At 39.4% G+C, this 59,829-nt stretch overlaps 1 protein-coding gene across 1 annotated transcript; it reads right to left on the reverse strand.

Moving 5' to 3' along the window:
• Window positions 1-9,875: 9,875 nt before the first annotated feature.
• LOC117293449 lies at window positions 9,876-52,764 on the reverse strand. The gene is made up of 23 exons (XM_033775788.1): window positions 52,689-52,764; window positions 49,984-50,219; window positions 48,856-48,980; window positions 48,254-48,389; window positions 46,921-47,180; window positions 45,862-46,014; window positions 43,306-45,244; window positions 35,797-40,935; window positions 34,341-34,759; window positions 32,237-32,353; window positions 30,866-31,053; window positions 29,780-29,908; window positions 27,645-27,855; window positions 26,447-26,623; window positions 24,459-24,638; window positions 23,159-23,312; window positions 19,901-20,022; window positions 18,384-18,500; window positions 16,217-16,404; window positions 15,214-15,441; window positions 14,077-14,149; window positions 12,403-12,588; window positions 9,876-11,856 (listed from the first exon to the last, which is right to left on the reverse strand). Exons 2-23 carry the CDS (start codon window positions 50,204-50,206, stop codon window positions 10,018-10,020), a joined length of 12,303 nt encoding a protein of 4,100 aa, XP_033631679.1. The 5' UTR covers window positions 50,207-50,219; window positions 52,689-52,764; the 3' UTR covers window positions 9,876-10,017.
• Between the last annotated feature and the right edge of the window lie 7,065 nt (window positions 52,765-59,829).

Consider the following 59,829-nt stretch of genomic DNA (forward strand, 5'->3'; position numbering starts at 1 on the left):
TGCCTTGTGCATAGACAGATGGTATTTAGATATTATTTGAAGGAATCAACGCAATCGTAACATGCCGATAACGAAATTGCCATGATTCTTGTTTATTTACTGAACACATTATTTTATGTTACGAAAAAGTTCGGGCGATAAACGCTCCGTACTCGAAGGAAAACAAAAATTAAATCTGGTAAAATAGTTGAGCCATCTGATGCATTAGTCGCCGGCATATTGTTTTTTATTAATCTATTAATGGCTGCCGTTTTGTCCATCACAATCAGCGATCGCTACTTAACACTGTTCTTCTTTGTTTAAGTTCTCGTTAAAGGCACTGGACACTATTGATAATTACTCAAAATTATTGTTAGCATAAAAAGTTACTTGGTAACAATCAACAGAGAGCTGTTGATAGCATAACACATTGTGGGAATTGGCTCCCTCTGAAGTATCGTAGTTTTTAAGAAAGAAGTATCTTCTCACTAAAATAATTATTTGAATTGAATTCGAAACCTCAGCCGAGGTCTCGAATTCAAGCATCTGAAAGCACACAACTTGTGCGACAAGGGTGTTTGTTCTTCCATTATTCTCACGCAACTTCGACGACCAATTGAGCTGAAATTTTCACAGATTTTGTTATTTTATGCATGGTTGAGAAACACAAAGTGTGAGAAGACTGGTCTTTAACAATTACCAATAACGTGCCCAGTGCCTTTAAACAAATACCCGGCAAAATCTTGGCCTTGAGTTTTACCAATGGAGACCATCCCCTTCTGACGTATTGCAGATTTCAGAAATATATTCTTCGAGACAGGAGAGCCGACATGTCAGGGCAAGGAGGCTACGTTCACTACGAGCTCGTAGCCTTGCATCCACCATGAATTACAAGACATGCTCTACCGTGGACATTCCCGCGACACGTGCCGTGTGGAGTACCGCGCCCCGGTGCTCTGGTGTTGGGTTATTTTCGGCATAGGCTAAAGCCGAAGAAACGAGATGACAACAGAAAAAAAGACTTGTTGAGAAACAGTGCAGAATTTCGATATAACTCGATTTAAAAAGTGACTAACAAAATTGGGATAAGGTTAGGGTTTTGTCTGTCATTGTTTCCTTGCAACTTCGATGACCAATTGAGTCAAAATTTTCACAGATTTTTTGTTCCGCGGAGTAGATTTTCTGACTTCGGGAGAACTTTCAATTCTGCAAAGAAATGTCCTCCTTTTTTTAACTATACTATAATGTATACCTGGGTGGATATAGAATATCGGTCGGGACTACTACTTAAGCTTTAAGTGGATGTATTCAACTTCATATTGGTCTCTACGTTTCGACTAGCATGCTCTAGTCATTGTCTATTAAAGCCAGTGGACACTATTGGTAAATGTCAAAGACAAGTCTTCTCACTTGGTGTACCTCAATATATGCATAAAATAACAAACCTGTGAAAATTTGAGCTCGATTGGTCATCGGAGTTGCGAGATAACTATGAAAGAAAAAAACACCCTTGTCACACGAAGTTCTGTGCGTTTAGATGGTTGATTTCGAGACCTCAAATTCTAAACTTGAGGTCTCGAAATCAAGTTCGTGGAAAATTACTTCTTTCTCGAAAACTACTCCACTTCAGAGGGAGCCGTTTCTCACAATGTTTTATACTACCAACCTCTCCCCATTACTCGCTACCAAGTAAAGTTTTATGCTAATAATTATTTTGAGTAATTACCAATAGTCGTCCACTGCCTTTAAGCTTTAAGTGGATGTATACAACTTCATATTGGTCTCAACATTTCGACTAGCATGCTCTAGTCATTGTCTATTAATACCGGCAGAGCCAGTGTGAGTACACCACCACCAGGCCAACATGACTCTCATCACCGGGTGATTGAGCAAAACACACCCATCGCTTAGTCCAGCATTTTGCTGCTAAACCCATCCCATGTGTGAAAATTAACACTTTCCATGCCTTGATGATTTTAACTTGACCAAATTTCCAAGGAACTTACACAGCATGTGTTTTCGCTTTAGAGTATAGAGGAGGGAACAAATTTCACATTAAAATAGGGTCAGGTTCTTTTTTGACCCAGAAGCCAAATCGAGACAGTTAATGTATCTCCCAGGCGTCGCGTGTGATCTTGGATGCTTAGTAACCTCTTCTTTAGGAATTGGGTTATTTGTATTTTACGGAAAGGGTAACAAAAACAGTTGTGTTGAGTACCTTGAGTTTAACACTTGGAGTGTGGAAGGGTAGGGGTTTCCCTGGTGTTATTAATTTGCCCAATGTAACATTACATCACCGACTTGTTGACAAAAGAGTAGCAGAGTGCAGACTTCATGTAGGCACAAAGTATGGCCTACTCTCTAAATGTTAAAGAGTGAAAAACACCACTTTTTACATTTCGAGCTGTCCCCCATACGGCTCTTCAAAAAGAGTGGTGGTTATTTCGCTCTGTTAGATGGGTTTCACTGCAGGACAGAGTGAAAAATCACTCAAAAAGATGCAAAATTTAATCTAAAAGAGTGGAAGACCACTTGAAAAAGGGTTGTCATTCATATGGCTCTTCAAAGAGTGATTTTTCACTCTTTTACATTTAGCGAGTAATACCAAAACACAAACATTATGTTCAGTCCTTGGAAAGACAAAATAGGAACATTTATCGTGTATAAAAGGGCTAACCTATACCAGCGCAATAGGCTTTTTATGACTTTCCATGCCATATTAATTTTCATATTAACATTTTCCTGAGTTTTCTATTGGCAAAAACAAAACCGAAATCCCACAGCAGGGGGAAAATCATCATTCCTGAAAAACAATTTGCTTTTACAGTCCTTGTATGTTTGATCCTGGGTTCCCTACCATTTCGACAACGATCCCTATGATCAATGGTAAATTCCAAACTTATAATTGATCATTGCCACACGTGAGAAATGTTCAATGCAGAAACGTTTCTCAGACTGAACGGTTTTTTGGTTCCTCTTTTAAAACCATATTCCTTTCAAGAACATTATCTCAAAATGTTATACATTAAAGACACTGGACGCTCAACATATGCACAAAATAACAAACCTGTAAAAATTTGAGCTCAATTGCCAGACGAAAATGCTTGATTTCGAGACCTCAAAATTTAACTCTGAGGTCTCGAAATCAAATTCGTGGAAAATTCTTTCTAGAAAACTACGTGACTTCAGAGGGAGCCGTTTCTCACAATGTTGTATACTATCAACAGCTCCCCAATTACTCTTTTTCAAAGTAAAGTTCTATGTTAATAATTATTTTGAGTAATTACCAACAGTGCCCATCACACCGCCTTTAACAACAGCTGCTAAATACGTTTTTATGGTCAATAATTTGTTTAGTTACCAAAGGTATACCCTCCCTTTAAAGGGTGATGTAAATCGTTTAGTATTGACTCTGAAAATGAATGGCAATAAAAACGAACGTGGTGGTAAGTACAACAGCTTTGGATAGTGTAATGAACTTTGAGAACCATTTCACTCACTATGGATCAAAATCACTTTTTCCCCCAACAAATCTCAATATAAGAAGCGTTATCGCGGCAACGCTTCTCAAATCTTTCTGCGTGGACATATTATATTGACCCGTGATTTTTGTTAATGGGATTTTAACAAAGTTTAAAGCTTATTCGAGTCATTTTGACCAATTTCAGGTAAAAGATAACCTACCGTGGTTTCAAAAAGGGTGTTTTATACTGTTTAACTTTCGCATAATATCCATGGTCCTAATTAGGCCTACATAATTATAAAGAAGTAGCAGAAATTTGCTTGACAAATTTCTTTGCTAAGCAAAAACTGAGTGGGGCACCAGCCACAACAATCCAAACTGAAAGTAATTTGGGCTGACAACCTGTTTCTGCTAAGCGATACTATTTTCTGCTTAGCAAGGTTTTGTGCGTACAGGCTTTATGAAATTTTGCCCAGATCGTTTCGAGTTGAGTCTCCACAGTTATATAGCCAATATAGCCCATCTGGGCTGACTATATAGCCTAACTGGGCGTTCGAGGTCATTAAGTTTGAACTGCTGTTGCAAAAATCAGTTTGCTTAGCAAGACACCGCCATTTTTTCGCTCCATTCCCTCATGACATGTTATTGAGACCACATAAGTTCCCTTTAATCGCCTTTTTAGTGATTTTAGTTCAAAGGACGTGTAGGGCTTGATCAGAGCGAATAATCCCATAATGCGCATATACAAACCGTTTTCATGTTGGTGTGGCCATACAAAATCTGTTCTGCTTTTTGGTTCGGCCACACAGAAGCTGTTCTCGCATGGCTGCACTTCTCTTTATAAGTAACATATGTTACAACTACGCTTATAAATACAGATCAAAGTGTGAACAAGTCAATGCTACTTTACTTTAGAAGCGGCTAAGCGTTCAGGCTTAGAAATATAAACGGCTTGTTTTGCTCAGAGGTCCGGATTATAGTGCAACTATGGTTCGTCGTAAAAAGATACCTCGAATTAGATTCAATTGTGTTCATATATTTTCAGACGCATTTCAAAAAAGTGTTATTTGAAACACAAATGTTAGTTAAAGCGGTGGAGCAATGTCCAGGCTAAGACAGGCTTAAAAGGGATTGCCTTTGAATACACACTAAATAAACCCCATACAAAAACTGGATTTGATAACAATATAGACACGTGACTATAAAACAATTGCGACAGATGTAATAAAACAGATGGACGAACAGACGGTTTAGAAACAAACGGTTATGGAACGACTATAGGCCAACCACCCCCACCCAAAAAAAATCAAAGGGGGTAAAACGGGGGAAAAACACAACTACAAACAAATTGGAGGAGATAACATAAAGAGGGGAAACTATATGTTACGAAATAATCTTCTCTTTTCTTTTTTTTTGCATACATAAGGTTTAAAACTTGACCACTGGAAGTTATATGACCTAACATCTTGAAGATGTTTCCGGTCGATTGAAATAAATGTGTTGTAATTTAAGCACAAGTACTAATGCACAATAGTGCGAGCACTACGAGTGTCGTCGTATGACGGGAGGGGACATGTGGTATGTGGCGGGAGGGGGCGGGCAGGTGTTTTTTTCGGGGGGGGGGTTACGGCACTTCTTCTTAAAAGAAGACCATTACATAATTATCTGAACTTTGAAAAATTACTCTTGTGAAGATATCAAAGAAAATATTTGATTGTGAAAGTGCACCTCATTATATAACAAATATTTGCCCTCAAAATTCCCCCAATTGAACCACCACACTCTTCCTGACACCTGTTACTGTCATAATGACTGTGGATAACATTAAAATACTGAGTGCAGGGTCTAAATCGGTACCGACTTCTTGCTCTCGATCTACTCTGACAAAAGCCACCTAATGCCCATGTCCTTGGTTCCTGTAAAACCGCAGTTGGTTAAAAAAAATCCTGAATGGAATGGACAGAAAGAAGCCCAGATTTTGTTAGGGGTTTAAGATTTATTCAGGGTCGTCCCTTGTACTTTTTTTTTAAATGTAGGAAACGACTGCATTGTTTACTTTCTACTCGGACTCATACAGATTTAGTTCAACGTGATGGGCTGCAAACCCTTCTAGTTCCTGGAACAATGGTGATAAATCATTATAAATTAATTGCTTCAATTTAAAAGTTTACCCATGTAAGATTCATTTTACGTAGAAAAAACTGCATTGTTTCTTTCTATTAACGATTTAAAAGGTTGTTAGGTTAAACGCGAGGGCCTCAAATTCTTCCGTTCCTAGAACAATGTGATAAAATATTCAAATATTATTTTTTTTACGGTTCAGAAGAACAGGATTTGTCATTAAAAATTAAATGTTTTAATTGAAAGTTCACTAATATTGTAAGAGTCCTATTATGTATGAAACGACTGCATTGTTTCTTTCTCAGACTCAAACAGATTTAGTTAAACGCGATGGCTGCAAACCCTTTCGTTCCTCTGGAACAATGGTGATCAATATTCAACACAAAAACTAGTTGTTTATACAGTTCAAAAGCACTGGATTTGTCATTAGAAATTAATTGTTTCAAATTAAATGTTCACTCATTGTAAGATACATTTTATGTAGGAAATTACTGCATTGTTTTCTTTCTACTCATACTCAAACAGATTTAGTTAAACCATGAAACAATGTTGATAAATATTCAACACAAAACTATTTGTTTATATAAAAACGGTTCAAAATTACAAGATTTGTCTTTCAGAATTTAACTTGTTTCAATTTAAACTGTTCACTCAAAAAGTAAGATTCCTTTTAGTTCTTCCAAGTCACGACAGTGTGATCTTAATGTCATGTCGGCTGGTAACCTGTTTCTGTTAAGCAATACTTTGTTGTGCTTAGCAAATAATATTTTTTTCTAACAGGTTTTATGCTATAATTACTTTGCCGACACCGTGTAACACTTTGTATTGACAAAGTAAACGTTTTTGTTTTGTTTTGTATTATTGGACAAAACCATAATTATCGCAAGCAGAGGACGTCCATACAAAAGGACAAGGTAAAAAAAGATGTCCTCAAAAAAGATGTGCCCTCCCAAACCTTGCTCATTTTCAAAAGTTCTGGTATGGTTCGGGGAAGTTTTAAAGACAAAGGCATTACAGTAACGTATGGGGTTGATTATAGTGCTCTCCAAAGGGGGCAAGTAATATTGTGCGTTTTTATTATTTCCTCCAATTTCCGCTCATCCATGAATGATCATAATCGGCTAAAGGTATGAGACCCGATACCAAAGCATGCGAGTAACAGATGTTGTAACTTTTATTGACAATAACTCTCTATTCAGTTTAGAGATTTTAATGTTCTTAATCGGAGGAGCTTTAATTTACGGAGTGGGTCCCCCGATCGGATATTATTACGACGAAATCTACAATAAATGCGTCAGGAATTATTTGGTGGGGCGCAATCTTGTTTGGTAGGGGCACCCCCGGGACCCGTCGAGCACGCCTAGCTCATCGCGGAGAGGCTTGTGTCGCAGGCTCAACAAAACTTGTCATTTTTCGATATGGTGAGTGGTGGTCAGTAAAACTGATAAGATAATGGACAACATTCGGTGGTGGTTTTGAGATTATTGATATTGGATGGCATAGACCTACTGTCTATGAATCATTATCAAGTGTACAAGTTGGTAATTTTGGACAAAGTTACTTCTTTTATCAGTATTTCTTTATCAAGGTAAAGTGCCGTACATGTACATAGGCCTATAATGCAAATTAGACTGGTATGCTAACTCTCTGATGAATCAAGAGAATGTACAGACACTGTAATGTTGGCCTTTCTGCGACCAAGACCATTTGAGTAAATTTTTTAACAGATTGGTTATTTAATGCATGTAGGCTATTATGTTTGGAAACACTAAGTGAGAATACTGGTCGTTGACAAGGTGTACAGTGCCTTTAAAAGTCATGTACATCAGTCACAGGCGTAAGTGGATACTAAGGGGGACCTACTCACAGATTAGCACATCACATCCCGCAATTGGCCGCCGCAGTCCAATAATTCAATTTAGCCTAAATTTAATGAAAAAACTTGGCATGGCCGTACGGTGGTTGATTTAAAACGATTGGTTTGAAACGCCGTGTATAAATTAATAGCGGCACCCGACACGGTACATGTACATTCTAGCTTTAATATTAATAACAGAAGGTATCTTATTTTTAACATGGGACCAATGAGTTATGCCCATTACGTCTGATCAGACATGTGGGGTTTTGATTGCACTTGACAGTGACTGTGTGAAAACGGTGGAAGGTGAGTGAAAATGCTCACTCGGGTGTATAGGGAAAATCAAATGAATAAGTAATAGTCGAAAAGTAAAACTTATTACACACTAACTGACTGCTCCAAAGATCAGGCATGCAACTGTAATTTCACCGCAAAAAGAGGAAATTAAACAATTTCAATGATGTTGTACAGTATTTTTAAATTTTGGAATGGTAAAACTGAGATTTAAAAAAACAAAGAGGAAATCAGCCGATCCGAGGAACAGTTGAATGCCTGAAAGATGCAACCAGTCCCACCCCAGAGGCATGCATGATTCGCTTTTGAAAGATCCAAGACATAAAGCGTTTTCTCCTCGGTACAGGGCATCCTATATGAGGGAATAGACATAGTAAACTTTTAGTGGTGCATTTCAGGGGCACCGAGGCAATGACCAGGGGGCATGGAAGCAATCGCCTCCGTGAAGTACATGAATCAGGCCAGCACCCCTTTCCAAGGGAATCAATTCGAAACCGTTTTTATTTAGACCGGTGGGTCCGTCTTTTGAGTGAATTTATGTATTTCATACCAGAATGGTGATTTGAAGGTGGATGGGTCTCATTATGAAAGCATTTCTAACAAAGACCTTAATACAAAACTTTAAAAAACTACTTACAAAGTAATTTTATTTTATTTTATATATTACAGGTGACAATGAATGTTATGTGCTGTTGTGTGCTGTATAGTTAATGTAGCTTTAATTTCAAACTGCAGAATTCAATTATGAGTATTGGAACTTTGCAAAGGGCAAAACAGCAAAAGCGCAAGGCACAAAGGCAATTGCTGTTGTCGCGGGTCGTTTCAAGTCCCGGTGTACAGTGCCAATCGTTTATGGAGGATATGGGAACCTCATGATTTTGTTCCAGAAATATAACAAAACAAAACAACAAACCAAGCAAATGCAAAGGACTACATGTATATGGACTGGTTAGGATCATTTTTAAAGCACATTGCTTTGTCACAACTCCTGCATTCAAACATGAATGCCATTAATAATACACGTTAAAACCATTGGCGTTAGTCAAATTATGCAGCTATAAAAAATATAACATTGACATTGGTTCACACTGAAAAACAGTTATTTTTTAGTAATTTAAGGCACATGGATCCCCTGCAGAATTGTAAACATTAGTAACTCTGAAACAGTTGCACATTAATTTACACTTAACATTTAAACCCTTACTGGTATTTACAAAAATGCTGTTCATTATCCAATGAATTGAAAACGCATGAAATATTTCAACCACAAAGGGATTGTTGAAAGTCAATAAACAAGTGAATGCTGGTTAGAATGATGACATTACACAATAAGCCTCATTTATCAATTCATAAAAGTGTGTTCGTACAGTCTAAAGTTTCAAGAGAAGACACAACATAGTCTTTTCCCAAAAGCCCTTGAGCCCGCGTCGTAAGCTCAGATTTGGCTTTGGTTTTAGGCTTTTTATACACGCGTTGTTTACAGAGCTTCAGATGGGCGGAAGGAGCAGTAGCGCAGGCCTTAGCCTAAGCCCAGGTTTAAAAAGGGCCTAGTAAATGATTTCACAAAATCAAATATCGCCCTCACGGGTGTCACTTGAAGACAAATCATTGCAAAGCAGTAATGCTTACTTAATGAGTACAAAAGTTTTTGAGCGCTCCAACCAAGGTGGCATAATGTACGCAGCCCATACTCGTTGAAGCAAAAAAGATTTTTTCAAAAGGCAACTTTTGAATAATTCAGTTGCCTCCAAATCTGGTATTATTTCAAAATACTTTTCTTAAAGATGAATGGAAGTTTAAAAAGCTGGAACATTGTTTCTAGGTGACTGGATTTACTGGGCATTAAAGGCACTAGACACTATTGGTAATTACTCAAAATAATTACAAGCCTAAAAACTTGAGCTGTTGATAGTATAAACTACTGTGAGAAACGGCTTTCTCTGAAGTAACATAGCTTTTGAGAAAGACGTAATTTCTTACTCAAAAAAGACTTCAGGCCTGGCGCCTTTTATTAGACATCTGAAAGCACACAAATTTGTGCAACAGGGTTGTTATTTCTTTCATTATTCTCTTGCAACTTTGATGACCAATGAGTCAAAATTTTCATAGGTTTGTTATTTGATGCAAATGTTGGGATACACCAAGTGAGAAGACTGGTCTTTGACAATTACCAAACGTGTCCAGCGGCCTTTAAGAGTACTTGCAAAATAAATAAACCTGAATAATTTCCATCACCAGTATTGAACAATCTCTGTGACATATTTCCAGATGTCAATTCTCTTCCAAATCAAGGCCATCCTATTTACTTCTTGCAGCCACCTTTGGTTGCTGTTCTTTGACTGGCAGACCTGGTCAGTCTTCTCGTTGGTTCACCGGACTCATCCCCAAGGAGGCTGCTCTGCTCCAGGATGGATAAATCCACTCTGGACCGTTCCCTTCTCTTCCGCCCTGATGGGGCAGACTCACGAGGGCGCTTCCCAGAAGCATTAACCCCTCCTGGAGTTTGCTCAGAATCTTCCGAACATTTTGGGGGTTCTCGACTCGATTCCAACTCCCTTTTCCTCCCACTATTTGCACTTCTCTTCTCAACTGTCTTCTCTTTTGCAGTAGCTTCTCTTGTTTCTTTGCAAGAAGTATTTCCACTGCTGCTAAATTCCTTCTCGCTTAATTTGATCTCTTGAGAAGTTTGAGATGCGGTCTTTACACAATCACCTACTTCACTAACATTTTCTGTATCCTCGACAGATTTCTGGTCAGGCGTTTTAGAGGAAGTTAACTCAGCATCGGCATTTTCCATGACGCCAGTATCAGTTGGATCGAGAGAGGCTTTTTTCAAACAACCTCCTTTTCCATCAACAATGTTCTCCTTCTCTGCAGTCCTCACTTTGGAAGACTTAGGAGAATCTTGGTCAGTATGTGGTGGATCGTAAGTTCTTCTTCTTCCACACCTTCCCCTTCGAGAAATGCCTCTGCGATTTCTTGCGCTTGCTGATTCTACTTCCTTTTCTTTGCTACTATTTTGAGGATTTTCAACAACTGCAGGAACTTTAAGGGCACATAATGGATCTTTGAGTTTCTTAACCTCAATTTTTGGTTTAGTTCTGTTGGTATCCAAAACTTTTGCTTCCAGTAACCCCTCCTCAGCTGGTGGTGAAGATTGACTTGGGGTGTCATAAGAGAAGTCTTGGCTTGGTTCAGAATGGGTATTTTGGGTCCACTCCCAGTCAATCTCTCCCAGGCTCTTATAGGACATTCCTAGGACTTCCAAGACCTGTTGCTGACTTGCGGTCATGTCTTCTGGGGATCTTTGAGGACATGGCCTTCCTGGTGCTTCGATGGCAGAGCTGTCAAGTCCTGTCGATTGTGGCTTTGTGGCATTCTCATCGAAATCAATGCGTCTTACTTCTTCGCATTGAATGTCTTCCGCTTGCCAACTTTGAGGTCTCGGATAGAGCTTTGCTCTTTGACCCCCGAATGCACTGTTGGCCCTTGACCTGCAACTTGAACCCTGTTGTGGGACTGACGTCCTGGCTGATGGGGCTCTGAAGTTACTCATGACCCTGTAAGCTGGTGGGGTAGGGAGGGGAGACAGAGGAGGTGGGGAAGGCACTCTTGATAAGAGATCTACTTTCCTGGATGTATTGAATCGACTTTTCTCCGGTGAATCCGTGTGAGACATCTGACCATACGGAGATGGAAAAGGGTGTGTCGAGGGTCTACCTCTCATAGGGGTGGTGTTGATTGAATGGAGGGGTGTAGAAGCTGCATGAGGTCTTGGTAGGCTTCCCCGGTGAGCCCCGGTCCCCACAGTGAACTGATTAGCACTTGGGAAACCTGGAGTGGTGTTTTGAGCATGAGACGCACCACCATCCATACCAAAGGAATGACCTCTGACTGGAGTTCTATGGGGTGTTACCATACACCTGTTGGGTCCATTATCAGCCAAGGGTGTGACTCGATGGACTGCCCAGGGTGTGTTTCCTTGGACTAAACAGGGCGTGGCTCCTTGGGCTGAACAAGGCATGGCTGATGGGAGTTGGATATGGCCTGATCTCGGAGTCTGAGGTGTTGGGACTCTGGACTGGATAGCAATTCTGTCCTGTACCGATTGTTCCATGCTTTGTGCGAAAGCCTTGGGATTCTGTAAAGGATCAAACAAAAATTAATCAACTTTTTCAGTTGGTCGACAATGCACACATCGTCTTGAAGTTTCTCACAGGTTGCACACATTTAACTTTAATAAGTGCAATTTTATCCACGAAAATGTGGTGGACATCTTTTGTTTTAAACCTGGACAAATCCCATGACTGGTATTTCCAAAACAGAATTACATTGATCACCTTAAAAACAGCTCATTTCTGCTTAGCAGAAAATTGTTAAGCGTTAAGGAGAAAACACGGCTTGACAAATTTCTTTGCTAAGCAAAAATTGAGTCACTCACCAGCCACAACAATGTAAATTTAATGTAATTTGAGCTGGTAACCTGTTACTGTTCTGTGCTAAGCAAGTGCTTTTGCTGACAGGCTTTTTGCCAGGTCACATAATTTGTGACTGGTATCCTGCTCATTTCTGCTTTTAGCAGAAAACTTAGGCAGCTCTCTGAAACTTGGCCCAGAGTTTGAGTCCAGTGCTCCAAACCACTTTGCAAAGACACCACTTCCTGAGTGAGTTACACAACAAGCTTTACCTTGATGGTCTGTTGTAGATGCTGCATTGCCAATTTGAGATGAGTGGCTTTGGGGAGTGTGGTAACCGCCACAGCATCATTTGCATGGAGGCAAGGGATGCTAGACGAACCACTGTTGGGTCTCCACTGTAGATTGCTTACAGCCAGGAAACATCCTGGCTTGATTATGTTATCAACACAGTGTGCCTGCAATATTAAAAAAATCTATCAATAACTTTTAAAGAAAAAGTTTGGTATTGGCAGTTATTGAAATCAAAACCAAAGTGTTTAAATCTAAAAGCTCACTAGGTATAATGTTAAAGGCAATGGGCACTATTGGGATTTTTTTCAAAATAATGTTTAGCATTAAGACTTATTTGGTAATGAACAAAGGAGAGCTGTTGATAGTATAAAACAATGTGAGAAACGGCTCCCTCTGAAGTAGTGTAGTTTTCGAGAAAGAAGCAATTTTCCACGAATTTGATTTTGAGACCTCAGAATTAGATTTTGAGGTCTTGAAATCAAGCATCTGAAAGCACACAACTTTGTGTGACAAGCATGTTTCCCCCCCCCCCCCCCAATATTATGTCGCAACCTCGACGACCAATCGAGTTCAAATTTTCACAGGTTTGTGATTTTATGCATATGTTGAGATACACCAAGTGAGAAGACTGGTCGTTGAAAATTACCAAATGTGTCCAGTGTCTTTAGAGAAAAATGTTGGTATTGGTAGTTATCACAATAACCAAATTGTTTCAACCTAAAAGCTCACTAGTTATAATGTTAAAGGCACTATTGGGATTTTTTTCAAAATAATGTTTAGCATAAAGACTTATTTGGGTACGAGCAAAGGAGAGATGTTGATAGTATAAAATAGTGTGAGAAAGACTTCCTCTGAAGTACTATAGTTTTTGAGAATGAGGCAATTTCTCACTCAAATAATAAAAGACTTAAGGCCCGAAGCTTTTTTAGACACCTGAAAGCACTCCAATTTGTGCAACAAGGGTGTTTTTTCTTTCATTTTTCTCTTGGAACTTTGATGCCCAACTGCGTCAAAGTTTCACAGATTTGTTAATTTATGCATGTTGGGATACACCAAGTGGGAGTACTGGTATTTGACAATTACCAAAGTTGTCCAGCGCCTTTAATGACAAAATTTGGGATTAGCAGTTATTGAAACGAAAAATCAAAGTTGTTCAATCTAAAAGGTCACTAGTTATAATGTTAAAGGAACACCTTGCCTTGGATCGGACGAGTTGGTCTACAAAAAGCATTTGTAACCGTTTGTTATGAAATGCATATGGTTGGAAACATGTATTAAGAGTAGAATACATTGATCCACACAAATTTGCCTTGAAATTGCGTTGTTTTTCTTTAAATGTGCGAACTAACACGGTCGGCCAGTTATCGGAGTCAAAAATTTGAGTCCCATAAATGGCCGACCGTGTTATTCGACGAGGTAAAAGGAAAACCGTGCAATTTCAAGGCATGTTTGTGTGGAACATTGCATTCAACTTTTACAACATCTTTCTACCCACATGCGTTTTATAACAAACGGTTACAAGCGCTTTTCAAAGACCAACTCGACCGATCCAAGGCAACGTGTTCCTTTAACACATGTTTCATGTAGGCATGCCTCTGTTGCCCCTGGTCACTGCCTTGGTGGTCCCTTGAAACGTTCCAATCACACCTTACCTGTAATCCACCCCAAAACCTGAGGGCAATGAAGTTAGCCTGAGCATCACAGAGATATACTGTCCGACTTGTGCTGAAATCAAAACAGGAACAAGACAAAAAAATTATTCAAAATTTCATCTTGTCATAAGTTCAGGGTTTGTATTTGGGGAAAAACTCCAGACGACCGCAGGGCTTGTAAGCAGTTCAAAATGTTAACTGGACCAGTTAAGAAATGTTTGCGCACAACCAGAATCTAAAGAAGACCTTCCCGAATCCTGACAACATGCATTTCACTGATTTCATATAAAGGAACTGGACAATACTGGTAATTTTCGAGGACCAGTATTCTCACTTGGTGTATCTCAACATATGCAGAAAATAACAAACCTGTGAAAATTTGAACTCAATTTGTCACCATAGTTGCGAGTTAATAATGGAAGAAAAAACACCCATGTGACCTGAAGTTGTGTGCTTTCAGATGCTTGATTTCGGGACCTCAAAATATTATTGAGGGAGGTCTTGAAATCACATTTGTGGAAAATTACCTCTTTCTCAAAAGCTACATTACTTCAGAGGGAGCCGTTTCTCACAATGATTTATACTATCGACAGCTCTCCATTGCTCGTTACCAAGTAAGGTTTGATGCTAACAATTATTTTGAGTAATAACCAATAGTGTCCGCTACCTTTAATTTTAAGCAGTCAGACATGTAAGAAACGATAAGTCTCTTTTGGTATCAAGTATACTTTGATACTCAACAGAATTGAAAGGTATTTATCAGACACAAAGACAACAATAAAACATAGACCGCTGGACTTGTCCGGTCATAAGTTTACTGGCCCAACATTGGTTCATTGTAAAATTAGAGCCCTGTACTTTACAAGTAACTAGCATAAAGAGTTATTTGATATGCAAATAATCATTTATTGTTCTTAAAGGGAAGGTGTATGTTTGGTAATCCCTCATTATATTAACGGCATAAAAACTGACATGGTTAGAAGAACAGAAGCTTTCGATAGAATAAAGCATTTTCAATTTTTTGTGTTCCTTTTCTCCTTGGGGGGGGGGGGTTCTTGAAAAACAGATTTTGGCTAAAAACAAAGAAATCTCATCCCTGCAACCAACAATTTATGTTGCCCACTTTTAGCACCATACCTTTTGCCAGTACTGTTCCCTGCACCCTGAATAAGCACAACAACACCAACGACATCTACTTCACCATAGGCTGGATTGAACCCAGGCCGTAGGGTATCAGGCAATCTCAACGATTCTCTCTGGAGGTAGGGGGCTTCATCAACTGGGTGACTGGTAGCGAGTGCAATTGCCTGGTAGCGGGTACCGCGAGTTGAGGCGAGTTGAACATTATTAGATCCAACACTGAACCTAACAATTTAAGAAGGAAATGTTGTATAGAGTTGAGCTTGGTTCATACTTCCTGTGAAAGCGATATGAATTCTGATGTCACAAATTCGCAACAAATAATTCGCAATAGTTGGAATGTGTTCAACGCCTGTGAAACAATCGCAGTGAAAAACAGGCTGCAAAGTCAGAATTCATTTCACATTCGCAGGAAGTACGAACAGGGCTTAAGACAATTAAATTTATTTAATTGACATGAATGTATAGACTATGTGACCTATGTTTACAATAAGTGTGATCTTGTACATTCTTTGAGTATTCTGGCAGGCAAGATACTGCACTGGTCATATGGGAAAGTTGACATTTTGTGTCATAATTTCCACATAAATCCAAGAGTTATGAAAGTAAAAGCTGGACAAGTTTTGAGATGTGCCCCCTTTCATCATATCAAAGGTTGATGAGAATTGGACAGTGCAATCTTCATAAAATATAAGATTTTATGTTTTGTTCCATTGAGCTGTGTACAAATCGTGCCTGCAGGAAGTCCAGGCTCTGTGGCTATTTTGTAAACAGGTGATGTCACCGGTCACATCATCTATATAAGTGCACACCTCAATGAATACTGTTAGGTCTAGAAAACAAATAGTTTAATAAGTCATTTGCAAGCTATATTTGAGTTTCTCAACCACTTATGACAAATTAGTTATTTCAAAAGACACAACTGAGACAAGATCTTAAAGAGTTTCAACAACAGCTAAACAATTTTTTTTCTTCACACAAACAATAAACTTTTGTTTACCTTCCAGAGGACGTACTGACGTTGAATATTTTGAAGCGTTTTCCCTCAGTGAGTAGCTGTGTGACATCATCAGAGGGCCTCCAGATGGTCAGCTGATGGGTACCGCACTCCTCAGCTGAATGTCTTCTAAGAGCATCTACCACTCTTAGTCTTAGGAGGGGTGTTACGCTCCTCTCCACATGGCTCTCCTAAGTAGTAAAAGAATAAGATTAATGGTGGCTCCTGATATAGCGCTCATATTCGTCACTCAGTGACCCTCAAGGTGCTTCAACATTCAGTACTTTCCTCCAAGGTCTTATGGACTACGTTTGAATTTTGAGACCTACTCCTTTCACATAGCACCTTGTCATGGTTTACAGCAAGGTGCTGAGCCGCAATATGCTGCCAATCAAACCAGGAACACCGGGGCGAACCCCTTCTCTTCACGATAAGTGCACTGGGTTCTTTCAAAGTGCATAACACAACACATGAGACCAACGGCTTTACGTCCCAATCGAAGGACGAAGCATCATGGTTAAGTGTCTTGCTTAAGGACATAGGTGTCATGACTGCGACTCAAACCGACACTGATGATCAGAAACACAAGAGCTTGAGTTCGGTGCTCTGAACTCCTAGGCCATACAAGCCATAAATGCAGGGGATACATTTGGTTATTACTCCAAAAATTAATGACCATGGAAACCTACTTGTTAAAAATCAAGATACAACGTTTTTGCACTGGCGCGGCATACATGCAACTTTCATGTTCACCTGTGAAATACGCTTGTACCCATGAAAGTAAGCAGAAAACTAACTTGTCAAGTTTTTGTGGGAAATAAAAGTGAAAATCAGAGAGCAATGTTTTCAGGGGAGTTGCGTAAATAGCAGTACTGGTCAATACATTGTAAATGCTAAAATGATTTTTGTGGCATTGTTTTACTCATTTCTCAAAACCTACAGCAAATCAGCAAGTAATAAGGGAAGCTTTCTACTATCAATATCTTCAAACCGTGACAGTTTGACCCAAAAAACCTCAACCCTTTAAGTAAGCTTGGGCGATATTGCTTTTATTATCCCACGATATATATATCGTCAAAAAAGTATCGCGATATTTGATTAAATCGCGATTTATATTTGAAGTATAAAATTCTGACATTTTACTGTGCCCATTTTTTTTTATTTCTAAAAGCTAAACAAATCGAGGTATGGATTTGTGAGGTGTACATTGTACTGTCTACCCATGGTGTTATAGCTCTATGAGTTACACACACATAAAGTATATTTTAAAGTGTCTACTGCGCATGACTATGCTTACATGTGTGTATATCCTGCCCATTTCATTCTAGCTAACCAATAAGCATCCATAATGCACATGGGGTGACCTCTCATTCATAAAACTGTTGTGGATGGGTTGTGGTTTGTGTAGTATGATCCAATTGTGGTCTGCAGTTCTGTGAGGCGGCGCACAAGGCTCCCACACAGGGGAGGTAATTGATACATTGTGTTACTTCTGAAGTGTCTGTGGGAGACTGCCAGGGCGCTAAAGTCTTTGATGTTGTTTTTTTCAATTGGGGAATCTTGGGGTTGGTTCTGGGACTTTATATTTTTTTTAAAAAGCCCGTTGTGGTTGCAAGACGTCTCAATTAGGGAAGACATCGTGATACTTCATCAAAACCACGATATGCCGATAATTCGATTAACAAAAAATCAAGACGATATGGTAATCGTTTAAAGACAGTGGACACTATTGGTAATTGTCAAAGACTAGTCTTCACAGTTGGTGTACCTCAACATATGCATAACATAACAAACCTGTGAAAGTTTTAGCTCAATCGGTCGTCGAAGTTGCGAGATAATAATGAAAGAAAAAACACCCTCGTCATACGACATTGTGTGCTTTTTGATGCTTGATTTCGAGACCTCAAATTCTAAACTTGAGGTATCGAAATCAAATTTGTGGAAAATTACTTCTTTCTCGAAAAACTACGTCACTTCAGAGGGAGCTGTTTCTCACAATGTTTTATACTATCAACCTCTCCCCATGACTGGTAATCAAGAAAGGTTTTATGATGATAATTATTTTGAGTGATTACCAATAGTGTCCACTGCCTTTAAGAAATGGTATCGCGATTTTTTGATTATATCGAGATATCGCCCAAGCTTACCTGTAAGATATAAAATGCTTTACCTGTTTTTGTTCCTCCATGGCTCTTTTGAATTCCCCCTGGAGATCCGACTGTTTCTTCTCGTGCAGGGACCTTTGATAATCATGCAATACATTCACCTGTCTCTCAGATAGCAAAGCCTAAGGGTCAAGCAAACAAGTAGAATTGAGTTGCATGGGGTTCTAGTACAAATCTATCTTTGTTTTTCTTTCTTCCTTTTCTAGTTCAGCCTTCATGATTGAAGATAGTCGCACTGCCAGACACACCGGGGTGAACTCCTTCTCTTAGAGATAAGTGTGTACTTGGGGTCTTTTACAACATAGTTGTAAAACACACGGGTAACACACGGGACCTACAGCTTTATTGTCCCATCCAAAGGACGAAGCAATGGTTTTAAAAGTGTTTTGCTCAAGGAAACAAGTGTTACGACCAGGACTCGAAGCCACACTCTGCTGATCAGATAAAACAAACCTTCAATCAGTGACCTTAACGGCTCGGCCATGACACTTCCACAATCACAAAGCTGCAACAGCATGCAGTGCCCAATTTCATTAAGCCTGTAAGCACAAAAAATTTGCTTAGCATGAAATTTCTTCCTTGGTAAAAACAGGTTTACCAACCAAATTTTCACTTGCTGCGTATTGCTTGATACTGGTATTCAGCTGTTGTTTGGAAATTTGGTTGGTAATCCTGTTTTTACCAAGGAAGAAATTTCATGCTAAGCAAATTTTTGTGCTTTCAGGCTCATGAAATTGGGCCCAGGTCTGAAACACACCTGGAAATTCAGCTGATATGTCCTGCCCAGTTTTCAGTGTATAAGTGAATAGTCAAGATGATTGTGAAAGCTTGTACAGCAAGGTATTTGTGAAGTGGGGTGGCCGTGAGGTCTAGGTCACCGGACCAAAGCTCTGGTGTTGTCCGCAGAGTGTTGGTCGAATCCCGGTCATGACAATTCAAGCCACTGGACCTGTTGGTAAACGACCAGTATTCTCACATGGTGTATCTCAACATTATGCATAAAATAACAAACCTGTGAAAATTTGAGCTCAATCGGTCATCAGAGTTGCAAGAGAGTAATGAAAGGAAGAAACGCCTTTTAGAGCTTGCTCTAGTCATCATCAGGAGACTGGAGAGTTTGAGGGATATTATCCTGAAAGACAGTTTACACTATTGGTAATAACTCAAAATAATTATTAGCATAAAACCTTTCTTGGTAATGAGTAATTGGGAGAGGTTGATAGAATAAAACATTGTAAAAAACAGCTCCCTCTAAATTGACATAGTTTTCGAGAAAGAAGTAGTTTGCCCCGAATTTGATTTCTAGACCTCAGATTTAGAATTTGAGGTCTCGAAATCAAGCATCTGAAAGCAAACAACTTTGTGTTTTTTTTTCTTTCATTAATATCTCGCATTTTCGACGACCGATTGAGCTCAAATTTTCACAGGTTTGTTATTTTATGTTTATGTTGAGATACACCAAGTGAGAAGACTGGTCTTTGACAATTACCAATTGTGTCCAGTGTCTTGAAGAGGTTCTTACCTCCACAGCTCCTGGATCCAGGGCGTTATTGAGGGCCTCATAGACCTCCTGGCCACTATAGAGTTTCTCTACCTCTGATCTCGTTAGCTTCCTGCTGGACATCAACCTACGATTGGATTTCACTTATTTCAAAAGAAATAATAACAAAAAAAGATATTAGAACATGAAATGGTAAACGTGGATAATAATATAATAGTAAACGTATGAGAATAATTTTGTTTAAGGGGTAAGCCACATAAGGCTAATGAGGGGCTTTCTAGCTATTTAATAATAAATTGGTGACTTTTCTGAGGGCAAACAAAGTTGGAAGCAATTTTAAAATTAAAATAAGTTCATAAATAAAAGTTTACAGTAGGCCTACATATATGTAAATAGCATAGGCCTATCTGAGAACAGACAAAATGTATTACAAAAAGAAAACAATTAAACTTAATATTGCACACACACACACTTCTAAACAAAGGTCAATATTGCACACACTCAATTATAAAAAGTAAAAACATTTATCTCATTATAACCGTGATTAATCAAAATCATAATATATGTTCCCAAATGGAAATAAATAATGCATGGCATCATATCACAAAATGAACAAATGAAGATAATGCAGTGGAAAAGAAGTCAATGAAAACAACTTGTTGAGGAATAGAAAAAGCAGAATGAAATACTCCATATAAAGATTTGAAGAATAATAAACATGGCTGTTTTAGACACAATCACATTTCAGAATTGTGTGAAACAACCATCCTGTCTGCCATTTTGATTTTTAAATCATGATCCAAATGGTTACTTTCCAGGACACTAGGTGGCAGCAGACATACCAGGTTCTCAAAACAATATGAACATAGACCTTATCGGAAAAAACTATGTATGCAGGTGTTAGGCGTAGTATGAGGTGCATGCTGGTCTAGCTAGCGATCAAGTTTGATCGCTAGCTAGACCAGAATGCACCCCATTCAACAGTTGGCGCTTGTGCAATGAGTATTTGCGAAAAGGTCTATGCCAAGAATGACAACAATAGTAGATATTTACTTGATAATACTGGTCTGTCTGCTTCCATCTAGTGTTCCAAAGTGTCACACACATTACTGGCATGCTGTTTTTTTTGAGCAGACAATTATTCTAAACAACATTGCACTTGAGAAGGACACACATAAATTGATTGTATCATTTGCAAGGAGTTATAATGTATGGGTACACAATAATCAACCATTGGAAAACAAATACACATAAAATATATGGGCAATGTACAGAATCAACAAGCAAAAAGCAAATAATGACATTGAAATTATGTCATAATTGTATCAGCAATTAAGGAATGGTATTCTTGTGTTATCCTTTAAGCTTTCAGAGATCTGCAGGGGAAAACATCATAGGTTACATGGGTAGGATTCAAACCTTAATGTCAAGATTTGAACTGGTTCGAATCCTGACAAAATATATGTTAGTTTGACACATGAAGTATAGAAATAAATAAATATAAGTTGAAAAAATAAATATAAGTTTTGACACAGAGAACAAATAATTAAATCAATGTATACACTGGAACATTCAATGCAAGTGAAAACAGGCGAAGAGCAATATGGTCTACAAGTAAACTGAGCATAGAATGAAAAAGAGAAAAATAGGATTCGAACCAATGGTGTTGAGAGAACAGTTTGAATCTCCATTGTACATTTTGGTTCCACACAGCGAACAAATTAACCAATCAAAGTATGTGGAACATTCAATATGCAGATAAAAAACAGTCAAAGATCAATATACACATTCAGTAAATTGAGCATAGAATGAAAAGAGAAAGATTGTACTTGAACCTAAGGCCCTGCGTTCTAGAACCATTGCACATGTTAGTAACACACAGAGTACAAATCAATCAATCGAGCAATCAATGTATGTTGAACAATCAATATGCAGATATTCAGTCAAAGATCAATGGGTTTTGCAAGTATAAATTATGAATCTATAGAATGAAAAGAGAAAGATTTGATTTGAACACAAGACCCTGCAATCTAGAGCAGGAGTTGAGGTCAGTTGGAACCCCAAAATGGTACATTTTTGTTCCACACAGAGAACAAATTAACCAATCAATGTATGTGGAACATTCAAATGCAGATATAAAAACAGTCAAAGATCAATGGGTTTAGCAAGTATAAATTATGCATAGAATGAAAAGAGAAAGAATGGATTTGAACCAAAGACCCTGCAATCTAGAGTAGGTGCCAAAATTGCACGTGATTGTAAAACACAGAGAACAAATTAACCAATCAATGTATGTAGGACAATCAATATGCAGATAAAAACAGTCACCAAAGATCATTAGAGTTTACAAGTAAATTGAGCATAAGATTGTATTTGAACCCAAGACCCTGCAAGAACAGGTGCTTAGAGCATGGTTCAAAATCCAAATCATTGCTCATGTTAGTAACACACAGAGTACAAATCAATCAATCAAGCAAGTAATATATGTTGAACAATCAATATGCAGATAAAAACAGTCAAAGATCAATAGGGTTTACTTGTAAGTAAATTGAGCACAGACTGACGAAATGTGAAATACAGAATTTTCAAACCCATGGCCCTGCAATCCAGAGCATTTGTTGGGCTCATTTTTAATCCTAACATTGTGCATGTAACGCAGAGTACAAATCAACAAATCAATATGCAGATCAAAAGAGTCAAAGATCACAAGTAAATTGAGCATAGAATGAAAAGAGAAAATGCATGGTTATTAAATAACACAGTCAAAGATCATATGGGTACACAAGTAAATTGAGCATAGAAGGAAAATAAGATGGAGAGTGGTAGATGGTTATCAAATAGCACAATCATCAGTATCTATGCAAACAACAACAAATGAATATAATCAATTAAACTAATAAGACAGTGCATTGCAACAGAAGGAAATTACACATACAAATGTCAGGCACAAAAGCATTCATGGCAAATAAATGAGCAAATGTGTTTTATAACTGGCAGGCATCAAATTAACCCATGGCACCAACAGCAATTGCCAGGGTGCCCATTGCTTTTGCTGTGGTGCAAAGTTCCAATAAATTTTTATTTTCCTCATAAAAGTGCTCTAGGAAAATTACTGTGCTCCTTCAAGAACAAACTTCAAGGCCAGAACTTGTACTAGGCAAAATTCTGCTAGAGCAACATACTTTATACCACTGGGATGCTAATTGAAATTTTGCTCAGATCTTGAATATGATACTGTTTAAAATAATTTATCACTGATGAACTTGACCTTTGACCTACCTGTTTTCTTCTCGTTCTCTTGGTAGTCGTTCTGTATCTTGGAGTAGAGTCTCTCCATTTGTCTCTGTTTCTCCTGAGCAAACCGAGCTGCTTCTTTATCCTCAGCCCGTCTCCCTCTAAAGATGCAACCTCCTTCAGTCTGCTTCTCCATGTACTGAGGAAACAATCACAATCAGCTGTCAAATAAATATTTCAAAGACAGCGTCATTGAAACCCCGTTGGAACCCAGCCACTGACTTGTTTAAAAATCCAATTTACACCCCATACACCTTTTGAGAGATTCAATAGTAATTGGTAAAATCCCCCCATGTCTTGCATGGAGGCTTATCAATTGTCTGTGTGCTATGGATTTGGGCTGTGAGCTATTATTACATATTATATAACACCCAAGCAGATCCTTGCCATTTGATTGGAGGATTGTCCGTCACGTGATAGCAAATAAAAGTACCATTGCACGCTGAGTCACTCACCGTGCTTTTTCGTTCCATCCGTAAAGTACCATTGCACGCTGGCAGCGTGCAATGGTACTTTTCGGATGGAACGAAAAAGCTGAGTAAAAACATCACTGCGTGCGCGTGTCTTTGGTAACGCAGCAGGTGTTACTGCAAGAAGGCATAGTAAAATTACTAGCATTCGGCTTCTACAGTTGAAATTGTTTGTTTTGAAAGTTGTATCTTTCAATCAAAATGACAAAGATCTACTTGGATGTTATATAAAACAAATAATGAATGTTTTTCATTCGTGCAATGGTGCGTCCGCCTCGTTGAATAGAACATTCCATCTTTCAACTCATGAACATATTCGAACCATTGCACTCATAAACATTCATTATGTGTATATTAAAACAGTTTGATGGACATGGACAAAGTTCAAACCAAAATGCCTTAGGATGGAGTTAACACTCCTGGATCGATTTCACAAAGATATTCCTTACTTCAATGAACTTAGGGCTATGACTCTATGGAGTTAATTAAAACTTAAGGCTAGTCCTAAGTTAGGATGAGTAACTCCTCCTAAAACGAGATAAGACCAGTCAACACTCTATGTGAAATCCACCCCTGGAGGTTAGTCTGTTGGAAATGAAAGCAGCCACACGCAGATTGTACCAAAATGCTGCAATTGGTCGCAAGATTTGACCTTTATCCACACGACTGAAACTATAAAAGAGTTAGCATTTCCCATGATTTCCATGCTAGTTCAGTATCTACATTTCTAAACAAAACAACATTCATATTTATTTATTTTGCAAAATGAGAATGGCTTGACGATGACGTCAATGTTATTTCCATAGGAAACATACCTGCATAGGATAGCTTCTGACCACCACTACATCCACACAGCCCACCATACCCCCATCAGGGTATAATGACGTCAATGATATCGGGAAAGGTTGAGGGTAGCGCTGGAATCCAAGTAACGCATCGTATCGAGCACGACGAGTGGAGTTGGCTGATATCCTGAGCATCAGGTTTCCTGGCACCTGTTATGTTAAAATTAAGAATAATAACCATGAATGATACTTATATGAAAATGAACAACACTGTAAAATAATTAGATAACATTATCCTCTTGTGAGATTTAAAGCAATCGCACAACATCGGTAAACATTATTGTCCGAAGGTCCACACTTCGTGTATCACAACTTATATATAAAATAACAAACCTGTGGAAATTTAGGCTCAATCGGTCATCGGAGTCGGGAGAAAATAACGGGAAAACCCACCCTTGTTTCCGCACGTTTCGCCGTGTCATGACATGTGTTTAAAATAAATCTGTAATTCTCTATATCGAGAATTGATAATTGTTTTAATGTTTTCTCAAAAAGTAAAGCATTTCATGGCATAATATTTCAAGGGAAGTATTTCACCATTACCTTCTGTAAACCCTGTAAGTTATTAGTAAATGTGTGAACTTTTAATTTTTGTTCTGTTTAGAAAGTGTCCAATGGCTTTAAAGGCAGTGGACACTATTGGTAATTGTCAAAGACCAGTCTTCTCACTTGGTGTATCTCAACATATGCATTAAAAAAAAACTGTGAAAATCGAAGTTGCGAGATAATAATGACAACTATGTCACTTCAGAGGGAGCCGTTTCTCACAATGTTTTATAGTGGGTGCATTCGTTTAGCTTCCCTCGGTCGACCCCGATGTGGCGTATTTAATTTTTTTCCAGGACGAACGCGGGCACAAAATTACCCCACGTTCGTCCTCAAACCTGGAAAAAAAAACCAACACATCATCACATGAGCCTTCCCGTGGTGACGTCAGTGCACCTCGGCCAGCCCCAAGAGCCCCGCTTGTGGATTGGGTCACTTGGGGCTGACCCGAGGTGCACTGACATCACGAGAAGGCTCACGTGATGATGAGTCTGTTTTTTTTTCCAGGTGGAGCATGGGTAAACATCTGCACACGTTCGTACTAGAAAACAAAGTAGGCGACTTTTCCAGGACGAACGAGGGGTAATTGTGTGCCCACGTTTGTCCTGGAAAAAAATTAATTACGCCACATCGGGGTCGACCCAGGGAAGCTAATCGAATGCACCCACACTCGTCACTAAGTAAAGTTTAATGCTAATAATTATTTTGAGTAATTACCAATAGTGTCCACTGCCTTTAATAAAAATAATATTAATGAACACTTGTATCTGTCATGCATGATGTTGATGGCGCATTTAACAAAAACAAAACCAAAGTTTAAACAGACAAAAGATTCTGGAAGAAATGAGTTTTGAGACATTGCATGATGAGGTATCAATGAATATTTGGTTTGCTGGATTACAGGTATGTTCTTTTGAGCACTTGTCGTGCTTTTTATTCTACTGCACCTGTTTTATCATAATAACCCATGTTTCTGTTTTATCAGAATAACAACCCATCGCTGACAAAAAGTCTGAAAATAGTATTCAAATTTTAGAAGGTATGTCAAAATGACTGAATTTCAACCTTTTTTGTATCGTCTTTTGTTTTAGATTTCACAGAGCTTTGGGGAACAGCGTCCTCAGCACTAAAAAAAGTAAATCAAATTTCATTCTTGAAGGGAAACAGCAACTTTCCTCTTGTAAAGGCCACTTCTATGATGTAAACTAGTTACACCCTTTTTTGCGATGCAATTTTTAATTTGTAATATTTCAGTACTGATGGTTTGTATTGTACTTGTGTATACAGTTCTTAGTCATTGCCATTTTAGTTTCCATTTGAATTTCACTTATAAGGCATCCTTGGTTTCAGTACCAGAATTATATTCACAATTATTCACATGGAATTTTGGAATGACATCTTATATGACTAACCTCCAATGGTGAACAAGCATCCTGTGATCCAACAAGCTCTGCTCCATAGATACACAGCTTCAACCCTACAATGATCTTGCCTGCATTCACCAGACCCGCTAACGGCTTATCAATTAGTGTCTTGATTGCATACCATCCATCAGTCATCAGGAGGACTGGGGTAGATGAGACTGCCATCTTAGAAACAAATAACAATAAACAAGTTTTTATATAGTGCATTCCACAATAACCATCTCAGTGCCCTAGTCGGGAGTAAACAACCTGGGCAACCGTAGCGCTCAGAAGGCTTTTCTAAACACGATTTCAACCTCTACCCTTGCAGGTACCCATTTATACCCCTGGGTGGAAAGAAGAAATTATAGTAAGCCACACTCCTATGACTTAAAGGAACATTACAGAATTGGTTTCGCTAGCAAAGAAGTTGCTGGAAGTGTAAGCACTTTATGTAATCCACCGTATACATAAACTGACAAACCTGTAGAAGTTTGAGATCGATTGGCCATCTGGGTCACAAGAGAATAGTGAAAAACCGATTACAAATTTTGCATTGCATCGTACCAAAAAAAAAATGAATAAAACGCTCACTGAGCGATAAACTCCAAACGCAAAATAAGATTATTTATTTCTCATCAAATATGAAATTTCAGACAGAAATATTTCATGGGATGTTTTCTACTATCATCATCATTAGACCGTGTAAGTTTTATGTAAATCTGTGATCTTCCTGATTTTTTTTTTTTTTTTACCAATTCTGTAGTGTTCCTTTAACCACAAGAACTTGAATTGATGCTGTTAGTCGCTCGGCCATGACACCCTCATATAATCATTGGGTGCGTTCGATTAGCTTCCCTGGGTCGACCCCGCAGCGCTCACTCGGGTGAGCCCCTGACAAGAGCTAATCGAACGATCACACTCGCCCTCTCGTGGTGACGGCATGCACCTCAGGTCACCCCAAGTGACCCACTCCACAAGCAGGGCACTGGGGGCTGACCCGGGTGAGCCCCGTCAAGCTATTCGAACGTACCGGGGCAGACCGGGGTCGACCCAGGGAAGCTAAAGGAACGCACCCATAAAGAATGAAAGAGCAGTGATATTCAAGTAATAATAATGTTAGTTTAACTGAATCAGCAAAACATTTTCAAATCCAGTCTAGAATTTGAAGGCAATTTTGTTCACCATTCCTTTTCTTCCCATTTACCTTTTCATTCTCTTTTCCTGTGGTACCCTGGTGTGACTTTGCAATTTCACCAGTGCCTTGACGGTGGATACCAGCCACACACAGGACCAACCTTCTAGACGGGGTGTCGTCTCGCTCAAGGATCTTCTTGAGGGCGGAGCGTTGGGCGTGGTCGATCTCTCTATCATAACGGTACTTCAGCTGAAGGAGGACTTGGTGTGGTGTCAGAAACCTGTAATCAGATAAAAATAATATCATCAACAATTTTTAACATAACAGGGTTTTAGGAGGTTTTTTTTTTTACAAGTAACAAGTATTGGAATTAAACAATTTGAAAGACCTATTTTTCAAACCAGGCAAATTCTTAAGGACACTGGACACTATTGGTAATTGTCAAAGACCAGTCTTCTCACTTCGTGTATCTCAACATATGCATAAAATAACAAACCTGTGAAAATTTGAACTCAGTTGGTCGTCGAGGTTGCGAGATAATTTTGAAAAATTCAGATGCCTGAGAAAATTGTTTGTAACTACCAAACGTGTCCATTGCCTCTGAGGCTATGGCGCCAATTTCGCTAGCAGATTTCTTCTTAGAGGGTGTTGGCAAAGAATAATGGAAGAAAAAACAGCCTTGTCACACGAAGTTGTGTGCTTTCAGACGCCTTGATTTCGGGACCTCAAAATCTAACTCCGAGGTCTCAAAATCAAATTCATGGAAAATTACTTCTTTCTCGAAAAAACTATGTTACTTCAGAGGGAGCCGTTTCTCACAATGTTTTATACTATTAACAGCTCTCCATTGCTTGTTACCAAGTAAGTTTTTATGCTAACAATCATTTTGAGTAATTACCAATAGTGTACACTGCCTTTAAACAACCTATTTTTCAAACCAGGCAAATTCTTAAAAAATATCAGCTGGAAAAGTTTTGAATACTCTGGTACACCCTTTTTCTTTATAGAAACAGTTCATAAAAATCCTACTCTGCAATCTCAATAAGGGAATCAATGTGTGGTGAAGAGGTTTTCAACTAGTGGTTTAATCCCAACGGGACCTGGTTCTTGATAATTTTACCGAGGTAAATTATCAAGAACCAGGCCTCGGCGGGTGTAAACCACTGTTGAAAACCGATTCAACACACTTTGATTCCCATTCATAAATACCTTTCGGTCAAAAACATCATCACTTTTTGGTCAAAAAGTAAAATAAATGCAAAAATTGTAATTGTTAAATGATTTCTTTCAACACAACACCCCTCCAGCTATGAAATGGTAAAGCCCTCCGCCGCTCTCGGGTAAACAACTCCTTATATGGGAATGCTGTGCGCGTCGCGCGTATCGCATGATGTGGCACAACTGTTTCAGCCGTTGCTCTCGACCAATAGGAATGAAGAAACTGTCTTAAAAGAACAGGTGCAAGGTCGCGTGTCACGCCCATGAATTAACACTTTTTACCGGTCATAAACAAAGGTTTATACACACCCACATGACGCGCTCTCCACCAATAGGAATAGCGAAACTGTCTGAGGAATTTATTAATAAAATATAAGATTGCTGTTTTCTTCTGTAGAGTTGTGGACAAAATAGATGCACACATTAAATTGGGTGACAGAAGACACATAGACAAGCATGCACTGTTGGTAAAAGAAACTAACTGTACTCAATACCCTCAAGTGTGACAAGCAAAACTAGAATTGTTGTAAAAAACGAAGGCTTGATACTTCATGGAGGTAATGAAGGCAATTGCCTCCATGCCCCCTGATCATTGACTTGGTGCCCTTGAAATGCCACGGTAGAAATTTACAATTTCCTCATGGAGTTGCCCTTTACCAAGAAGAAAATATGCTGGTGCCCTTGCCCTTTCAAAAACGAAGCATACAGGCCAGGGCCCAGTTTCATAGAGCTGCTAAGCACAAAAATTTGCTTAGCATAAAATTTCTTCCTTGATAAAAACAGGATTACCAACCAAATTTCAACGTGATTTTCAGGATAAGCAAACAACAGCTGAATACCAGTAACAAGGAATATGCAACAAATTGAAATTTGGTTGGTAATCCTGTTTTAACCAAGGAAGAAATTTCATGCTTAGCAAATGTTTGTGCTTAGCAGCTCTATGAAATTAGGCCCTGATAACGGTGAGTAGTGAAAGTGAACATTACCTCTGTGTCAAGTAATAAGGATAGGCCTTTTCCATAGCAGCTAGTTTCCAGACTATCCAGCGGTAGTGATTATTCACCCAGTCTGATGTCAGGAACTTGGGGTCTACACCGGGGGCATCAAGCAAGGCACTGGAACAGAGATATCATAAGGAGAATAAGTGATATTAATAACTACCTTGGAAGGTTTCAAGTCTCTGATTGGTCAAAACCAGGTCACGTGGGAGTGTATTAACGTGCGGTATAAAGACCGTCTTTGGAATAATAGTGATTAAGTGGCCCCTAAATCAGTATACATTGTGTAAAACTTGCGCGTTGCACTGTATCGCATGCCTATTTATATACATGTTATTTTCATTGCAACTTTGCGCACTTGCGCATACGCACTGAAAATGTATCAACTTTGAGGTAACAGGTGCGCGCGTATAAACTCATTTGTCCATATATGGTCTTGTTTACAGCGACATGCTACATGGACGCTGAGCTTATGCGTGCGTTTTAATGCACAAAGAACAGCTATCAGCCGATCAAATGTCTCCTTTGACCCCAGTGAAGGCGCTGAACAGACCATTATTTAAAAGAGTCACTGGTCTCAACGATCAGTAATGTGATTAACGCACGAAAGAGATGGACCATCAAAAGCTCAAATATGACCCCTGAACATGTCTGGAAGTATCGCCAAGAGAAGAAGTCACAAAATTTGGACAAATTCAGCCGTGTAATTCGGTAAAAAGGTATTCATTACCACGCAGTGAAGACCGGGTCCTCGTACTGTTATTCCATAATTAATGGCATAGGAATAGTTAACTTGGGGTCTACATCGGGGCTATCAAGCAAGGCACTGGTACAGAGATAATAAGAAGAATAAGTGATATTAATGGCATGGGACAAATTAAGCACCTTTATAAAATTGGGCCAAATAACAACAGCTTAACAACCTTGACAAAGAACATGTTTTCCCAGAAAGCAATTTTTCAATTTAATTGGTCAAACCGTTGATTTGAGTCGACAGCCAAGATCCTTGGAGTGACTGACCGTGTTTGTGAACGTCTCACTTTAAAAAAGTGAAGTAAAGGTGAGAATTCTTACTTGAGAAATTCTTTCTTTCCTGCAGTGCCAGCTTCATCAGGTACAAGTCTTCCACCATCTCCAAGAGTCAGTCCCTCATTGCTATTCAGGATGTCAGGGGTAAAGTGCTCCTTCAAGATGAACTTGAAGTCTTCAGCTGTGGACGATGTGACAGTCAGGGTGCTTGGCAGAACGCCACAAGAAAGTAACTACAGGATAATAATAATATATACATACATGTACATCACAGGCCTAGAATTTCATCTTTGAAACATGTTGGAAGGGCAAGGCCAGTTTCAATTTGCAAAGGACACTTCCATTGGAAAATCTTAACGTCAATGGGAAACTTTTGAAGGGCACCTAGGCTAATACCAGAATCAACGGATTCTAGGCAGCCTGCGTGTAACTCCAGGCCTGACATCAGGCATGATGTTTAGTCCTTAGACAAAAGTAGGACAATTTCATTTATAGTACAAGGGCTGACCTTACACGTGCACAACTAGTGTAGGGTTTAATATACTTTTTAGACTATTTTATCACAATTATTATTCAGACTTTTTCAAGGGGAAAACAAACATGTAAATCAAACTTAAAGCCATTATACACTTTCGAAACAGAAAAAAAAATCAAAGTTCACAGATTTACAAATAACTTGCAGGGTTTACAGAAGGTAATGGTAAAAGACTTCTCTTGAAATAGTATTCCATGAAACGCTTTACTTTTTGAGAAAACATTCAAACAATTCTCAATTCTCGACATCGAGAATTACGGATTAATAGTAAACACCTGTCATGACACAGCGAAACGTGCGGAAACTTGGGTAAGTTTTCCCGTTATTTTCTCACGACTCCGATGACCGATTGAGCCTAAATTTTCACAGGTTTGTTATTTTATATATAAGTTGTGATACACGAAGTGTGGGCCTTTGGACAATACTGTTTACCGAAAGTGTCCAATGGCTTTAAGAAGGAAGAATATCATGCCTGACACATACATGTACAATATAATTTGATATACCGCCATTCCATCAAGATCACAGCGGTTTGTGATAATACAATCTGAACGAGGGCAATACAAATCAATACGGAAATATATACAAATAGCAAACAATCAATGTGGGGAAAGGTATGTTTTCAAGATTTTTTGTATGTCGAAACTATTTTCTTCAATTCAATTAAAGTATGTGAGAAAGACAATCTTTATTATGGGTCTAGCCGTCGATTTCACCAAACTCTTCCTAGATTTGGACTAATCTTAGGACTTGGGACGAATTAAGCTCTGTTACCAAAGACGTTAGGACGCATTGAACCCATCCTAAGTTCCAAAACTTACTCGCCCTAACTCAAGATAGGATTAATCCTAGCATTTTGTGAAATCTGCTGCAGTACTCACCTCAGTTTCAGGGTACAGTTCTGGTGCCTGGCCATGGACCAGTTCATACAAAGGTAGTCTTGGTCCTTGCTGTTTCTTGGAGATGAGCTCACCTGGTATTGGCTTGATTACTTGTGTCTACGAAAAGGAATCAATATTCGATCAAATTAAACTGTTTTTTGTGCCGCCACACCATTTAGGAACTTGAACCTGAAGATAATCTATATTATGTAACCCAATCTAGAGTTTACTGCAAGGGATACATATTACGCATTTTTTTGCAAATTTTGATGTTACATGACTGTTTTCGCAGCGAATGTTTTGCAGGAGTTGAACATAGTTCAACTGTTCAGATTTATTCAGTGCAAATTTGTGACGTCAAAATTCAAATCGCATTTGCATTCGCAGGAAGTATGAACCAGGCTTTATGAAGGATGATCCTAGTAAACCACTCACTGGGAGTTTAGGGCAGGGCTCGAAATTAACACTGGACCAGTCCCCAGGCCAGTGAGCTCTGCACCAGGCCAATAAACTCATGACTGGACAATGCCTGTGACTATGAGTCTCATAAATAAGTTCAAAATTTTCTTGAGTATCAAAGTATACTTATTGACCCGATTCACCTAACGTCATCATCAGAATAATCTTGGATGCGCCATATTGTTGGGGTATGTCACTGTGCATTATACATTGAGGTGTGCATGATACACGTAAACCTACTGACCACCAAAATGGTGAGCGTGGCAGAGTTGCCGCGTGTGACGTGCGTGCAAGGGGTCAATACATAATACAAATGAGACGGATCTTCTGTTACGGTCTTAGCGCTTGTTCAACTCATTTTGAGTAAGGTCTTGAGTATCAAAGTAAATTTATAACATAAGACAAATGAAATGGATCTTCTGTTACGGTCTTAGCGCTTGTTCAACTCATTTTGATTAAGGTCTTGAGTATCAAAGTATATTTATAACATAAGACAAATGAAATGGATCTTCTGTTACGGTCTTAGCGCTTGTTCAACTCATTTTGATTAAGGTCTTGAGTATCAAAGTATATTTATACATAAGACAAATGAGATGGATCTTCTGTTACAGTCTTAGCGCTTGTTCAACTCATTTTGATTAAGGTCTTGAGTATCAAAGTATATTTATAACATAAGACAAATGAAATGGATCTTCTGTTACGGTCTTAGCGCTTGTTCAACTCATTTTGATTAAGGTCTTGAGTATCAAAGTATATTTATAACATAAGACAAATGAAATGGATCTTCTGTTACGGTCTTAGCGCTTGTTCAACTCATTTTAGTTAAGATCTTGAGTATCAAAGTATATTTATACATAAGACAAATGAGATGGATCTTCTGTTACGGTCTTAGCGCTTGTTCAACTCATTTTGATTATGGTCTTGAGTATCAAAGTATATTTATACATAAGACAAATGAGATGGATCTTCTGTTACGGTCTTAGCGCTTGTTCAACTCATTTTGATTAAGGTCTTGAGTATCAAAGTATATTTATACATAAGACAAATGAGATGGATCTTCTGTTACGGTCTTAGCGCTTGTTCAACTCATTTTGATTAAGGTCTTGAGTATCAAAGTGTATTTATAACATAAGACAAATGAAATGGATCTTCTGTTACGGTCTTAGCGCTTGTTCAACTCATTTTGATTAAGGTCTTGAGTATCAAAGTATATTTATAACATAAGACAAATGAAATGGATCTTCTGTTACGGTCTTAGCGCTTGTTCAACTCATTTTGATTAAGGTCTTGAGTATCAAAGTATACTTATACATAAGACAAATGAGATGGATCTTCTGTTACGGTCTTAGCGCTTGTTCAACTCATTTTGAGTAAGGTCTTGAGTATCAAAGTATACTTATACATAAGACAAATGAGATGGATCTTCTGTTACGGTCTTAGCGCTTGTTCAACTCATTTTAGTTAAGATCTTGAGTATCAAAGTATATTTATACATAAGACAAATGAGATGGATCTTCTGTTACGGTTGGTCTACTCATTTTGATTAAGGTCTTGTAAAAAACAATTCTGGTCGGGTAAACAATTTGACCTACAAGCTCTTCAGTCTTGTGAACTTTCTTAAGGGATTAGCTTGACTTCACTGTACCTTTTTGCTGTGTATCCTGCTAGCTTGGTTCCTCCTGGCCTCCTCCCACTCCTTAATCGGTAATCCAGCATCCTGCTCAATGGGTGATAAGACAGCGTTCCTCCTCCCGCTTGACGAGTCCCCCTTCATGTCAACCTCGACCTTTGCCCTCTTCGGAGTTGGACAATCTGAGTTAGCGTCACCGCTACCAGCATCATACCCTCGCTTGTTTGAAACCACTTCCCTGTTGCTGAGGTTACTGCTGAAGGACTGTGCTCCCATACTGTGTTGTAGGGAAGCCAAGGAGACAGTCTGTGGGACTACTTGAGAGCCGTTTGTTGACTTTTGTGTGCGCTGACGAGTGTTAACATTTGGTCGAGGCAAGGGCTGGGTTGTACTTGTTGAGGGTTTACAGGGAAGTCCTCTCTTCTGAAGTACGCCTGTAAAATGAAGAATGATTTAATTTGCCGTGTCCATGCAGAAATTGTGTATCTCCAAAGATGATCTGTACACAACAATGTTTATAACCTCTATTGTCCCTTTCTTTCCTGTATATTGTTCATTTGAAATTCCTGTTGGGTACATTTTCCCATTTTTTTAGCTCCCATAAGTTGGTCGGTTTAAGAGAAAACATAAAAACAATTTCCCGTCTTTTTTTATTTCAACAGATCACCATCTGCCAAAAATCATTTGAAGAAAAAATTGTACATAATTTGGGAAAAAATCAAATGTGATTTTGCTTTTAAATGGAGGGCCACATGCCACTTTGCCAGAAGAACACTTAAACTATGTGCTGTAGTTGCAATTTTCAGAATATTGCTTAGCAAGGTTTTAGTAGCTAGTTTTTGATATGGCCCTTTTGCATGTCTACTCAAATTGGTCTGCCCATTAAAGGGTGTATGTACTTTTTGTAGGACAAAAAACACAATATCCACAGATTTACACTAAACTTACACAGTTTGAAGATAATGATAGTAGAAAGCTTCCCTGAAAATATTACGTGCTGAGGTGCTGTAGTTTTTGAGAAATGAGTAAAACAATGTCATGAAAATAGGTTTGTAAATGCTTAAAATAAGTTTTGGTCTCATGAGACCAAAATTATTTTCATGACATTGTTTTACTCATTTCTCAAAAACTACAGCACCTCAGTAAGTAATATTTGAAGGGAAGCTTTCCACTATCATTATCTTCAAACCCTGTAAGTTTAATGTAAATGGACATTTTAAAAAAGTACCCAAATCCTTTAAAGTATAACAATGGTTCTTCATCAAAGCACTCAAACAACTTGACAATATGTTTAAATCTTTCAGTAGTCTGTGTTTCTCTAAAGAGATCTTTCGGTAAAAAATCATGCGATCAACTCTTACTCGTTTTCTCATGTATATACTCTCTGTACACTCTCTGTCTGCTTTGAAAATATTTTCAGTCGTAGTGAAAATATGCATGCAAATAAAACAAGCAAATTGGCAAAGTTTACCTTTGAGGGGTCCGTCTTTTGCTGCATTCATCAACAATCCCGATGATGTATTTGCTCCACAGTGTGGGACCACAGCATCATTGCAGTCTCCTCCAGGGTGTCGATCATTCATCCGTATTCCATCAGCGTTCTTTCTAGTGAAAGAGGGTCTGGATTCAGCTTGAGCTTCAGTTGGATCAACAGTTGACGAGTCGTACTCGGGAACCAGCGCAACCGAGGTTGTTCCTTCACCATGACTGGACCGCTGGCGTGAAACTCCTCCAGATTGCATTTCACTTACAGACACATCATCTCCAAGGAAGGCTTTGACTTGCTGTAAAGCAGTCCTGGACACTGACACTGAAGACCCTCTGGCAGTTTGGAAACCCAGAGGTATGGATGGTCTAGAAGCTTGATTAGAAGTGCTTTGATTCTTACCACTGGACGTGTTATGATGGAAGACTTGATTGGTGTTCCTATCGTCATCTTGGAAAAGACTTTGTGCTTTCTTTAAGGCAGCATCTGAGACTGAAACTTTGTTACCGCTGGCCGTTGAGAAACCTACGCATGGCTGTGTGGTTCTAGGAGCAGTCACAGTGTCGATATCATGGTCAAGGAATCTTTGAGCAGTTGCTAAAGCATCAGCTGACACTGACACTTTGTTACCGCTGGCTGTGGAGAAACCTAGGCATGGCTGTGTGGTTCTAGGAGCAGTCACAGTGTCGTTACCATCAGCAAAAATTCTTTGAGCATTTGCTATAGCATCAGCAGACACTGACACTTCGTTACTGCTGGCCGGTGAGAAACTTGTAGCTTTTGGGTGTGATAAAGTTCTGTTATCATCTGCAAGGAATCTTTGAGCATTAGCTAAAGATTCAGCCGATATTGTAACCTTGTCTCCACGTGCTGTTTGGAATCCGTCAAATGGTTTCCGAGATTGTTTTGAAGTTTGTACAAGACCAGTGCGTAAACTTTCCCCTTTTTGTGGCACAAGAGCTTTTGATACACTGGTTGTTTGAACTGTGTTAGGTTCACCATCAATATTTGCAAGGAATCGTTGAGCCTTTGTTAGAGAATCAGCTGATATGGTGACCTTCTTTCCACTTGCTGTTTGGAATCCAACAGAGGTTGGTGGAACATGTTGTGAAGAGTGTGACTGACCCGAGTGTATATCTTCCTCATTATGTGAAGAAATCCCACTTGTTTTTTGAGCTGTGTGCGAATCACCACCACGCTCTACCACCACTCTTCGTGCGTGCGTCAAGGATTCAGCAGATTTTCTGACCTTGTTTGTACCAGTAGTCTGGAAACCAACGTGTGGTGCTGGCGCTTTGTTAAAAGTGTTTACAGCTCCTTCTGGTACATTATTTTCCTCGTGAGAAGTAAACGCCTTTGGGGATGTGGTTTGTGACTTGGTCTTAGCATCATCTGTGTCTGCAAGAAGTTGCTGCATTTCAGCTTCGTCATCTCTCAGGAATTTGTGAGCTCTTGATAAAGCCTCTGCTGACACTGTTACTTTATTTCCACTGGCCGTCTGAAAACCAACACAAGCTCTTGGGGTTGAGCTTGCAATCTCCAAGGAGCCACCACACCTCTTATCATCTATCGGTCCAGACCCTTGAGAATTTGTTTTTCTATCACAGCTGGCACTTTGTTTTCGAGATTCATCACTAGCTGTAGAAGCAATCTTTGAGAGTTTGTCCTCTTTCCTGAAGCCCACATCATCTCCTTCTAACACATGTCTCGCTCGTTTCAGCGATTCTCCTGAGACGCTGACCTTACTCCCACTAGCTGTTTGAAATCCGACAGGAAATTTTGACAAAACATTAATCATACCAAGACCCTCTGGAGCTCTTGAGTGGATTATTTCTTCTTCAGAAAATAAGTTCTTTGCTTTCTTTAGAGCCTGCTTAGATATCTCTACACGTCTCCCTCCTGCAGTCTGAAATCCAGAGAAATTTGAGCCGTTATGGAATGATTCCTTTTGATCTTGTGTTTGATCAGCAGGGTTGGTGTTAGCTTTTTGGCTTGCTTTCATTACACAAGATTCTTCATACTTAGAGTCGGCATCAAGAAATGCTTTTGCCTTCCGCAAGGCGTCTTGTGCTATCTCTACCTTATTACCCCCGGCAGTTTTAAATCCTATGAATGTAGGTTTTTCTGTATTCAGAGAGGATGGAGTATTACTCCATGGAATTTCCGTCACACCAACTGATGAAGAAATGTTACTCTTGGGCAAGATCTTATTGATTTCTCTTTTGGAGTCTTCCTGCTGGCTGAAGGATATAGGAATAGTTACTTGGACTTCTGTTACATCTCCGGTAGAGAGTAGTTGGGATTGAACAAACGCTTGGTTTAAGGAATCTGAGGCCTGTGATAAAGTCTGGCTTGATAAGCCTTGCACCGCTGAAAGTAGCTCATGAAATGGCTCTTTGTCATCAGACACCTGATTGGCTGGTTGTTTAGAACTTTCCTGATTTTGAACATTTTGATTGGCCATCACTGCAGTCTCCAAGAGGGGACGAGCTGGGCCCATCCCTGGGATGAATTTTCCAACAGACAAACCCTCATATTGTGAAAAGCTGTCATCCTCTGCCTGCATGAAAGCATAAGCAGACTCCATTTGTTCAGCAGCCTCTATCTCCCGTTGAGCTTGACTTGCAGTAAGAAACTCCTCCTCAAATTCTAGATCTGGAGTTCTTACCATTTCAACTGATGCAGAACCTTTTGAAGTGAACTCCATTTCCTGGGCTTCTGGTATACTTTCCAAGTTTAAGGATGGCACTGGTTTATCTTTTATGGTCTCGTATATTATGGGCAGACAGTGTGACTGCTTGAGTAAAGTTTTTGATTTAGAAGGAGTCTTCATTTTGGCTGGAGCTTTGAAGGGTCTAAATCCTTTGGGGAGGTTCCTGTAGTTGGTCTGAGGCTTTGAATCCCCCTGTCCACATCTACTCTGTTTGCAAGGTATTGGAAGTTCATTTGGTAAAGTGAGTGTTTCAGGACAACTCGTTTTGGAAGAAGCAGGCTCGTCTTCTGAATCTTCAAACATGGCTCTTGCCTTCTTCAAGTCAACATCTGATATCTCAATGGATTTTCCCGAGGCTGAGGCAAATCCAGCAGGGATTGGGATTTCATTTCCGTCCTTCTCAAAAAGTTGTTTAGCTCTGTGCAAAGCAGTTTCAGAAACACAGATTGGTTTTCCACTCGCAGAAGCAAATCCAACTTTAGAGGGTACCTTTTCTCCATCAAGAGCCGATGAGTTTAGCTCGGCAATTTCTAAATGTAAGTCATGCTCTCTCATCACACTATTTTGAGTGATGAGTAACTCTTTGTCATTCTCTTTTTTCAGCAATGTAGAGTTCATCATACCTCTTTCAGATTGAGAAATGTTGTTTCCGCTTCTTGAGGCCAACTGCGCCGATGACTCTTGTTCATCTTCCAGGAGAAGTCTGGCTTTCTGTAATGCTGATTCTGATATCTGAATAGCTTTACCACTTGCTGAACTAAATCCAAGTATTTTAGGCTCTGCTCCTTTGCTCACGGAGGTGGATGGCATTAATGAGTTGGGATCTTTTGGGTCTTCCTCAGCAAATAATGTCTTGGCTTTGTTAAGAGCCGACTCTGAGATCTTTATAGCTTTACCACTAGCTGAACTAAATCCAAGTGTCTTAGGCACTGCTCCTCTGCTGGTGGAGGCGGAATCTGAAGATGAGATGGGATCTCTTGGGTCTTCCTCAGCAAATAATGTCTTGGCTTTGTTAAGAGCCGACTCTGAGATCTTTATAGCTTTACCACTAGCTGAACTAAATCCAAGTGTCTTAGGCACTGCTCCTCTGCTGGTGGAGGCGGAATCTGAAGATGAGATGGGATCTCTTGGGTCTTCCTCAGCAAATAATGTCTTGGCTTTGTTAAGAGCCGACTCTGAGATCTTTATAGCTTTACCACTAGCTGAGCTAAATCCAAGTGTCTTAGGCACTGCTCCTCTGCTGGTGGAGGCGGAATCTGTTGATGAGATGGGATCTCTTGGGTCTTCCTCAGCAAATAATGTATTGGCTTTGTTAAGAGCCGACTCTGAGATCTTTATAGCTTTACCACTAGCTGAGCTAAATCCAAGTGTCTTAGGCACTGCTCCTCTGCTGGTGGAGGCGGAATCTGTTGATGATATCTGATCTTTTGGGTCTTCCTCTGCAAAAAGTGTCTTGGCTTTGTTAAGAGCTGACTCTGAGATCTGTATAGATTTGCCGCTGGCTGATGTAAATCCAACATCCACTGTTTTGTTGCGACTTCCAACATCATTATCCGACTCAGATTTTTTTTTCTGATTGTTTGGGTTTAGTTTGAGAGAATTTGTTGCGACTCCGATGGCTGATCTTTGTTTCTCACTGTCCTCATCGAATAAAGCTCTAGCTTTGTGAAGGGCAGATTCTGAGATATGAATTGCATTGCCGCTGGCTGAAGAGAAGCCAACAGTAGCAGGGATGGTCGGAATCTGAGTTTGAGACACATCAGTCTCAGGATTCCTTCGATGAACAGATCCATCCCATTCATCAGCAGCTAATTTGTTCGTCATTGAAGAAAAGTGCATATCTTCCTCCACTGTTTGCCTTTGTATATCTTTTGATAGTGCAACATTGTTTGTTAGTTGTCGATGATCAGAGTCTCCTGTGGAAGTTGCTCCTTTGAGAATAAAACCATTTTCATCTGAGATTGACCCTCCATTAGATGTTTGAACGACAGATGTGCAAAGTTTGGTGCAAGGAGCCTTTTCATTTTCAGAAATCTCTTCTGTCTTTGTTAGCACTCCCTTTCCATCACTGCATCTAAAGCTTGACCCCTGGTGTTCATTCTCCAATGTGGTCTTCAATCTTTTTGGAGCAGGTAAAGCATGGGTACCTGTCCTTCTCCTGATCCTGCTGTAGCTTGAGTTGTGAGGACCCCTTCGACTCAGGGGTGTGGTTTGGCTTGTTGTGTTGGACGACCCAGACTGACCGTTAACATTGGATCCATCTGTTGCCTGATGCTTTGTCTGGCCATGCTGAATCGGTTTGTCCTTGTATTGCACGTGTTTGTCGTGTAGCACTGTCACCTTGGTGGGATACATGAAACTTGGGGCTTGAGCTCTCTTGGAGTTGATGAAGTTGTTAAATGTCACAAAACCTGGAGTAGAAAAAAGAAGAAAATGTTAATTGACTTTAATCATTTCAATGATAGGTAGTGTAAGAAGATATTCCTGAGGTTTTACAGGCCTGTATGCTTCGTTTTTGAAAGGGCAAGGGCACCAAGGCATTTTCTTCTTGGTAAAGACCACCCTATGAGGAAATTGCAAATTTGTACTGGAGCATTTCAAGGGCACCGAGGCAATGACCAGGGGACACGGAGGCAATCGCCTTCGTTGCCTCCGTGAAGTATCAGGCCTGGGTTTATCCAGCTTACTTTATACATTTGTACTTAAAAATCAACCGCACAGGCTTTGCTCTTAAGTTTTTCAGTATTAGTCAGCAGGACCAGTTAGCTTGTCATTTCACTAGTCTGTTAGCTTTTCATGTTAACAGGAATACTATTCCACTTGAAAGAGAATTTTGAGAAGTCGGGTATTTTTAACCGGCATTTGTCCAGCGACCACTGTTAAAGGGAAGGTACACTAGACCAGTGTTCTCACTTGGTGTATCTCAACATATGCATAAAATAATATGTATAAAATAACAAACTTGTGAAAATTTGAGCTCAATTGGTCATCGAAGTTGGGAGAAAATGATGAAAGAAAAAACACCCTTGTTGGGCAAATTTGTGTGCTTTCAGATAGGAATAAAATACTTCTAGCTAGAAGTCTTTTATTATTTTAGTGAGAAATTACCTCTACTTCAAAATCTATGCTACTTCAGAGGGAGCCGTTTCTCACAATGTTGTATAATATCAACAGCTCTCCAATGCTCGTTACCAAGTCAGTTTTCAAGTTAATATTTGTTTTGAGTAATTACCAAACGTGTACATGTACCTTCCCTTTAAGGGACAACGCTGCTACAATCTCAAATTGTGCTGCTGTGAACTTTGGTTTGTATAAATGAATATCATATGAAGAATACGTTTGAGGTCAGTTTGTTTATATCATTACATTTAAATAAACACTGGACCGCAGAGTGGTCTTTTGTTTTTCAATTCAATAATAATAGGCTATCTCTTTCCGAAAAATCTGGTCTCTTTCCACTCTGTTGAATATCTAAGTACGCTTTACACATAAGACAAATGAGATCTACATGTATCTCATAGAGCTTTATATATTGACTAGAACACTAACTTACTATGCGTTTTGAAGCCACCCTGGGCGCAGACATGTTTGATGTGTTGCATGACTACGGAACCATTTTAATTCACATTGGTGCGTTTTTTTTTACATTCGGCGTGTGCGCTTACATACGCGACTGCCCATTCGCGTCTGTCCGGGCTACGAAAACCGTAAGTTCGACTTGATTGACGTACTTAAAAAAGTTTTTTTTAAACATGACGTACATAACGCTCGCAGTTTGTACGCTCATCAGCAGATTGTGCGTTCACATCTGCTGCATTTTTTGGTTCGATGAAACATAGAAAAGAACAAACGCACTATCGTGCAAATAGCCGTACAATTGCCGTACAAACGGCATCAAAACTTTAGTGCGTGTATAACAGGGTGTTAGCGCTCTAGTCAATATAGTTATAGCTCTATGATGTATCTAGGGCCCAATTTCATAGAGCTGCTTAGCACAAACATTTGCTTAGCATGAAATTTCTTCCTTGATAAAAACAAGATTACCTACCAAATTTCCACATGATTTTGAGAATAAGTAAACAACAGCTGAATACCAGTAACAAGCAATATGCAACAAAAGGAAATTTGGTTGGTAATCCTGTTTTTATCAAGGGAACAATTCCATGCTAAGCAAATTTTTGTGCTAAGCAGCTCTATGAAATTGGGCCTAGATCTTCTCTTAGAGCTTGTTCAATTCATTTTAATTCTGGTCTTGTATAACTAAATTTTGAGCTACCAGCCCTGCAGTCTTGTGTTTTTTACCTCAAACTTCAAGCCCTGTAATACACACCAATGGTGAGCACCAATTTTGCACGGAGATTATTAGTTTGAACAATCATACAAATACAGAACTTGGTTCTTTGCAAAGAGATTGTGTCTCGTTTTACGTTAATGTCTTGGAACGACAAGGAGATTGCTGCTTGGTAAAAAGGGATATGCTGAACAAAACTTGTGATTTCAAGTTTGCTGTGCCTTACAAAAAAATTGGAGGGAAAGAGGATATCAGCACAAAATTTTCTAGTACGGTTGTTATCTTAATGCTCCTTAGTATAACAAAAAAAATGTAAAAAAATGTAGTATTAGTTGATTTATATTTCAGTCAATGGTTACATTAGCGACAAATGCAAAACTAGACAGGTGGTAACTCAAAATTAGCCCCAAGGTTTTTCTGCGATTTTCCGAAGGTTAAAGAGCCGAAGTTCAATTGTTACCGCTTGTTTAATTTTGCATTTTTCCCATACCTGAGTTTCTCTGAGCAGGGGTACTGCTGTATGAGCGGGAACTGCTTCTGTGTGTTGGTTCCACCGTTGCCTTCTCGTTGTCAGCAATTGGCCCAGGCTCTGAGATCTCCTGCTTATCTTCATCAGACTTGACCAGTACAGCCTCCGACATCCACTGCATTGCTTTGCGACCACCAGATTGACCTGCGTTAGATGAGCCAGCAGGGTAGAAGAACCTCCTTGTGGTTGTCGCTTTGGGCTGCATCCTGAAAAGCCGGTTTTGAAAGTCCTTTTCTTTGATGTTTAAACAATTCTCAGAGTCCTTATCTTTGAAACTTAAATCATTCTCATTTGGTTTTGGTTTGGGATACTGGACGGATGCTTGTTTATCGAGAGTTAAGATTGGCACAGGTGGTTGAGGTATGTTTTCACTTGAGGAACTTTTCATGGATCCTGATGGTAGCATGCAAGTATCGGGCTTGGCGTTACAAGAGACGGAGTTACCTTGGCTCATCTGAATCTGTTCTGGTGGATTACATGGAGGAGAAGCTTTCCTCAGCTGGTTGTTGGTCTCGGAGACTTGGTCCGTCATACTGCACAATGCATTAACAAATTCGGGCGAGATTTGTGAGAAGATATCTGGACTGTCTATAATGGAAGCAGTGTCTAGTTTTCTCGTTTGCTTCAGAGGCGTGAGGTTAGTAACGTCAATAGAGATGGTTGCTGGCTTACATGCATCAGTGAGTTGATGATCTTTAATCGAAGTTGGAATTACATTTGGCTGAGCTGAAATATTTGGCAAATTGTTGATACTAGCTGAATGATTCAATACTTCAGGGGATGCATTTAAATTTTCAGTCAGTATTAGGTCATCTCTTAACACATACACACTGTCATCTGCTGTCATTTTTGCATCCTCTTCTGACACTACATGAAAGAAGTTTCCCTCAGTATCAAAGTTTGTGCTCTTGCACAATGCCTGACTAACTTGGGTCTCAGACAAATTCTCAATAACTTCCTTCAAGGAGCCATCTTCTTCCTGAATCCTTACAACAGTTTTTCGTCTGCGAGTTGTTCTCACTTCTTTCTCACTCATCTCCTGAGAGGATTCTCTAACGGCACTCTCTAAAGGCAAGTCTGGACAGCGACAACTTTCCAGTTGCCTAGCTTCTTGGATTTCGCCTGCTGAGTCTCTGTGCTCACTCAGACAGGCTTGATGTATTCGTTCCTCAATCTCCTTCATTTGCTTCTGCTTCTTCAAATTTGCAATCCTACTTCTTGTCTGCGGAGGTGTAAGAAAAAAGAAGGCAAGGGTGTCATCTAGGCGGCTCTTCTCGACACCTGAGAGCCCTGAGACATTGGGTGAAGAGGAGCTGTCCAATAGGTCGGTCGTAGATTGCTGACTACTCGTCTGTACCGTCTGTAAGCTGTGGCTGCTTTGCTTTGGTTTGTCAAATGGTTGGCCTGATGTTACCCTTGTTTGATTCTCAAGAAGGTTGTCTGTGTTATGTTGCTGGGTTGGAATCGCAGATGAGCATACCTTGACTGTCTCTGCATCATCACCATCATCTTCCGCAGTGGCTTGGATTAAGATTTCACATGTTGTCTTGATGTCTTGTTTCCCGTACTCTGTCCTGCTTTGTATATCCGTTGAAATGCTTTCCTGTTCTTTTAGTCCTGACATGTAATTAGAGTGACTTGGACCCTCCTCCTCCTCGCCACCACATCCTGTTCTCCCTCCTTGAGCGTCGTCGTCCACCTTCTTGACTTTCCCTGCCTCTTCACCGTCCACATGATCACTTTCTAGTGTATCTCCAAGAATGTCCTCATCAGCTGATGACATGTGAAGGCTCTGAAGGTGTACAGTGCTTGCCTGGCTGTCGTTGTCAATCCTTCCTCTGGACGGAGTGTGACAGTTTGGGGTCTCGATACAACTTGTGAAGAGGGCCTTTGCAACAACCTAAAAAACATGAAATCAAACAAAATTTGTTATGGTTTTCATCAGTAATTATAACCGACTTTTTTGGACACACAAAGAGGGATTTTGGAAACCCGTTTTTGTACGTACCACCGATATCAGATATTCCATTGAGTAGCATGAACAAGCATGCACTCACCCAGCAAAGCTTCATTTTCCCCAATGAACATGAAGGAAGAAGTGTACAAGAATTTTGCAAAAAGACACTTTCAACTTAACAGTTTCCCTATAATTTCACGCTTTCCCTAGAAAGAGAATTTATGAATGGGAATAAAAGAGTAGTGACTCTGTCTCAATTGGTCGTTTGAATCTTTCAGGGTTATGGCTTTGCGATAAAGGACTTTGGCTTCGGCTTGGTCCTTTATCACACAGCCAGGACCCTGTCAGTTCTCAGCTCCGTCATTTATTGCACAGCCAGGACCCTGTCAGTTCTCAGCTCATTCATTTATTGCACAGCCAGGACCCTGCCAGGTTACAGCTTGGTCCTTAATCGCACAGCCACGACCCTAGGGATTTTATACTGGCCGATTAAGACATCGTCGCAAATCTTTTATTCCCTTTACAATTTATCCATAACAACGATTCTGAATTATTCTTACCGTGGATTCCTCATTCCAGTCGTTGGGAAAGAGTGACTTGTTAGTCGATGTTGTGTCTGTTGCTCCTTGTGGAGTAGCTAGCGAGCTTGTCCAAGACAGATTTGAATCATTAAGATCTACCCCTAGACTAACGGACATCCGAACAGGAGTACTCTAAAAAATATAAAGAAACAAACAATACTTAAAGGCAATGGACACGTTTGGAAATTGTCAAAGAACACTATTCTCACTTGGTGTATCCCAACAAATGCATACAACAAATCTTTGAAAATTTTAGCTCAATTGGTCAGCGAAGTTGCAAGACGATATTGAAAAATAAAAAATAAAACCTTATGGCAAAAATTTGTTTGTTTTCAGATCCCTGAGAAAGGCTTCAGGCCTGAAGTCTTCCTCAGATTCAAATATTTGGGTGATAAATATTAAATCTGAGGGAGTCGTACTTTTGTACAATGTTTTATACTTTATGTAATCAGCAGCCCTCCGTTACTTGTTACCAAGTTAGTTTTTATGCTATACAATTTTAGTAATTACCAAACATGTCAAGTGCCTTTAAGGCTATTGCGTCAGGTGTGCTAGCAGAGTTCTCCTTAAAGGGTGTTGCCAAAACCAATTTGCTATTTGCATTTGGGAAACAATTCACAAAGTTACACACAAAAGACAGGTAACTTTTTAGCGCGCTGTGACTGAACAGTTTGGTGCATTTGACTCACGTGCTGGTTGTGAGTCACCAAAGTGTGGGTTTGATTTTGTGAAAACCTTGCATCAATTGGGGACTTTTTAGATGCTAGCTGGCAGCAGATTACCTAGTAAATCCATTATTTCATTGTAGATGCTCGGTTATGTGCGTATGCTAAGAAATACGTACAAATCTGCTGCCACCTAGTGTTCAAAATGTTCGCATTGCACAACAGAGGCTCAGCAACTTGAAGCCATAAGGTTCACCCTGGTAATTCATTTCAGATATGGAGCCCTAAAAATGTCAAACACATTTGCGTAAATGCTGTTTTTGCTGCACCAAACCCCCAAAATGTTACAACAGTACTTTGAAGTTCAACTCACCAAACAAGGTCCTGGAGTTGTAAAACTGAAGTCGTCTAGTTTCATCAAGCTAGAAGGCGTTTTAAAAAGTTGCTTCATGAAGGTGGGTGTGGTCTGCTTATGGGTTGAATTCCAACACGGACTGGGAACTTGAAGAGCGCTCTGTTCAACTGAAAATGGACTGTCTCCTAACAGTGACGGTGTCTGTCTCAGTGTGTTGCCCTCTGCAACTGGCAAGTTTGGGGTGATAGGTACTAGACTTGGAGTTGCTGGACTGATACCTGTGTAGATAAAACATATTTTGTTATTCTAAATTCAAGTTTTTGGCCATGACATGAATCACTACTCACTGTGAATGAAGATGTATGTAATACAATTTAGCTTCATGAGGCCTAGTCCTCGAGTTTTTGAAAACAACAGTGAAAGTCACAGAGCAATGTTTTCAGGAAAGTTGCATAAATTTGTTGTCGTGCTAAAACAATTTTTGTCTTCTCAGTGAGAGAAAAACTATTTTTGTGAAATTGTTTTACTCGTTTCTCAATGACTGTGTAACATTACGTAAATCTGTGATCTTCACGATTTTTGTTTCTTACGTTCTTAACGTTCCTTTAAATGAAGAGTTTCCTCAGAGTTTCATATGACAAGGAGGTAAATCTAGCGCATGTATATGTATACAACAGAGTGAGGGTTCATTCCATGTACAGCCAGGAGCTTCCTTTGATCGTGACGACCCAGCCACTATAATTTCATTATGATGTGAATTGAATTGTGTGCCTCATTTTTGAAATGGCAAAGGCACCAGGGCATTTTCTCCTTTGGTAAAGGGCACCCTATGAGGAAATTGTAAATTTCTAATGGAGCATTTCAAGGGCACCAAGCCAAGGACATTTGGCCCAAATTCATAACCTTGTAAGCATAAAAACCTGCTAATCACAGAAAAGTATTGCTTAACAGAAACAGGTTACCAGCCAAAATTACATTAAAGGAACACGTTGGGAGTCAAATTGTTGACTCCCATAAATGGGCGACCGTGTTAGTTCGCAAAGCAAAAGGAAAACCATGCAATTTCGAGGCAAATTTGTGTGGATCATTGTATTCTACTTTTAAAACATCTTTCCAGCCATATGCATTTTATAACAAACGGTTACATATGCTTTTTTATAGACCAACTCGTCCAATCCAAGGCAACGTGTTCCTTTAAGTTTACACTGTTGTGACTGATGCCCCACTCAATTTTTGCTTAGCAATGATGTTTTTCAAGCAGTATTTTCTGCTTAACCGCTCATGAAATTGAGCTCAGAGGGCATGGAGGCAATCGCCTTTGTTGCCTCCGTGAAGTAACAGGCCTGCTTACCGTTTCTAATGGGATGGTTGGATGTCCTGGTGAAGTATTGCCTCTCATCACACTGTCTCTGTACTCCATGATGTCGTTCATCGGGTGTGAACAGCGATGGAGGGGAATAGAAGGGGTGAGGCGTCCCAAGATCAACCTTGAATATCGGAATTAAAACTTTGAAAATTACACCACAACTCCAAACTCTTTTACTCATAAAAGTTTATTATTCAATTTGATTACGTCTATTTCCAGAAAAGTTGTGGAGTATCTTTGAAATACGTCCGAAAACACTAGTGACCAAGGACCGATTTCATAAAGCCTGTTAAGCACAAAACTTCCCAAGCACAGACAAACATTGCTTAGCACAAAATGGTTAACAACCAAAATTACATTAAGTTTGCGGTTTGTTTCCCGCTCAATTGTTGCTCAGCAAAGAAGTTTGTTGAGCAGCATTTTCTACTTGACATTTTTTATGACTTTGGGCACAGTTAGTTTTTTTATTTTAGATCCCCTAGGCATGGAGAATTCAACAATGGCTTTTTCCAATCCTCGTCTTAGGTTAGGTTTGATGTTGAAAACACTGTGAAAAATGTACGCTGCCTAAAAAGTTTTAAAATTACCTCATCACTGGCTTTACGATGCCTGGTGGGCGTTTCACTAATATCAGAGAAATTTTTGAGGGATGCAACTCCTTGCAGACTTTCTACTTGGGGCTCCTTACATTGCAGGTCCTTGCCAGAGTCTCCTGAAAGTGAAAGTATGAAAGTTGTAAGAAATTATTTGCTCAGGGATTCATAGACCAGTAACACTATGTACAAGTACATGTGTAAAGCCTGGTTCATACTTCCTGCAAGTGCAAAAATGCAAAGCAAATTTTTACGCTACAAACAGTTGAGATGTGCTCAACTCCTGCGCAACTGTGCATGATGAAGATAAACAAGCAACACACCCTATACATGAAACATCCCTTTACGAACAATCCACATAGCTAACAGCCTGCAACATCCAAGTCCAGCTTCCTTCTGGAGATAGTCTCAGCAAACCGGTTGAAATATCAAGTTGTTAAAGACACTGGACACTATTGGTAATTGTCACATTTGGTGTATCTCAACATGCATAAAATAACAAACCTGTGAAAATTTGAGCTCAATCGGCCGTCGAAGTTGCAAGATATTAATGAAAGAAAAAAAAACTTGTCGCAACATGGTCACACGAAGTTGTGTTCTTTCAGATGCTTGATTTCGAGACCTCAAATTCTAAATCTGAGGTCTCAAAATCAAATTCATGGAAAATTACTTCTTTCTCAAAAACTAGGTCACTTCAGAGTGAGGTGTTTCTCACAATGTTTTAAATACTATCAACCTCTCCCCATTACTCGTTACCAAGTAAGATTTTATGCTAATAATTAATTTGAGTAACTACCAATAGTGTCCACTGCCTTAAAACCACCTTAGCCCAATTTCATAGAGCTGCTTATAAGCACAAGAAGCACAACAAAGGTACGCTTACAAGAACAAGCTTACCAAACAAAATTACCATCTCACATGTGCAGTGCACTATCTGTGACTGGTGTCCTGCTTACTTTTGCTAAGCATGTTTTTTAAGCAGTGTTGTCTGCCTCAGCAGCTCTATGAAATTTGGCCTAGTTCTTTTCAGAACCTCAACAACACATCAAGAGTTATTTCACAATGTGCAAAACCTTACTCAACAGTCGACCATGTTTTTAGAATGTGACTTGGACCACTTACCACCATTACTTGCAGCTTTCTCAAACCAATTGGGGTCCACCGGTCCCAAGTCATCTCTGTCGACTCCGTTAAGGAGTGAGGAGTAACCAGAAGATGAGGATTCACATAGTGAGCCACCTTTCCCTTTGAAGAGGAGGGGACGCTTGGTGCGTTCACTCAGTTGGCGTTTGTTGGTGCTGCTGAGTTGCGGATGAAAGCTCCCTTTCACAGAGACAGACTTCATGTTGGCATATCACCTGAGGATTGATAGAAATATCTAGAACTTCAGCTGATTGTAAACACCTTTAGAAGTGTACCAGGAGGGTCCAAAATATATGACATGCATGGCTCGGATTATTTTTACTCAAAAATTGTTGAATTGAATTATATTTAAAGACAGGAAACCTTTTTTTCCCAGAGGATTTTAAAGCTGGAGTACACATATCCCTGTTAGGACGTCAGTCAGTGCCACTGCACTGACGTCCTGAGTATAAAGGTTCTTTACAATGCGAACACAAATTTGACTACAATTTTCTTTATTTTTTACCTGATTTGAGAAGATGAAATTTCGTTCAAATATTCATAGTGTCCCTCACTTTATTTTCAACGATTCACTGCTAACAAATATATACATGGAAGAAATTATTTCTGAAAATATGTCAAAGTTCTGCACTGGCGATGTGATCATCATGTACCAATTGTTAGTGTGATCCCAAGTGCGCATGGCTTTGAGTGCAGTGCCGCAATTTGCATTATCTTGCCGTTATTCGCCGTCAACTGGGTAGGTGCCGTCCGCGTCAAATCGCCTTCAACTCCTCCAATATACATTAAAAATCCAAGAGGCATATAACTGTAAAGTATAACAGCTCAAATAGAATTTTTATAAGTTTCAGGTTGAATTACGGTTACAAAAATCTATTTCTTTTTCTTGTGAAAAAAAATTATACATTTCTAAGCAGCAAAGCTGTCTGCCGCCATCTTGGTTTTTCACATGGCTTCCTTGGAATTGTACATATGGGCGGAAAACTGAGGGCGCTTTCCTGCACGTGTATGTTTTTTTCCCAGGACAGATGAGGCCACTTAGCATGCGCCCATTATATGTCAAGTAGCCACATCTGTCCTGAAAAAAAAATATGCTTCCTACACATGGAATAGTCTTGGCACTAGATGTCAATGCTCAGTACCGCATAGTATACTATGTTCTGCGCTTTGTGTAAATTGTTCGCTGACTAATCCATCTGCTTAGTGTTTGGTTGATGCAAGTTGACAGCGATTTAGCTGCAAATAGTAGACCGCCAGTGATCAATGCAAGAAAGTGTTTACCTGGAAGTTAGTGCCAATGTCGGAATGGGAACCGTCAATTTCAATTTTCTTTTCCCAAAATATTAACACCAAAGAAGAAAATTCAAATTTTAAATAAAGCCCTCTTGGAGTTCTGACTAAAAGGAACATGTGAGTAAAAGTTCAGATTCCTGAGTTAGGTAGAAATATTTTTTTTTTTAATGTTGTAAATTTTTTCGCAATGGTATGGGACCTTTATACCCTGGACTCCGTCGCGTTGCATGCAACCGAGGAGTCCAACCTGGGCTAGAGTACACAGTGCTTGTAACAAAGTGGATGTAAATAAAGGATTTAAGAAATTAATGTAATTGTTAATGATGTCAGTAACGGAGATCAGTCATTCACTCAGCAACTTCAACCATAATTAGCGGTATTATTAATAATAGTTATTATTATTTATTCCCCTCAACAATTACAAGAACATCGACTTGTCTTGGCACACTGTCACAAGTTGTTTCACTGACGACTTGTCAAGGAGTCGAGTTGTCTGACCGGCTAAGTTGTATGGCTCATCAAGTCGTGAATGTCAGACTGTCGACAGACGAGACGAGTATAGTTGTCTGACATCAGAAAATGTGTCCCTCGCTCTTTTCTTTAATTGTGAGGAGGGTCATCATTCGTACACTCAATTTTACAAAAATGGAATATCTCATTTGAGTAAATTTTTATTTCAACGAATGATAAAGTTGTGGCAGGATTTCGGAAACTTTTGCAAGATGTAAAATTACCTTATCCTGCCACCTCTTTTTCACAAATTGTTACCCCAAAAAGTGAATTTTATTTAATAGATAAGGACTCAAGGTATCTCTGTACTTTGTTAATAGAACTGGATACTACTAACTAATTTAATTAATGATTTTAAAAATTTAAGTGAAAAAATGATGGCAGGATTATAGGATACAGAAACTTTTCCCAAGTCATAATTATAATAACAATTTCAGTACAGGCCCAGCCAGTGCCACTCCTTCTTCGCTGACACTAATTTGTTTTTTCCAAAAAATGTTAATTTTATTTTAAGGAGTATCTTATTTATTCTGTTTAGGTAAAATAGATACTATTTCTAATTAATGACTTAACTAATAAACTATAAAAGTGGTGGCAGGATACGCATTTGACAACATGCGCATGCAAACTCATGCTGTACCACCGACCGACTGCTGACTCAGCCCATGGAGGTAGAATTACTACCTCCATGCTCAGCCTCAGCAGTGAATCTTCAACAAGTAAATGTCAACAACAGCTAGCTGAACTGAATAAGAATAAAATTAGCCGTTTTTAATTTGGCCTTACCAAGAGTGCAAGACCAACCTTCCCTTTTCAGTGTACGCTATAATGACTGCCTCGTTGATTAGATAAAGTTATACGCAATGAACATTTCTACTTACATCTTGAAAATGTTTTGTCGACAAACTTGTCTACCTCATTTCTGCGCAGACGTTCTCCTCGTCGCCATTTTCTTTGCAAATTCACACGCCGCGCCAAACGCAATGCATTATGGTAGATACTAAACTTGTACAAGTCTGTTTTGTTCACAAGTTGTCAAACTTTTTGGGTAGATTTGGGGACAAGTCGTTGTTTGTCGCTGTGATAGCGTAGCTCTCACGCCAGTACTATGGGGGGGGGGAGACTGCTGTCACCTCCGCTAATATTCTGCTCCCAATCGCAAGAGCAGTATTGAATCGCGTGAGAACCATTACTGCGAAAAATATTTAACGACTTGTCCACAAGTCCAAGTTATAGAATTAACGACTTGTCCACAAGTCCAAGTTATAGAACACGATCGGTGGTCCATTTAGCGATCGGTCATGCATATTCATGATCGGTGATGGTATATAGCGATCGGTCATGCATATTCACGACCGTTGATGGCTTTTTGCAATCGGTGGTCAACTTTAGTGATCGGTGTTGGCTTTTTGCAATCGGTCAACTTTAGTGATCGGTGGTGGCTTTTTGCAATCGGTCAACTTCAGGGATCGGTGATGGCTTTTTGCATGCGGTCAACTTTAGTGATCGGTGGTGGCTTTTTGCGATCGGTCAACTTTAGTGATCGGTGGTGGCTTTTTGCAATCGGTCAACTTTAGGGATCGGTGATGGTTTTTGCAATCGGTCAACTTAAGGGATCGGAGGTGGCTTTTTGCAATCAGTCAACTTTAGGGAATGGTGGTGGCTTTTTGCAATCGGTCACATTTTGCAACCGGTGATGGGATTTTGGGAAATCCGAATTTTGCGTCCGATCGGTGCAGGCCTACTTCAAAACCTATGATTGTGTAGATTGTGGATATTAGTTGTTGTTATTTTCTAGTTCACACCACCATGGAGGAATAAATTACACTCACCAGCGGGTTGACTGACTTGCCAAACATTTTTAGAAGAGTACCATTTTATAACTATGTAAGGGGGAACGCAACAAACATCAAATTAATCAGCTCTTTCTAAAAAGATAATAATAATAATAACAAATGGGTAGGAGAGGGTGTGGAAGGGTTATCTATGTCCCACAATTGGTTGTCGTCTTCCGGAAATGGTGTATGCCGGGGAAATACAAATATTTATATTCAGTGAAGGGAAATGTTTTTGAACAAGAGTCTCTACCGATAGTTTTGTGTGTAAGGGGAAATCTGAAATCATACAAGTAGCCCTGTGTAAACAGACCCGGAGGTGAGAACATTATGACCACACAAAAACCGTTTTGATGGAAAACACATATTATGTGCATCATGAATGTGATGGACAAACACAGACCGGGACGCACTCAACACGTTTTATAAAAGGCTAGGTAAAGTATTATACAAATATTTCCTTGTAATAAACGGAGAGGCACGTATTAATTGAATCCAAAGCGAAAAACGTACTATATAAAGTTCTTAATTTAGGGGGGGTGTATAAAAGAGTTAAATCTTATATAAAATTGAAGCTTTAAAATAAGCTTTACTCTAAACGTAATTTTGTTTTAAATTATTAATTAATCAATCGGTCAACTTCAGGGATCGGTGGTGGCTTTTTGCAATCAGTCAACTTTAGGGATCGGTGGTGGCTTTTTGCAATCGGTCAACTTTTGCAACCGGTGATGGAATTTTGGGATATCCGAATTTTGCGTCCGGTCGGTGCAGGCCTACTTCAAAACCTATGATTGTATAGATTGTGGATATTAATTGTTGTTATTTTCTAGTTCACACCACCGTGGAGGAATAAATTACACTCACCAGCGGGTTGACTGACTTGCCAAACATTTTTAGAAGAGTACCATTTTATACCCAGGTAACATACATACATTGGGCAATCAGTTATTTCAAATTATTACATTATTGCAATCAAGATTTATTAATATCTACAATTTTGGGGGAGATTTTATAGCAAACAAAATCTCAACAAATTACATTACTTTGTCATTTTTTCATTGTTTCGACAATCTTAAGACATCCTGTGCCACAGCTTTGACACCCTGCCTTGAAAATTGCATATTATGACCAATGTCGGTTCAATGCCGGCCCAATGGTGGCCGTTACCAAATCAGTATTGGCACAAAAAGTTGTTTTATACCATTATTTGCCAAAATGGTGTGCCACTTCGAAACCAGTATTGGCCCAGAAAAAGTTGTCTATACCATTTTGTCAAAATGGCGTGGCGCTAAAAAAAAAGTATTGGCCCAGAAAAGATTGTCTATGGTGCAGCAACAAAACCAGTGTTGGCACAATAGAGGTTTTCTATCATTTTGCCAAAATGGTGTGCCGCCAACAAACCAGTAGACAGATGACAGAAAGTAAAACTTTCATTATCAGACGAAAATTCAACCAGCATTTTAACTCGTAAGTTTTTATTAATAAAATAAAAATGCAAAAAGTATATTAAATATATTAAATTTAAATGTAATTACTTTGCAATAAAAAAGTTCATTACAATAAAGTGTAGTTGTCCATGATAAACACAAAACATAAAAAATGAAAAAACAGCAGCAATGAATAAATCAAATTAAAAATGCTATGTAAAAACCAATAAACTAAAAAAGGAGGTATTAATTTTAGAATTTTGTTTTATTAATAGTATTCGGTTTCTCAAAATGCCGGTACCATCAGGGGTCGATTTCACAGAGAGTTAGGCCTAGTCCTAACTTAGGACATAGTCCTTGGAGATATAAGAAACGTATGGCTTGCCCTAAGTTAGGAATATTAACTCTTCCTAACTCGAGATAAGACTAGTCTTACCTCTTTGTGAAATCCACCCCAGCTTCAATAAATAACTTGCATGGGCTAATTCCTTTTTAAATATCAAGTCGGTTTAGTCATTAGAACATATTTCTTTACCGTTTTCTTTACCGTTCTTTACCGTTTTGCGGTACCGTATTGGCCCAGAAAAGATTGTCTATGGTGCAGCAACAAAACCAGTGTTGACACAATAGAGGTTTTCTACCATTTTGCCAAAATGGTGTGCCGCCAACAAACCAGTAGACAGATGACAGAAAGTAAAACTTTCATTATCAGACGAAAATTCAACCAGCATTTTAACTCGTAAGTTTTTATTAATAAAATAAAAATGCAAAAAGTATATTAAATATATTAAATTTAAATGTAATTACTTTGCAATAAAAAAGTTCATTACAATAAAGTGTAGTTGTCCATGATAAACACAAAACATAAAAAATGAAAAAACAGCAGCAATGAATAAATCAAATTAAAAATGCTATGTAAAAACCAATAAACTAAAAAAGGAGGTATTAATTTTAGAATTTTGTTTTATTAATAGTATTCGGTTTCTCAAAATGCCGGTACCATCAGGGGTCGATTTCACAGAGAGTTAGGCCTAGTCCTAACTTAGGACATAGTCCTTGGAGATATAAGAAACGTATGGCTTGCCCTAAGTTAGGAATATTAACTCTTCCTAACTCGAGATAAGACTAGTCTTACCTCTTTGTGAAATCCACCCCAGCTTCAATAAATAACTTGCATGGGCTAATTCCTTTTTAAATATCAAGTCGGTTTAGTCATTAGAACATATTTCTTTACCGTTTTGCCAAAGCCAGTATTGGCATGATTGGCCCCGAAAAGGTTTTCTATAATGACACCATTTTGACAAAAAATGGTGTGCAGCTACAAAACCAGTATTGGCTCAATGAGAGGTTTTCTGCCTGTTTTCCCAAATGGTGTGCCACAAAACCAGTATTGGACCACTGCAGGTTTTCTACCACTTTCCCAAAATGGTGCACCGCTACAAAACCAGCATTGGCCCATTAAAGGTTCATAATTTTGCCGAAACGTTGTGCCGCACAAAACCAATATTGGCCAAGACAGGCAAACCTCCGTCCTAACTAAAATAGTTTGCCTCAAAAAACCGACATTGGCCCAGTGTGGGCACTTTACTAGCAAGGACATGACGCTTGACCGGAAGAAGGCCAGCACTGGCCCAATTCTGGCTCAATATCATCATCATAATTAACGGCACCGTATCGAAACTCGACGCCGGTACATGCCACCATTGGCCCGATACTGTATTGTTTGTTAGGCTATAATTGAAAAAAGGTTTGAACATAGGTTGTGAAGTTCTTGGGATATTGTCCCACTTCCGGTTGACCTGGAAGTAGAGCTAGGTCAATATGGGGGCCAAATTTTGTTAAGGTTAATCCTTAATGCTCAAAGAGTCTCTAAGTAAAAAAGGGTTTGAAAATCGGTATATAGTTCTTGAAATATGGTCCCATTTCCGGTTGACCCGGAAGTAGAGGTCAACATGGGGTCGCGGAAACTGGAACAAGTTTGAAATAGGTTGTATAGGTCTTGAGATCTGGTCCCAATTCAGGTTGACCCGAAAATAGAGGTCAACATGGGGTCACGGTTTTCCAAAGTAAAAATTTGAAAGGAGCCTATAACAGAAACAAAAAATGAAGATTGATTGTGTAGTATAACTGAAACAAAAAATGGGCCAACTTCCGGTTGACCCGGAAGTATACTTCTTGAGATATGGCGCTCTACTAAGATTTACTAATTAAATATGCAAATGAAGATCACAAGGTTAATTAATTAATAATTTAAAACAAAATTACGTTTAGAGTAAAGCTTATTTTAAAGCTTCAATTTTATATAAGATTTAACTCTTTTATCTTTATACTTTATACACCCCCCCCCCCCCTAAATTAAGAACTTTATACAATACGTTTTTCGCTTTGGATTCAAGGAAATATTTGTATAATACTTTACCTAGCCTTTTATAAAACGTGTTGAGTGCGTCCCGGTCTGTGTTTGTCCATCACATTCATGATGCACATAATATGTGTTTTCCATCAAAACGGTTTTTGTGTGGTCATAATGTTCTCACCTCCGGGTCTGTTTACACAGGGCTACTTGTATGATTTCAGATTTCCCCTTACACACAAAACTGTCGGTAGAGACTCTTGTTTAAAAACATTTCCCTTCACTGAATATAAATATTTGTATTTCCCCGGCATACACCAGGGACTTTTCGTTTTCGATGACGGATGGTTCTGCGACGGTAAAGATGACATTTGGCGTCATCTGCGCATGCGTCGGCTTTGAGGACGGTCGTCCCTCAATTTCTACGACAGTACTTGGGATGAATCTTCGTTGTGCTGAAAACGACAACGTTTAGCTGAACAACCGTCGCAGAACCATCCGTCGTCAAAAACGAAAAGTCCCTACCATTTCCGGAAGACGACAACCAATTGTGGGACATAGATAACCCTTCCACACCCTCTCCTACCCATTTGTTATTATTATTATTATCTTTTTAGAAAGAGCTGATTAATTTGATGTTTGTTGCGTTCCCCCTTACATAGTTATAAAATGGTACTCTTCTAAAAATGTTTGGCATGTCAGTCAACCCGCCGGTGAGTATTATTTATTCCTCCATGGTGGTGTGAACTAGAAAATAACAACAACTAATATCCACAATCTACACAATCATAGGTTTTGAAGTAGGCCTGCACCGACCGGACGCAAAATTCGGATATCCCAAAATCCCATCACCGGTTGCAAAAGTTGACCGATTGCAAAAAGCCACCACCGATCCCTAAAGTTGACTGATTGCAAAAAGCCACCTCCGATCCCTTAAGTTGACCGATTGCAAAAAGCCATCACCGATCCCTAAAGTTGACCGATTGCAAAAAGCCACCACCGATCACTAAAGTTGAATGATTGCAAAAAGCCACCACCGATCACTAAAGTTGACCGCATGCAAAAAGCCATCACCGATCCCTGAAGTTGACCGATTGCAAAAAGCCATCACCGATCCCTAAAGTTGACCAACTGCAAAAAGCCACCACCGATCCCTAACGTTGACCGATTGCAAAAAGCCACCACGGATCGCTAAAGTTGACCGATTGCAAAAAGCCACCACCGATCACTTAAGTTGACCACCGATTGCAAAAAGCCATCAACGGTCGTGAATATGTATGACCGATCGCTATATACCATCACCGATCATGAATATGCATGACCGATCGCTAAAATGGACCACCGATCGTGTTTTATCACCGCTCGCTAATAAAGTTGATCACCGATCGCATAGGACCACCACCGATGATTAAATGCCTCTTTGGCGTTCCATATAGAAAGGCTTGTTATTATCGTCTGCAAAAAGGTGCCTCAAAGTGATAGAATGGATACAATGCCTCATTGGATAAACGTGCAGTGACGTCAGCTTTCCATAATCTGTGTTTTGATGGGCAGCTTACTTGTCTCAAGATGGTTGTCTGCATGCAATGTTATAACACTACTATTCACACTCACAATGTACTTACTTGCATGTTATGCATATGTGTGTATCTACTTGCCAGGTAGAGTTTGTTCTTAGAGAACTGTCTTGCTTAATTCTACTGCCGCGGAGTAGATTGTTCGGGTACCCGGGAGACTTCTCAGTTCTGAAAAGAACTGTCCTGCTCATTAACTATTACCTGGGCGGATGGTATAGAAATAGGCTGGGACTACTACTTTAGCTTATAGGATCGTAATTAACTGTACAACCCGCAGTTCTTGGGTTGGTCTCAACGTTTCGACTAGCTTGCTCTTGTCATCGTCAAATGTTTATGTAAAATATAGGTGAACTGTTGTGATTATGGACAGGGGATTGACTAGGCTTCGAAGTGTGACGTCATATGTTCAAGCTAAGTCCCTCCCCTGATAAAATCTCGGTGGGGGAGTTCTTCCCGACTTGACTTCATGAATCAAACGACGCCACATCGCACATCACGAGAAGGAGACGGGGGTCTGGGGGTGTCACATGGTTATGGCCGCACATAAGATACGATTAGGCCTAGCCATGGCGGCCCTACACTTTCGTTTTTTACTACAGCACAGAGGAAGAGTCATGGCTAGATTAGCCCGCAATGTGTGGGCTGGGGCAGGGGCAACTCTTTAAAGAGTTTTCATGCTATCTACTAAATTTGTTTCTTTGTGCGTGCCAAAGTGATTATTTCTTGATATTTCATCATTTCAATGCCACTATAAACTCTTATGTGTACATGTACACACTTACATTCTTTACCCATTGACATTTTTACCCATTTACCCATTATGCAAGCGC

The sequence above is a fragment of the Asterias rubens genome, chromosome 8 (genome assembly GCF_902459465.1).
Source record: "Asterias rubens chromosome 8, eAstRub1.3, whole genome shotgun sequence".
Taxonomy (NCBI): domain Eukaryota; kingdom Metazoa; phylum Echinodermata; class Asteroidea; order Forcipulatida; family Asteriidae; genus Asterias; species Asterias rubens.

Bases quoted from the DNA above. Each gene is read 5' to 3' on its own strand.
- LOC117293449 (XM_033775788.1), bottom strand. From the start codon at position 50,206: ATGAAGTCTGTCTCTGTGAAAGGGAGCTTTCATCCGCAACTCAGCAGC. The intron at 45,245-45,861 runs GTAAGAATAATT...CATGTTTTTTAG, and splicing joins ACTGGAATGAGGAATCCACG to GTTGTTGCAAAGGCCCTCTT. The intron at 12,589-14,076 runs GTAAGGTGTGAT...TTAATATTGCAG, and splicing joins GGTTTTGGGGTGGATTACAG to GCACACTGTGTTGATAACAT.